We start from the raw sequence: 72,089 nt of genomic DNA on the forward strand, positions 1-72,089 counted from the left end.
CTACTGGGTATCGAGTTATCGAAATCGCAACTACATGAAATCTTGAAGGATCTTATGGCCCATGCTACAACTGTGGTTTCATTAGTTAACCAGCCTTCCCCGGATGATGTGTCTTCAACGAACTCTTGTTTGGGGTATACAAAAAATGGAAGGGATGTCAGCACCACTATATCTCGCGTGCAAAGGAGAGATGTTGTCTCTCCACGTCGTTCACCTCGGACACGCAGACCTTGGATTTTTCCATATTATGTCCAATGAAGATGGCTTGCTGAAATATTCATAGCCTAAACTGCCCAACAAAACGCTTATTCTTGTCTAATTGGATTAGATAGAAAATTTTGAATGTGATTGCTATTTGTGAAACAAAGATGCAAGAGATTTCTATTGCTTCGGTTTCAGAGTTGTAGAGTGGTGCAAGCTTCTATTTTAAAGCAATTGTTAATCATGATGGGGGTATTTTAATTTTGTGGAAGTCTTCATTGGGGGCGGCTCAAGTGGACCTCAGTTAGTTTTTTATTTCCATCGCTTTCGCTGTACAAGCTCTGAACCGTATGGTCGTGCTTACTGCAGTGTATGGCCCAAATTGCGCTTCTAAGAGATAATTGTTATGGGAGGATCTAAATCGAGTGCTCACTTTGGCTAGTGATTGCCATACTCTATTGGAAGATTTTAATTGTTTATTGTTCATTCAAGATTCAAACAATTTAGTGATGCCCAATCCGTCGATCAGAGAATTCCAAGATTTTGTTGTCGCTAATCAACTATACCCCATGCCATTGTCTGAAGAAAGGTTTACTTGGACAAACCGACGGGCATGCCCATGTTGTAGGGTGCTAGATAGAGTCTTAATTTCAACTGGATTCCTCGAAATCATCCTAGATATAAAGGGGTGGATTATTCCCCCAACCGTGTTCGACCATGGTCAGGTGATCGTGCAATGGGGAGGAGGCTTTAGATCAGTTCGTCGATTTTCTTTCAAGCAATGGTGGTTAACTGAACCAGAGTTTCATTCAGTGGTTGAGAGGTCATGGACTTCGAGGGTTCATGAAGACATGTCTGCTATCCGATACCAAAAGAAGCTTTTGCGCCTAGCTAAGGATATTAAACTTTGGTTGCAAAGGCGGTCTGTGAGTAAGTTTTATGATATGGTTGAATGGGAGGCAAAGATCTCATCAATGTTCACCCTATTATCTTTTATCGAAGGATTATCGGGCAAGCAGTTGAAGGGATTACAAAGTAGACTTGCTGATCGGACGACGTTATTGAAACATTGGAGGATAAAAGAGGAGTTGAAATGAAAGCAGTGTGCTCGGGTGAAATGGTTGGCGGCAGGGGATGAAAATATTCATTTTTTCCATTCATTTGCTTCCGATCGGTTTAGACGAAGTATCCTTCAATCGATCACAATTGACGGGGTCTTGTGGGAAGGGAAAAATCTTGTGTCGGCAATCTCTAACTATTTCGAGAAGCTTTATTCTATTCCGCCAAATACGGGAGGTAATATAGGGCATGAGTTATTTCTTTCTCTTCAACCAGATCAGGTCTTAACCTTGCAACGTAGGTTTTCAGAAGCAAAAATCATGAACGCAATTAAAGATTTGTCGGGTTGGAAGGTATCGGGAGTAGATGGTTTTCCTATAGTTTTTTTTTAAAGTTTTTTGGAGAGTAGTGAAGAGTGATTTGTGTACAGTGTTTGATGAGTTTCATCGTAACTCTAGACTGCCTAGCCAGTGTCATGTCGGTTTAATCTTCCTTATTCCAAAAGAAAGCATCACCACAAATATTATGTGCTTCCGTCCCATTTCCATAATGGGAGGCTTGTATCATATAGTCGCAAAGGTCTTAGCATCAAGACTAAAATTGGTGGCATCTAATCTATTTTCTGATTTTCAGTTTGCTTTTATTTCAAATAAGAGAGTTCAACAAGCATATATATCGGCTTTAGAGGTCATTCATTCCATGCACGCGAGTCGTACTCCTTACTTCGTGTTGAAGCTTGACTTTAATAAAGCATATGATTCTGTGTACTGGCCTTTTCTTTTGCAAGTGGTGAATCACATGGGATTCGGCAACCATTTTTTTAAATGGGTGTCAAAGCTCCTTACCAATGCATAAGCCATGGTGTCCATTAACGAGATAAAGGGTGAGCACTTTTCATTATGGTGCTGCCTATGACAGGGATGTCCGTTATCTCCGCTTTTGTTTAATACAGTGGTAGAAGGACTTGCAGGGGTTCTTAGACGCGCACATACAAAGGGCTTTGTACAATCGTTGGATATCCAAGATTTTTTTGGGCATATTATACAATATGCAGACGATATGCTAGTCTTCGGAAGGGCTTCACTGCAGCAGATGCTACGCGTAAAGCTTATTATCATGTTTTTTGCAGCTTTGTTCGGGCTGAAGCTCAATGAAAATAAGTGTTCGGTCACACTTTTGAATGGTGATCCGACCAGTCAAAATGCGACAGAAAAAAATTTCAACTGCGCTTTAGGGTCATTGCCGATTAAGTACTTGGGGCTACCCCTACAAGTCAAGCCGACCTCTAAAACATCATGGGCAACACTTGTTGACAAGGTGTGTCTTAAGCTCCAGACTTGGCGTGCTAGATATTTGTCTTTTGCAGGCAGAATTACTTTGATCAAGCATGTTTTGTCAGCAATTTCAGAATTCTTCATGTCGGTTTGTGTCGTGCCAGTCAACGTTGAGCAACAACTTAAGCGCGTTCTGTCCAGCTTTTTATGGTGTGGTGTAAATAGGCGTTATAAGAGGCACTTGGTGGGATGGGACTCCATTGTTATGCTAAGGACTATGGCTGGCTTATGAATTTTTGCTTTACGTAAAAGGAGTATGGCATTGGCTGTGAAGTAGTGTTGGTTGGCTCATACTTCACAGGATGCATGTGCAAACTTCCTCCGACTGAAATATGGTTTAATCGATTCACTTGCTATTTGTCAGGGGGCTCGTGGACCATACACATCGCATTTGAGAAAAATGTGGTTTAGGGCATTGCGTTTGTTTCTTGATAGGGATTTGGACATGGGGGTAGACAGATCTTGGCTTCAATGGGCAGTCTCAATTGCAAGAGTTTTCCAAGTCCACAAGGTCTATCGTTCTCTTTTACCTTCAGGTCCGGTCTGGATCTCCAAACATGTTTTATAGGCGAAGGGACCACCTCTGAAGACCAAGGTATTGGCTTGGTTGATTCTTCGTGATCGGATACAAACCCATGACAATACCAAGAGGATGGAGTTTCAGTTTTCCAGTTGGTGTGTGCTTTGTCGACAGGCTAAAGAAACCACACATCTTTTTTGGTCCTATGAAGTGTTTCGGAAATTGTTTTCTAAAACTTGGAGGGCTCCATCAGTTGTTATGCAGAAGGGCTGCTTTGCGTTAGATCTTATCCTCGGCCCGACTATAATTAGATGTGAAAAGAAGTGGATGACTATTTGGAGAGTTTGGTTATTTACAGTGTGGTGGTTCATATGGATGGCCAGAAATGATGCTACTTTTCGGGATGTTCCGTTCAACCTTAACTGTTTGACTCATAGGGTCTTGGTTGATGTGTATGCTATCTTACGTATATATCTCAAAGACCTGCCTCTGCCTCCAACCGATCCTCATCTAGATGTTTGTGATCCTTGATGAGTTTTTTGTTTTGTGTTTGGGTTTTTCTGTTTTTGTGTAAATGGTGTTTTCATGTTGTGTTGTTGTGTTTGTGCTTGTAGGACTCAACTTTTTGTTGAGTTTCACTTTTAAGTAATGTTGATCGCTTTTCAGCTCTCTTTCTCTCTCTGCCTGTATTCGTTTAACATTATGTCGTATGTCAGCAGGCTTGGGGAGAAGGTGCTTACACCTTTGTCTCGGGTCCGACTCCTACCAGGTGTGCGCGAGTGCCTTTAACTGGTGGTCTTATTGAGGACTTGGGTGTCTGTGACCCCACTTAAGGTTTTCCCAGCAAGGGGTTGGCCCATTAAGTAACCCAGCTTTCAGTGGGTTCCTCATCATTAAAAGATAAAAACTATGTTGAATGTTTTGAACACTAATTAGGTGATAATAACTATTTTTATAAAATGAATGTAGGCTGTTTTTTTATGACAAGGAACTCTCTCCCAGAACTGGATCACTTAATGGGCCCGCATTCCTGTAATTAGGGGTGTAAATGGGTCGGGTTTGGTATCGGTGGAACCAGACTTGGACCTGATTTTAGAGTATGGTATCGGGTTCAGACCCGGGTCTAATCAGGTCCACTATAAGAGAAATCATACCTGGACCCGATATGAACTACATGAACCAGACCCGGTAAAATAATAAAAATTTTATCATTTTTACATTGAAAAATTGTGGGTCTTAATCGGAACTCGGATCGTACCTGAGTCTGGTATAAAATATCATAAACTATACCCATATCCATGTATTAATTGGACCTTCAGGTTCGGACCCAAGTCTTAATCTGGCATTTTTATTTATCACCATACCCGGACCCTATAGGGTTTGGTCCAGGTAAACCCGACCCATTGACACCCTTACCTGTAACTTAAACCCTGTGTGAGGTCACCGACACAGCCCAAGCTCACCAGTTAAAGGCACCCGCACACTCGGTGGAAGTCAATCCTAGTGGGTACGGCCAAAGTGTTGGGGGTGGGGAGATTGCAGTAACTCTTTCCAACCGACTTCTTTGCAGCGCACTCAAAAGTTTCCTCACTCTTTATATAATATAGGTTTTCAGAGATGTCATTCCACAGAGCCCATCCTTCATCCTTGAACAGCCAACTCTAATTGTTGGAGAAGAGCAGGAGCTGGTGTCCGGCAGTTTCTAATTGGTGCAGTAAGTCATTTGACTATAGCCTGGTTTCTCCGGCAAGAGAGAGTTATAAGCTATTTGGATTGCTCCGATCAACTTGAATCGGCCAGAGTGCGTCCGAACAGCAAAAGCAATCCCAGTGCTTCCAGCCAAAGCATGAGAGAAGATTTGGACATCCAAAGTAACCGAGAGGAGAGGGGATCCACCAACCAATTTGAGATGATCTTAGTTTTCATTGCTTTATCGCAAGTTTTGCAAATCAAACACTACAAATGTGATTTTTATAGTTTATTTTCTGAAAATCGTGTCGTTGTATTAGAAAACTTTTAGTAGGACCGAGAACTTATCACCATGATTGTGGTCTGACTTACGATTAACAGCTCAGAATTTTGATAAATATTTAAGCATACAAAATCACGTTTTTTGATCCGATCAAGGATCCGATAGTTGATTCCAAGCAAATGCACCACGCCGAATGCATCTGCAGGGCAAAAAATCCTATGAAAATCTTGGTTCATACCATAGTGACAAATATCGCGAGAAATTGCCTGACAGTTTAAACGGCAATTTCTGGCGAGATTTACAAAATATCTTGAGATTTATGAAAAAACATAAATACCACGATTTAAACGTGATATTTACATTTTAAACAGCTATTTACCACGAAAAAATCGTGTATTTTTATTTTTAAATAACTTTTATTAATATTTTCTTATAATTTTTTTTTTATATTTTTTAATTGATTTTTTTATTGCCGAGATTTTGCCGAAAAAAATGCGAGATTTATGATTTTTTTTCAATTTCTCATGAGTTTTTGAAAAATGAGAAATTGCCCATAAAAACTTTTGTCACTATGGTTCATACTAGTTTACATATTTGGTTGGTTTACATATTTTAGTTTATATATATATATATATGTGGTCATGGGGATCTAACCATCAGAATAAGCTGAAACTCAAAGGCACAGGCTGTGTTGACCCAATCAGACCTCATAGATGGATTCAGCATGGTCCAAATGCTAGATATCTGTTGTTGGATCATATTTTTTTCGTAAAAAAAAAATTATAATTCTAGAAAATAGGCTGTTGATTTTTCAAGACTTACAAAATTGTACCTACAAGTTGTAATCGGACGATCTAAGATCCGATTCCCACTAACGTAAACATGTAGATCACATCTGTAAGGTTAGTTTTATGAAAAAAATCAAACAAATAAAAAATAAATAAAAAAGAAAACTCATTTGTAGCAATGGAGACATGAACAAATGTTATCCCATGGGCAGGGGTGCTTCGGACAAAACCCCTTTGCCGTGAGGGGTGTTTAACAAATGCCCCCTTAGTCCAAAAAAACGTGCCCTTCATAACATAATGGCAAGCTTCTTCAATGTTGGAAGTTGGAACTGCGCTTCTCATGTTATTTTACAAAAATATCTTTTTATTATCAAGCATATGCCTATGATGGATATTTTTGAAAAAAGACTTAGAATATGCATTTTAAGTGGAAGCACACCACCCATTTCTAACTATGGTACCTGTGAATAAAAAACTGACTTTTCTAATGAGAAACGGATCATAATAAAGACCTTTGGATCTGGTTGAGACACTATGCCACTGGACTACCCTGTTGATCACTTTTCCTGTTCTCTCTCTCTCTCTCTCTCTCTCTCTCTCTCTCTTAACAGCAAAGCTGGCAAATATATACCACAACGATATTTGAACCTTGGTCGGAATTAACAGAGGCAATTTCTTCACCCATATTTAGGGGTGGCAATTTCTGACCCGACCCGCCAACCCGCCTCTTAGGCGGGTTCGGGTTGGGCTTAAGCCAACCCGTTTAATAAACGGGTCGACCTGCGTAACCCGTTTATTAAACAGGTCGGGTTCGGGTTGGGGGTATGCCAACCCGCCAACCCAGCTGACCCGTTTAATAAACGGGTTAGGCGGGTGGGTCAACCCGCCAACCCGTCTGCCCGACCCGTCAACCCGCCAACCCGACCCGTCAACCCGCCAACCTGACCCGAGAACCTGAAAACCCGTTTACCCGACCCAACCCATTTATTAAATGGGTTGGCGGGTCGTGTCGGGTCACCCGTTTATTAAACGGGTCGGGTTCGTGTTTGCCACAGCCGACCCGTTTAATAAACGGGTCAGGTTCGGGTTGAGGTATGTTGACCCGCCAACCCGACCCGATTGCCACCCCTACCCATATTATCACCTTATCATACACAAGAGGGATCAATGCAATGGATGGCAAGAGGTTTGCCGATTAACCCCTCATCAGAGAACCAATCACTGATGGTAGGACTAATCAGGTTATTTCTTTTAGGGCTCGAGTACGCCAGTGTTAGTATTGATGGTGAGTAAATGCAACTCTCCATTCAAACAATTATTCATGTTTCCTTGAGCCACTTTTGAGGCTTGTTGGAAAACTTCTTGTTGGACTTGATGAATCGCACTTTATTGTTCAAAATGAACGATTTTGTTTTTGTAATTTCTTAATCATTCCAAATTCTGATAAGCAGCATCCATCAAATTCACCTTGTTTATGATAGAAAGTTCTCATGAACTTGCTCTGAATTAACAGAAAGGGGAGTGTCTTTGCTTTAATATCATTATCGATGTAGTTAGTGCTGTGTGCTTTAATATCATTATCGATGTGGTTGGTGCTCGGTGCGAAGGATGGAAAAAGAGTTGCCAATTAATCTATCGGTTGGACATGCAATTAAATTCAACAACACCATGAGGTAAATAAGCATGACAAGGGCAGTGTTAATAGATCATTGATGATGCAATTAAATTTAACACCACCATGAGGCAAATAAGCATGACAAGGATGTTTCCCTCCACCCCTCATGCAACATCGCTTTATCATTGATTTAATCTCAAGCTAAACACAGAAGAAAAGGATTTGATGGAGACAAAATGAATAATAAAAAAATAACTTAAAAAATATTCACAAATCGTGGAAAACTGTGTTGACCCCCCTCCTATGGACATGTTAATGAATTCCACCGACCTCCATACTAGCTTTTCATCACCACTACTAAGCCTTACTGCCAACCATCTCTTTCGTAGCTACAACCAACTTCTGAGGCTGAGAGAGAGAGAGAGAGAGAGAGAGAGAGAGAGAGAGAGAGAGAGAGAGTTTCTTGCTGGAAAAACAATTAAAAGTTTGACCTTGAGTTTTAATTTTGCAATTTCAAAAGGGAACCTTAAGGAGAATTTAACCTTTATAACGCCCTAAAAGCAAAACCAATAGTTTCACTATATACAAGATCAACATACATAAACACCTGCCTTTTTAACATTTTCAATGCAAACCTTATTTAAAAATATTTGCATAACAGTTTCACAATGAAAATGTTTAAACTAGATCAACATACTTATGGTCAAATAACTTTTTACTCAATGCCTTTTGAATTAGTTCATTCGGATGTATGGGGTCCTGCTTTTGTAGCCTCTAAAGAAGGATTCTCCTACTATATTGTGTTTATTGATAACTTCACTAGATAATGTTGAATTTACTTAAGTTTAAATCAGATGTATTTGCAACCTTCAAAACATTCCATAACATGATTAAAAATCAATTTGAAAGTAAACTCAAAATTCTCAGAACTGACTCTGGAGGAGAATACTTGTCAAATGAGTTTAAACAATTTTTAGAAAACGAAGAAATATTTAATCAAAGATCATGTCGTAGAACCCCACAACAAAACAAAATTTCAGAAAAAAAACACAAACATATTATAGAAACTACAAAGACTCTTCTTATTGCTAAAAATGTTCCAAAAAATCTTTGGGCTGAAGTTGCATTAACCTCAATATATCTTATAAATAGGATGCCTTCCAAAACTTTATCTAATGAAATTATTTTTGAAAAATTATTCAAATATCAACCTGACTATCAAAGATTGTGAATCTTTGGTTGCAAATGTTATGTTTTGAATGATAAAGGAGATAACCTATCTTCTAAAGCTATCCCCTGTGTATTCATTGGTTATTCAGAAACACAAAAATGATTTAAATATTATGATACCAAAAAATGATAAACTTCTCATTTCAAGGAATGTTAATTTTGTTGAAAATGAAAGTGGATTTTAAGAAAACATGTCGGAAGACATAAACTCTGATTATTCTTTGTTGTTCAAACTACTGTCTAATGATGAAAATATTTATGTAGAACCTCCTATTGAAAATGGAACAACAGTTAAACTAATAGTATACACTAGAAGAAATCGAAATGCATCCAATGAAGGTGTAAATCAAAGTAATCATGAAGCATCAAAAATTCCTTCAGAACAAACCACTATTCGTAGATCTGAACGAACCTCAAGAATCTCAAATAAGTTTATGACTTATGATTCATTCTCTCCTAAACATAGATCATGTCTTATAGCTATCCATTCATATTTTGAACCCTCATGTTACAATGAAGCAAAAAATTTACCTGAATGGATAAAAGTTATGCGCATAGAATTAGAAGCTCTTAAAGATGCTAATACTTCGAAAATTCTGGATTTACCCATAGGAAAAAAGATAATAGGTTGTAGATGGGTTTTTAAAGTAAAAACCAAAAGTGATGGATCCTTGAAAAGGCATAAAGTCAGGTTAGTTGCCAAAGGATATTATCAAGAATACGGAGTAGATTATGAAGAAACTTTTGCTCCTATTGCCAGGATGACAAGTGTTTGAATGCTTGTAGCTATTTCAGCTATTATAAATTGAAATATATTTCAAATGGATGTTAAAAATGCATTTTTAAATGAGAATCTCAATGAGGAAGTATATATGGATATTCCACTTGGATTAATAATTCATTCAGGTAAAGTGCTTAAATTAAAAAATGCACTGTATGGCCTCAAACAAGCACCTAAAACTTGGTTTGATACTTTTAACAATGTTATTACAAGGTATAGTTTTAAACCATGCCATACTAATATAACTTTGTTTATCAAGAACTCTTCTGCAGGTATTATAATTTTACTTTTATATGTTGATGATATGTTGATTACATGTAGTCACAAAGAGGGAATCAAGAAAGTAAAACAGTTTTTGAAAAATTCTTTTGAAATGACAAATCTTGGGTTTCTAACATACTTTCTTGGTATAGAAGTTTCATACTCTAACAGAGGATACATATTGTCACAAACAAAGTTTGCTTCAGATATTATTGATAGGTTAGGACTTTCATATGATAAAGTTGTTGATACTCCAGAGATTGTTGGAATGAAGATGCGAGCCGATGATGGAGTTCCTTTGGACAATCCAACTTCCTTCAAACAACTAGTGGGATCTCTTATGTATTTAAGTATTACAAGACCAGACATAACTCATGTTGTACATATAGCCAGTCAATTTCAACATGCTCCAACATCAACTCATATGAGTGCAGTCATGAGAATTATTAAATACATCAGAGGCACTATAAATAAGGGAGTCTTTCTATCCTCATCTTCTTCCTTAGACCTTATTGCATATTTTGATGTTGATTGGGGAGGGGATCCAAATAACAGAAACGACACCTTTTGTTGTTTCTTGCACCTCTATGAAATTAATGATTCACCTAGAAACACACAAAAACCTGAAAGTGCACTAGGATCGAGGCAACGAGCACTAGAGGGGGGTGAATAGTGCTTTTAAAAATTTCCACGAAATATTGAATGATTTTGCAAATCTCAAAGCAAACACACAAAGAACACAAGATTTTATCCTGGTTCGGTCAAACCCGACCTACATCCAGTCCCCAAGCAAAACCCGCTTGAGATCTTCCACTATCAACCTTGTAAACTACAAGATCACACAGACCATAACCGGTCCCACTTTCAGTAACAATCCTACTGAAAGCAAACAACTCCTTTACACCAAGGAGTCCTTCTTTTTACACAAAAGAAATAACAACTTACAATACAACCTATGAGCCTTCCTTTTGAATGCAAATGAGATGCAATTGCCTTTTGAGGTTGTTGAAACACTCTACTCATGAATTCACTATCTCTCAAAGTGATTTGAGTGAAAAACTGAAGTGAAAATATCACGTGAGTGAGAAAACAAATACTTGAATGAATAGGAGTGAAAAGCAAGAAGTAATTCAATATAATTCTATTGAATTTGATGTATTTGAGTGTAGAATGCACTCATATTTATAGTTAAAAGATTCCATATGTTTAGAGTATGAAAGGGTGTCAAAACTGTCCATTTTGAACGATCAAAACGTTTGAAAAATGAAAAGACACGCCTTTTTGAAGTTTCAGGAAAACGGCAAAATTAGTCGACTGAAACATCAGTTAGTCGACTAATAGTTAGTTATTAGTAGACTGACAGTTATCGTCGGTCGACTGATCTGTTAATCGAGCCGTTTGAAAATCTGAACTTTTGAAACTTAGTCGACTTGAGAAAAGTTAGTCGACTGATAATATCATCAGTAGACTGAAAAACCTTTTAGTCGACTGCTGCTAAAAGCTTCTGAAAAACAAACATTCTGTTCGGTCGACTGATAAAAAGCATTAGTCGACTGCTGCTAAATTTTCAGAAAACACATGTTCTGTTCAGTCGACTGCTGCTAATTTTTCAGAAAACAGACATTCTGTCCAGTCGACTGATAAAACCTTCGGTCGACTAATTTGACAAAAATGATTTTTTTTAGAAAATATGGCGCGAAAGGATTAGTCGACTGATAAGTCTATTGGTCGACTAATAAACATGAAAATTTAAGAAAAGAGTTTTCTAAAAAGATTTTCAAAAGAGTTTCTTTTAGAAAAGTTTTTCTAAAGACTTTTAAGGTAAAATGCAACCTAAATATGCACTCTAAGTAAGGCGCTTACAAGAATCTAAGGCTTTTAATGAATTAAACATATGCACACTAGTCTTCAAAGATTCTTCACTGAATTCTTCAATTTCTTCATAGCCTTAGCTGAAATGCAGTTGATTCCACTTGCTCATCATCAAAACCTTGTACTTGAAGTATCATGTATGGCTTCATTGTCGTAACAATCTCCCCCTTTTTTATGATGACAAGCTTAATCAAAGATGAAACTTTTTAGATGCATAGATGGAGATTTTACTCCCCCTATCAATATGCTGCAAAACATTAAAAGTTAGCACATTTAAAGCACATATATCACATATTGATTGGTTTGCATTTTCATTCATTATTTTTTTCATGCATTTAGAAATACATTCATTCAAAGCTTTCTTTTTCTCTTAATTTTGCATTTCTCATGCAAAATCTCCTGTAATGTAATTGCTATCATCTTTTTCTCAAGATCTCCCTGCAATTTCAAAGTAATGCTATCTTTATCTTTTTCTCCCCCTTTGACAGAATAAAAAAGAGTAAGGGCAAAAATAGCATAAGCAAAATAGACTTTTAACTCGTATCTCTATTTTAAAACACGGCAAGAGAGTTCCGGCGTGTTTTGAAGATGCGCCAGTCACTGCAAGAGGATTCCGGCGTTTCAAGATCACGGCCAGAAGATTCCGGCGTCTCCCTGTTATGGTAAGAAAATTCCGGCGATGATGGAGTCGAACGGTACTCCGAGGGTTTTTTTTTTTTGGAAGAGAGAGAGAGAGGCAAAAGAGAAAGAGGGGTTTTTGGTTTAAAGGGTTTCGTTTTTTTTTTAAAAACGAAAAGGTACGAAGTGAAACGATGCCTCTTTTTTAAAAAAAAAATGGGTTTTAAAACAAATCCAAGGGGTGTCGAGTCCCTTCACTTAAAAATTTTTAAAAAAATCTAGTCGACTAAAACTTTATCGGTCGACTAAAAAAGTGCGACTTATTCTAAAAATATCATCAGTCGACTAGAACTATATCGGTCGACTAATATGATGAGATACATTCCAAAATATAAAAAACACCAGTCGACTAGAATTTTATCGGTCGACTAATATAGTGCGATTTTGAGATTTTGTTCAAAAATCAGCATTTTTATAAATCCAAAAATGAGCAAATACCTACTTCTCTCCTAATTCTCATAAAATCTTCATTTTTAAGAGGTTTAGTGAAGATATCGGCATGTTGTTCTTTAGTGGAAATAAAATTTAACAAAATATCTCCTTTTAACACATGATCTCTTAAAAAATGATGTCTAACTTCAATATGCTTAGTTCTTGAGTGCTGAATAGGATTTTTCGAAAGGTTTATAGCACTAGTGTTATCAGAATAAATAGTTGTTGTGGAGTAGTTTAAACCAAAATCTTTTAAGGTCTGTTTCATCCAAAGTACTTGTGAACATGCTAAACTAGCCGCTATATATTCAGCTTCAGTTGTTGAGAGTGATACTGAATTTTGCTTTTTACTAAACCAAGAGACTAAGAAATTTCCCAAGAAATGACAAGTTCCACTAGTACTCTTGCGATCAGATTTACTTCCTGCAAAATCTGCATCACTATATGAAACTAAATCAAAGGAAGATGATTTTGGGTAAAACAAACCGAAATCTGAAGTATCTTTCAAATAACGAAGAATTTGTTTTACTGCAGTTAAATGAGATTCCTTTGGATTAGCTTGAAATCTTGCACACATACAAACACTAAACATAATATCAGGTCGACTAACAGTTAAGTATAATAGAGATCCGATCATACCTCTGTAGAGCTTAGTATCTACACTTTTACCATTTTCATCTTTATCAAGAGAAGTAGTTGTACTCATAAGATTCCTTCTTGATTTCGATGAGTCCATCCCAAATCTCTTGAGAAGTTCTTTTGTATACTTAGCCTGATTGATGAAGATTTCTTCTTCAGTTTGCTTTATTTGAAGTCCAAGGAAGTAGTTTAATTCGCCCATCAAGCTCATTTCAAACTCTTCCTGCATAGCCTTAGCAAATTCTTTACAAAGAGAATCATTAGTAGAACCAAATATTATGTCATCAACATAAATTTGCACAATAAGAATATCTGAATTAAAATGTTTAATAAATAAAGTGGAGTCTACCCGACCAATGGAAAAACCAGATTGTTCTAAAAAATTTTATAGTCTTTCATACCACACTCTTGGTGCTTGTTTGAGTCCATACAGAGCTCTTTTCAATTTGTAGACCTTTTCTGGATATTTCTCATTTTCAAAGCCTGGAGGTTGCTCTACATAAACTTCTTCATTGATGTGTCCATTTAAAAATGCACTCTTAACATCAATTTGATATAACTTGAAGTTCATGTAACTAGCAAAAGCAAGCATCATACGAATTGACTCTAATCGAGCAACTGGTGCATAGGTTTCATCAAAATTTATGCCTTCTTCTTGATTATAGCCTTGTGCCACTAGCCTTGCTTTGTTACGAATGACTTCACCATTTTCATCCAGCTTATTTCGGAAGACCCATCTTGTTCCAATTACTGGATGATCCTTTAGTCTATCAACTAGATCCCAAACATCATTCCTAGTAAATTGGTTAAGTTCTTCAGACATGGCTAAAAGCCAAAATTCATCATCACATGCCTCATTGATATTCTTTGGTTCTAATTTAGATATGAAAGCAACATTTGCAATATATTTTTCTAACTGCCTTCTAGTTTGGACACCACTCTTTATTTCACCAATAACTTGTTCATGTGAATGATTAGGAACTTCTTTCCAAACCGGTTGAAGAGGAATATTTTCTTGAGAAGTACTCTCTATCAAGGGTTCTTCTTGAAGTATTGCTTCTTCTTCTTCGCTTAGAGGAATAACCTGCTCACAATTCTCATCAAATGCAACATGTAAAGATTCTTCAATACAAGATGTTCTTTTATTGAAAATACGATATGCTTTACTTCTAGAAGAATATCCAAGAAATATTGATTCATCTGATTTTGAATCAAACTTATCAAGATTATCTTTGGTATTTAACAAGAAACATTTACTACCAAAAATTTTGAAATATGAGATCTTTGGTATACGATCATAATACAATTCAAAACATGTTTTATGTAAAATTGGTCGAATAAGAACACGATTTAAGACATAACATGCTGTATTAATTGCTTCAGCCCAAAAATATTTTGGTAAATTTTTATCTTGAAGCATGGTTCTAGCACATTCTTGCAAAGTTCTATTCTTTCTTTCAACAACTCCATTTTGTGGAGCCGCTCTAGGAAAAGCAAAGTTGTGAGATATACCATGTAAATCACAAAACTTTAGAAAAGATTCATTTTCAAATTCACCACCATGATCACTACGAATTTTAATAATAGATGTAGATTTTTCATTTGTAATTCTTCTACAAAGTTTAGAAAATTCTGAAAAAGCATCATTTTTGCTTTTTAGAAAAATCACCCATGTAAACCGAGAATAATCATCTACTATAACAAAAGCATACTTGCTACCATTCAAACTTTGAATTCTAGATGGTCCAAATAGATCTAAATGTAAAAGTTCAAGAGGACGTTTTGTTGAAACTATATCTTTTGCTTTAAAAGAACTCTTGATTTGTTTACCCCTTTGACAAGCATCACATAAGTGATCCTTTTTATATGGTATTCTAGGTAGGCCTCTTACAAGATCATTCTTGGATAATTTTGAAATAATTTTAAAATTAACATGTCCAAGTCTCTTGTGCCATAACCATTGAATTTCATTTGAAACAATAAGACATTTTTCATTAAAAGAGGGTAATTCATCTAGATATAGTTCATACACATTGTTTCTTCTTTTACCTTTAAAAATGATCTTTTTAGATTGAAAATCAGAAATTAAGTATAAATTATTTTCAAAAGAAACATGAAAACCTTTATCACATAATTGACTAATAGATATTAAATTATGCTTTAAACCATCCACTAAAAGAACATTTTCTATCAAGAGAAATTTTGGATTACCAATATTACCAATACCTATCACTTTTCCCTTGTTATTGTCACCAAAGCTGACGGTTCCTCCATCCTTATTTTGGGGGGTGGAAAATAACTCCGGCCTTCCAGTCATATGTTTGGAACAACCGCTGTCCAATATCCATTTGCTCCTTATGTTGTGTACCTACAACAAAATCAGAAAACAGAGCATTTGACCCCTTTCTATTTTTGGGTCCATGAGAGTTAGTCTTAGGAACCCATATCCATTTGGATTTTGGTTTCCTTTGATAATAAATATTCTTTCTATAAAAGGATTTAGAATAAACATTTCTAGAATAATCATTTCTAGATGCATTTCTATTAGAACTAGAAAGTTTAGTTTTATGAACAAAAGGTTGAGAATAATGTCTTTGATTTTTCACCACATAGTTTGGTCTATTTTGAGTATCAAAGAAGCTATATCCCAATCCGGTTTTATTAACCGAGCATCTTTGAGAACCAAGAAGTTTTTCTAGATTCTCTTGACCATTTGTGAATTTGGTCACTATAGAAAGAAGATCATTTGACTTTTCTTTAAGACTAGATATTTCCTTTTGTAAGAGATTGGTTCTAACTCCAATTTCTTTTATCTCAATTGCTTGGCAAGAATTTTCCTTCTTGAGATCTTCTATCTCTTGAAGTAACACTTTATTTTGAGAGTCAAGAGTTAAATTTTCAGTTTTTAACTCTTTATTTTTAGAACTAAGATTCTTAAATTTAGCATATAAATCATTAAATGCTTCAAATAACTCATCATAGTCAAATTGACTTACCGAATCTTCTTGTGCTACAAAACACATGTTGGCGACTTCTTCATTTGATTCTTCTACCTTTGACGTAACTTCATGAGTCACGAGAAGAGTATGTCAGATTTCATTTGCTGTAGAGCATTGAGAGATGCGATTGAATTCTTCCTTGTCAACGGCACAATACAGCACATTCATAGCTTTGGCATTCAGTGAAGCAGTCTTCTTTTCATCATCGGTCCATCGGCTGAAATCAGTTGATGGAGTTTGGTACTTTTCTGAAACAACTCTCCAGATATCGAAATCCATGGATTGCAGGAATATTGTCATTCTTACTTTCCAGTATCCATAGTTTGTTCCGTCGAAGAGAGGAGGACGAACAGATGAACTTCCTTCTTTGTGCTGAGATGTTGTAGTTGCCATGCTAGATGATGGTCAAATCAAAGTAATAGCAAACCTTGCTCTGATACCAAATGAAAGTGCACTAGGATCGAGGCAACGAGCACTAGAGGGGGGTGAATAGTGCTTTTAAAAATTTCCACGGAATATTGAATGATTTTGCAAATCTCAAAGCAAACACACAAAGAACACAAGATTTTATCCTGGTTCGGTCAAACCCGACCTACATCCAGTCCCCAAGCAAAACTCGCTTGAGATCTTCCACTATCAACCTTGTAAACTACAAGATCACACAGACCATAACCGGTCCCACTTTCAGTAACAATCCTACTGAAAGCAAACAACTCCTTTACACCAAGGAGTCCTTCTTTTTACACAAAAGAAATAACAACTTACAATACAACCTATGAGCCTTCCTTTTGAATGCAAATGAGATGCAATTGGATTTTGAGGTTGTTGAAACACTCTACTCACGAATTCACTATCTCTCAAAGTGATTTGAGTGAAAAACTGAAGTGAAAATATCACGTGAGTGAGAAAACAAATACTTGAATGAATAGGAGTGAAAAGCAAGAAGTAATTCAATATAATTCTATTGAATTTGATGTATTTGAGTGTAGAATGCACTCATATTTATAGTTAAAAGATTCCATATGTTTAGAGTATGAAAGGGTGTCAAAACTGTCCATTTTAAACGATCAAAACGTTTGAAAAATGAAAAGACACGCCTTTTTGAAGTTTCAGGAAAACGGCAAAATTAGTCGACTGAAACATCAGTTAGTCGACTAATAGTTAGTTATTAGTAGACTGACAGTTATCGTCGGTCGACTGATCTGTTAATCGAGCCGTTTGAAAATCTGAACTTTTGAAACTTAGTCGACTTGAGAAAAGTTAGTCGACTGATAATATCATCAGTAGACTGAAAAACCTTTTAGTCGACTGCTGCTAAAAACTTCTGAAAAACAAACATTCTGTTCGGTCGACTGATAAAAAGCATTAGTCGACTGCTGCTAAATTTTCAGAAAACACATGTTCTGTTCAATCGACTGAAAAACCATTAGTCGACTGCTGCTAATTTTTCAGAAAACAGACATTCTGTCCAGTCGACTGATAAAACCTTCGGTCGACTAATTTGACAAAAATGATTTTTTTTAGAAAATATGGCGCGAAAGGATTAGTCGACTGATAAGTCTATTGGTCGACTAATAAACATGAAAATTTAAGAAAAGAGTTTTCTAAAAAGATTTTCAAAAGAGTTTCTTTTAGAAAAGTTTTTCTAAAGACTTTTAAGGTAAAATGCAACCTAAATATGCACTCTAAGTAAGGCGCTTACAAGAATCTAAGACTTTTAATGAATTAAACATATGCACACTAGTCTTCAAAGATTCTTCACTGAATTCTTCAATTTCTTCATAGCCTTAGCTGAAATGCAGTTGATTCCACTTGCTCATCATCAAAACCTTGTACTTGAAGTATCATGTATGGCTTCATTGTCGTAACAAAACCAATTTTGTTATTAATTTTACATTAAAAAAATGTGGGTCTTAATAAAAACTCGGGTTTTAATGCAATGTTGTCTTGGAGGAAAAACTTAAATATAACATGATAAACTAATTAAATTAGATCATACTTTTGCTTTTTTTTATAGGAAAGAGAGAAATGCTACTACACAATTTCTTAATATTAACTTTTTTTTTCCTTTCATCATGAAGAAACCACTGTAGTGGTTTGGACATCTCAATTATAGATTGAGAAGTGGTTATTACGTTGACCATGAACTTGAGTTGGTATTCCTGGTGTAAAGCTCCACCAATACTCCCTCTATGTCCATCAAGAATAATTCTTCATCTAGCTTAGGCCTTGCTGGAATGAATACACATCTTGATCTCTTTCAACTTGGAAGCCTTGGGTCGGTCCACCTAGCTAGTTGTGCATAGCTCTTGTGGGCCTATTCAATATATTTTTTGCAAATATTTGCCCACAAGGGCTCAGCTCGTCTGGTAGGGGCGACTTGTCAATGTCACCAAGTTGTGAAGCTGGTTATATGTCCCCCCCCCCCCCCTCGAACAGGGCAGGTAGCTATATCTCATGTTCGGGGCTCCCAAAGAGCACCACATATGTAAGCATGTACGACTCGTATCCCCATGTTTGTCAGCATCACTTAGCATTGGAGTTTGATGCGATTGCAAAGACTTAAGTACCCTTTCTTCTATTGGTGCCAAAAAAATGACGATTTTAGAAAAGGAGTGGTTGTAAAGACTTAAGTACCCCGAAGATGGTTATTTAAGACCCAGTCCCTGCACTACAGGATTATCCCCTCTGGAGAAGGCCATGAACATCAACCCCCTCACTCTCTCTCACTTCTCTTTCTGCTTTTGTGTACATCCAGCAGCCGATCCTACATTGCTCCATCAAGCACCGACTGACCTGCACATTGACTCTAGCATCGTTCAACTTGATGAGTTGTGGAGCTTGATTCAGGGTTTTTGCCCTTACAGGAGGGGGTCTGGGGGCTCCCCCCGGCGTGGGTAGCATCATTCAACTTGATGAGTTGTGGAGCCTGATTCAGAGTTTCTACCCTTACAGGAGGGGGTCCGAGGGCTCCCCCCGACACGGATTCTGCTGCACGGTCAGCAGGCGGGAGGTCGCGCCCCCCCGAACCAAAATTTTTTGGGACCTTTTATACATTTTTTTTCTCTCTTGTAACTATAAAAAAAGAGCAATAAAGTGTTTTGTTTAATCGTGGTGCTCACGTTTCCTTCGGTTGTTTCTTGCTCGAGGTTTTTGTAACACCTTTTCCTATGATTTTTCTGTTTTTTTTTCACTTTGTGATTTTCGTAAATCGCTACTCGATTTGTCATTTTTTTCGCTGCGCAATTTTCATAAATCGCTACTCAATTTAGCGATTTTCCATTTTTTTTGCTACGTGATTTTCGTAAATCGCTACTCGATATAGCAATTTACAAAAATCACATAGTGATTTGCCATTTATTTATTTTTTTTGCTACGTGATTTTCGTAAATCGCTACTTGATATAGCGATTTACGAAAATCACAGTGATTTGCCATTTATTTATTTTTTTGCTACGTGATTTTCATAAATCGCTACTCAATTTTGCGATTTGCCATTTTTTTCGCTACGTGATTTTCATAAATGGCTACTCGATATAGCGATTTACGAAAATCACATAGCAATTTGCCATTTATTTATTTTTTTGCTACATGATTTTCATAAATTGCTACTGGATTTTGCGATTTGCCATTTTTTTTGCGCGACGCGATTTTCATAAATTGCGATGTCGAACACCGCCCCCTTAAGCACGATCTTCGTCGTGATCAGGCTGTAGTCGCCAGCCATCCCGATGACAGTCTTGAGGTTCATGATGGGGAAGCCGAAGGCTGTACTCTATTGTAGGTGTACTGGAGGAAGATTCTGTTGTAGGTGTCCCTTGAAGGCGGAGGAGGAGCCGCCACAGTCCGTTGCCCACTGGACGAGAGCAGCATTCCGACCACTGCTAGTAGAAAAAGGATGACGATCACCAGCAGATTGCCGGCTCTTTGCCTCCCTTGATTTCTTCTCTAGAGAGAGAGAGTTTTACAGTGTTTTACGGAGAAGGAAGAAGAAGAAGATGACGACGAAAAGTTCAAACAGACATTTTTTATGACTCAGGTTCGTTTCGTCGGATCACTATCGGATCGCTGGTTCACCATCGTTTCGCTGGATCACTATCGGATCGCCGGCTAAGGTTCTTTTCGCTGTGTAGAATTTGAAGAGTCAACATCATCCTCAACTTTCTAGATGGAGAACATGTTTATCCTTTTTTTGAACCGTTTGTTTTCTTTTTTTTGAATGAAGAACATTTTTGTTATTTTCTCAAATCATCATTTTATGGCAAGAATAGCAAGAATAACAAGAAAAGGTACTTAAGTCTTTGTAACCGTACCAGACTCCGATGCTAAGTGATGTCAACATACACGGGAATACGAGCCTCATGTGCTTACATATGTGGCGTTCATTCGGACACCGAACACAGACGTGGGATTCAGTGAATCATAGGGGAGAACATACACCACCCACTCGCCAAGTTGACTGGACGGTTCATATTGTACTAGGAAGAACAAGACCATGATCCCTTCGCTGAAGGTTCATTCTGGTTTCCTTGTAAGACCACAGTCTTCCCATTTCCTAGCCTGTTATCTAGCTTCTTCAGCTCTTGCGACTGGAAAACTTTCCTGTTCAATGTACTATAGATCTCTTTGACGACAGTCCGAAATGCAGCATCTACATTGGATGAATCAAGAAACGATGTTTTCGTAAATAACAGACCTTGAGCCTCCCTACAGCCCTACCTTCCTCTGTACTTACCTCTCTCATATCCTTGAGATTAGACTTGTTCCCAACAAGTATGGTATTTCAAATTATAAAAGAAATAGTGGGTGCATTTCTTGTAATCAAATGCAACACAACAGAAGAGAGAGAGAGAGAGAGAGAGAGAGAGAGAGAGAGAGAGAGAGAGAGAGACTCACTTTGAAGTTAGTTGCGCCATCTACCAATGCTGTCCAAAAGTCTGCCGTCTACTAATGTCATATACAACTAAAGCACCAACAGCGCCATCTACCAATTTTTTCGTTTCCTAGTCGTTTTTCTCTCTCTTTTCTGTGTTTGCATATGATCCACTTGGGAATTAAGTTAATTCCCAACCAATTTGAATTCCAGAACTTGGACGTTCGAGTGCCTATTGATTTGTCTTGGAAATCAAGTCCAGGAGCCGGAACGCTTGGAAAATGGGGAAAGTATTGGATTTTCCCATTTCTTCCAACCACTTGTGTGTGACTTTGCATGGGAATCGTAATTCACAGGAAAGAGGAGAGGTCTTCTTCTTCTACAGGCCCAAGGTTGAAGGAGAAGAGGCGCACAGCATCGACGACGTGCAGCGGTTATACGTCGTGCTGCGTCCAGAGTCCGGTGAGCGTGCCGTCGAGAAGAAGCAGGCGTCGGACTCCGGAAAAGAAGGAAGCAAAAGCCAGGATGAGCAGGGTGGTGAAGCTGGCAAGGGGACAGAGGGTGGTCATGGTGAAGAGGTAAAGTTTTCTCAGATTCATTTCTCTTACAATAAAACTTGCAATGAAAAACTGATATCTTGACCCCAGTTGTTACTTTGAAGGTCAAGCCCTGGCAGTTGTCTGTTGCCACCTATACATTTCTCAAAACTCCAATATCTCGCTGAACTATATATGTATGAATTTGAATGAGGTGAATATTGAACAACCTCTCTTGAGGTTCATGGTGATTGGTAAGAAAAGCCTTCCTGATCCAAGCGAGAAAAGGAGGCCCAATTGGGGCTTTGTGAAGTTGGTGACAACCAAAATTGAAGATGTAAAGGAGGTAACACTATCGCCCTTCTCATTTTTATATTTACGTAGAGAAACCGCCCCCAAGATCAGAGACCTAACCGTGCCTACTGTACTGGCTGCATAAAACTTAATGGGCGTAAGTAACCCTTGCCCCAAGGGAGTCGCCATGCTTAGGCTTGCACAGGGGGTGACGCTCATGGGATTTGAATGTAGATAGACCGCCTGCCTAGCGACCTAGGCCCCATCCCACTAGGGTTTTAGGTTAAAAACATGATTTTGTGGAATCAAAGCTTACACAATCGAGTGATATTCTAAGCTAACATTCTGTGAATCACAGAGGAATATGATACCGCCACGAGGGGTCGCCGAACCAAGCCTCTGGTTAGAGCTCTAGCCGAAGGCGTATACCACATTCTGAAACATGTCTCCGACCGGAGAACTCACACTCACTTGGTCTACAAGGTCGAGTGCCAGACAGCAGACAAAGAAAACGAGTCGCAAGAGTCTTTCAATATTGGGAGACAAGCCTCATTTATCATACAGATAAAGAACCCCACCCAGCCTTCTCCAGCAAAGACCGGGATCCAGAACAAGAGAAAGGCCACTTTCCCAGCTCACCTGCAAGCTCAGCTCGGCTCCGGTGTTTCTGCCTGGCAGACCCGCCGGACTTCTTGAACTACGAGGGATGCGAATTCATACTGATCGCCGCTTAGGACGACATCGAGGAAGAGCTAGGACTGGAGTTCAAAGGTGAGAAGTGCGAGCCGTCCTCTCTGGACTTCATCAACATGTTTGGAGAAACTGCATCCCCTAAGCCCCTCATAGAAGGAACATGGGCCTAATGGCTGCTGTTATGGCTGTACTTTTTTTGTGCGTTGTGTATGTAGGTGCGGCATGGTTTGTGACTTCTGCTTTAGCCTGGAGGACGCACTAGCGCCCCTGCTTTGGAGGGAATTTTGTTTGTAGATAGTCTCCAAAAGTTTGAAAGGCACTTGGAAAGTTGTAGGTTGATGCCCCTTTTTGTATCATGGATTTCCATCAGACTTCCATGTAATGCCTAGTTTTCTCTTTGCTTTGCTTTGCTTGTTTTCTATTTTGCCTATTTCTCAACAATGAGAAGTGCGAGAAGAAGAACTAAAGATTAAGTGAAACTGGTATGAAATAAACTATGTTAATCAACTACAAAAAAAATGGGTTCGATTGCATCGTTTTGGTAGTCCATTGTCTTAATAGAGAAAGAAGAAAAACACCGATTCTAAAATAGAGTCCCATGAGTAGTATAGTTTGGAAACTCTGTCGGAAAGTCTGGCATCATCACTGCTGGGCTCTCCCCAAGTCCCTGGGGACAAAGTAAAATTTACCAATGACATGGAGAACAGCTACGAATGCTATAAACCCAATGCTCATGATGAGGACAACGTTGGGTGATATCTTGAGCCCAGGCGCATCATCTGTGTAAAACTGCAGCATGGTGTTGCCAGCAGTTCCTGCACTACCACTGCCTCCAGCTGGCCGCCTCCGACGCAAGCTTGCGGCTGCTGCTGCACTGCCCCTAGGGGGTGCCCCACCATTGGGAACCACCATTGTCCTCTGAAACACAATAAGGAGACGAAGACATACATGAAGACTTTCACAAAATAGATCAGCTTTCAAATTATAAAGCATGTAAATTGTAAAGGAATATGGAATACCGTTACAGTTGAATACAAGGATGATTTGGACCACTGTAGCAAATGATTCCTTCAACCTGGAGATGGTTTACATGATTCAAAAATCAAAATGTCCTTTTCTATTTGGCTTTACCCTAATTCAGAAATTGATGTAATCTTAAAGGTGCCTCGAGGATTACAATATTTATCTGGGATTCCAAGAGATAGGCGCTAGCTTGGTGGTTAATCAAAACTTGCTTAAAAGCTATTACATTCTTAATGTGAATTCTCAAACTCTTATTGAAATATGACAGCTGACACCTCAGAGGAAGAGCCTAGTGTGAAAAGAAGTAGTTTACGAATCTGGATTCAATCCAGACCCGTATCCATATAGTCATGTTATGTTGTAATTTTAACCTCTCATTAAAGGGTATTTTTGTACCCTAATTATTTTGTAATCACTTAATATATGTATTACTGAATAGATCAATCAAGATAACCATTTCAGCCATGACCTTCTTCAGCCCCTTTTTCTCTATCACTTGTTTTCTTTCTTGCGCAGGTAAATCTGGAGCTCGTCTTCTAACATGGTATCAGAGCAGTGTTGAAGCTAGGCCTGGGATTGCTTCTCCAAAAGAAGTGTCCAAAGAGATGGTCTTGAGTTCCAAGGCGAGAAATCTGTGAGTTCCAATCTACGTTCTTCCTTCCTTTAAATTTGGGTTCTTCCAATCTGCGTTTTCTCAGAATCCAAAACCCATCCTATTTCAATCTGTGTTCTCCTTTCTAAACCCAATCTGTGCTCGTTCTTCTTCCCTTTAAATACGTTATTCCTTCCTTTTTAAATCTGGGTTTTTCAAATCTGCGTCTTCTCAGAATCCAAACCCAGATCTTCTTCCAATCAGTGTTTTTCTTCTTTCTTTAAATCTGCATTTTTTTCTTCCTTCTCAGAATCCAAAACCCAGATCTTCTTCCAATCTGTGTTTTTCTTCTTTTTTTAAATCTGCATTTTTTTCTTCCTCCTATTGCTGTGTTTTTTAAACAGCGTTTTCTGTGCTTCAAGCGTCCACTTCTGAAACTTTCTTCTTCAAGAATCGGTAACGTGTCTCCACGTCGAAAAATCGATTCTAATTTTCTTCTTCCGTTGCCAACAATCCTTGCTTATTTTATGAAGGGATCATCGACAGGATCCTCTACTGCTAATCTGGTTTCATTTGAAATATTTTTGTTTCATATTTATCATTCTTATTATTACAGAAATTTTTGAAAACTAGATATACTCGTTCAACAAGGAACTGATTCAGTGTTGACATAATCAGACCTGTCATGTTCGCTGGCCACGACAGGATATAATTTTCCTGGTTTATTAACTTCTGCAAAAAAAAAAAGGCAGAATATTAAAAGTGGCTGATTCTTTCAATCGACTGAATCTGGTCCAGAGATTCTCTCTTTCCTTTTAACACCAGCTTCCTGTGTTTTTCTTCAATGGACTCTTCGCAACCACAAACAACTCTTTCTTCTAATTTTCTTAGTCAACTCGTCTATGAGAAGTTAAACAATACCAATTTCTTGACTTGAAAAAGACAGATTGTTCCATTCATAAGGAGCCAAGATCTCTCTGGACATTTGGATGGGTCAATTCCAACCCCTCCAGAGTTTATCTCGCAGGAAAAGGAAGATGGTAAAGGGGTATCTTCTAGTGCCTTTCTCAGAAATCCGGATTACATCGCTTGGATGAAGAGAGACCAAGCATTGGTGGCATACATCACTTCTACATTGTCGCAAGAGGTTCTTGTACTCATTCCTGATGATTGTTCAGCCAAAGAATTGTGGGACAAGTTACTTCAGACATATACGCAAATATCTGAGGCCAGAGTTGTGTTTCTTAAGCGAGAATTTCAGATGTTGAGAAAAGATTCCATGTTTATCATGGAATACTTAAATAAAATGAAGACCATCACAGATCAACTGGCTATTGTGGGATGTATAGTTAATGATAAAAATAAAGTACAACAAATTCTAAGTGGGCTGGGGCCAGACTATCATGTTCTTACAACGTCTTTGTTGTGTCTCCCAGAGCTCCCTAAGTTTGAAGATCTACGTGCAAAATTGTTGCAATATGAGATGAGTCTGAAGGGCTTCTCTGAATAAAATTGTGTGCAATCTAGGAATCAAGAAGTTCTTGCCACAGGGTTGATTTATGGCAGAGGAAGAGGAGGTGGTGCCCTTCGAGGCAAGAGTGGACAAGGAAGACTTGGTTTTGGGGGTCGTGGGCTACTTTCAAGTTTCAATGCCCAATGTTTCTTCCAATTAGCAAGGTCAAAGGCCCATTCCTACCTATTTTTTATGTAACAAAAGGGGACATATTAAAGCAAATTGTTGGTTCAATCCACAAAATAAAGGGAAATCTTCACACAAAGAGGCTAAGAAAGACATCGAAAACTCAAAAGCCGGGGGAGAAGTAAATGAGTTACTATTGGCAGCACTGGCGGGACTAAATATGAAGCAGAATGATAAAAGCACTTGGTATGTTGATTCAGGTGCAGCAACCCACGTTTCAAGTGATGCGGGTAAACTCCTAAACCCTATTTCTTATGTTGGTAGAAATAGTATAGTCACAGGAGATGAAACTCACCACTCCATCTCACACATTGAAAATGTTGTTATACCCATGTCTAAGTCTTTCCTCAAACTTTCAAATGGTTTTCATGCTTCAAATATTCAGAAAAATATTATTTTCGTCTCAAAACTTGTTGATGATATTAATGCCTCAGTTGAATTTACTCTCTCTTCTGTTTATGTCAAGGATCTTCGCACGGGAGAGACATTCGTTGAGGAAAAAAGACGAGGCAATATGTACATTTTTCAAGAAGATCCCTCCTCCATAGTTCATCCTTGAAGCTCTATCAGCATCCATCATTGGTTTCTTCTGAGTGTGTGTTTGCTATTTCTGAATGTAATAAGCCAATTCTTTGGCACGGTCGATTGGGTCACTATGGTAGTTATTTTATTGAAAAACTTGTCTCAAATAATTTGATTCCTAAGTCTAGTTTGGGTTCAGAAGCAAATGAAATAAAATGTTCGAGTTGTCATTTATGTAAGAGTCATGTTTTACCCTTCAATTCAATCAATAAAAGAGCTTCAAGGTCTTTTGAAATCATATGTTCTGATGTCTGGGGTCCTGCGCCAATTGCTTCTGGTTTGGAAAGTAGATATTACCTTATCTTTGTTGACAACTATTCACGTTATACTTGGATATTCTTCATGAAAAATAAATCAGAAGTCTTTGGATTATTTCAAAAGTTTTATTCCTTTGTCAAAAATCATTTCTCTGAAAACATTCTAATTTTTCAATGTAACAGAGGGGGAGAGTTCTCCTCTAGTGATTTTATTGAATTTCTCCAGCATAATGGAATAAGGAGAAGAGTGTCTTGCTCCCACACACCTCAACAAAATGAGATTGTTGAAAGGAAGCATCGATATATTATTAAGAGTGCAATGAACATGATGCACGATAGTAATCTCCCTATTACTTTATGGACAGAGGCATTTCACTCTACAGTGTATGTGATAAACCGCCTGCCTATGGCACTGTTGGAAAACAGATCGCCATACTTTACACTTTTTGGCATTCATCCTGATTACCATGAATTACGTGTTTTTGGGTCTGTTTGTTATGTGCACGTTGACAGCTCATTGAGGTATAAGTTTCAAGACAAAGCCTTGAAGTGTAGATTTGTGGGGTATGCGGATCACTATAAGGGGTATAGGTACTACGATCCTTCGAGCAAACGCATAAAAGTGTCGAGAAATGTTATTTTTTATTAGATGAACTTTGATAATCAACCAACTAACCCCTCTAGCTCATGGTCCAATGTTGAGGTATATCATCCATGGCTAAGCTCCAAGCTCTTTTCCAACATTAATAATGAATGCCTTCTGGACTGTAGTCAGAAGGAAACATGCGAGGAGTCAGAAGATGCATCACAATCAGAAGAGATTGTTGCACAACCCTCACAAACAAGAAGGTATAAGGGCATCGTCTACACCCGACGTGAAAAGGAACTTCCAGCCATCTCTACTTCCTGTCCAGACCTTAATGTACCTCCTACTTCCTCACAGACGTTGGTTGTCAGGAGGTCTACTCGGACTCGACACCCACTTGACAAATGGGTCAGCTACAAAAATTTCTCACTGGATTTTCAATTGTTTTTAACAGCCATAAACAAAGAAGATGAGCCTCTCACATTTTATCACGCTGTCAACTCAAAGAAGTGGATTAAAGCGAACAATGAAGAAATGGAAGCCTTACATGAATGTGGCACTTGGAAGGTTGTTCCCAGACCACCAAATAGGAATGTAGTTGGATCAAAATGGGTGTACAAGATCAAATATAAACCTGATGGGAGTATTGAAAGGTACAAAGTCAGACTTGTTGCCAAATGATTCACACAAGAGAAAGGGCAGGATTTTGATGAAACCTTTATTCCTGTTGTGAAAATGGAGACCATTCGAATTGTGTTGGGTCTAGTTGTTGAACATGGATGGACATTAAGTCAGCTAGATGTTAAAAATGCCTTCCTGCATGGAGATCTAAAGGATGAAGTTTATATGGAACAACCAGCAGGCTATACGGAACAAGATGCTAATTAATATATGTGTAGATTAAAAAGAGTGATATATGGCTTGAAATAGGCATCTCGTTCTTGGTTCGAGAGTTTTTCGCTTGAAATACAAAGACATGGCTTCTCTAGATCTCTTCTTGATCATTCATTATTTATCTACAAGAAGCAGAGTGTGACCACACTCCTATTGATATATGTAGATGACATCATCATTACAGGAAACTGCGAAACTCATATTGAGGAAGTAAAGAAATGGTTGAATCACAGATTTAAAATGAAGGATCTGGGAGATCTACGATATTTTCTTGGGGTGGAAGTCGACAAGACATGCGATATTCTTACTTTCACTCAACACAAGTACAAAGTGGATATTCTCAGTAGAGCAGGTATGATGAATTGCAAACCCTCGGCAACCCCAAGTGTCATACATCAGAAAGTGAGCTCTAAAGAGGGAGATTTATATGAAGATCCTACTAGATACCGCAATATAGTAGGTATGTTACAATACCTAACATTCACTCGACCTGACATAGTATATTCAGTCAATCAAGTATCTCAATTTATGCATGAGACTCGTACAACAAATATGGAAGCGGTTAAGAGAATACTAAGATATCTGAAAGGCACTGTCGGCGATGGACTTGTATACAAAAAAGGTGGGCTGAATCAAGGAGCACATGAGGTCATTGTTTATGTTGACGTTGATTAGGTAGGGGATCTAGATGAACGTCGATCAGTATCTGGTTATTGCAGTTTTCTTGGGTCAAACCTAGTTTCTTTGAGCAGTAGAAAGCAAAAGCCATAGCTAGATCGAGCACAGAGGCCGAATACAGATCGATGGCTGCCGCGACTGCAGAGGCTACATGGATAAGACACCTCCTCACAGAGATAGGAGAATCGATTGCTCGATCACTCTTACTATGTGACAACCAAAGTGCTATCAATATGTCCTTCAATCCTATTTATCATAGTCGGGCAAAACACATTGAGATAGACCAACATTTTGTAAGGCAAAAGGTTAAAGAAAAAGAAATTGAGCCCAATTTTGTCCGAACAGAAGAGCAAGTTGCAGACATATTCACAAAAGGATTAACAAAGGACAGATTTTGGATGTTAAAAGGCAAGTTGTTCATGATCCAAGATCATGTACAACTTGAGGAAGGGTGAAAAGAAGTCGTTTACGAATTTGGTTTACGGATCTGGATTCAATCCAGACCCGTATCCATATAGCCGTGTTATGTTGTAATTTTAACCTCTCATTAATGGGTATTTTTGTACCCTAATTATTTTGTAATCACATAATATATTATTACTGAATAGATCAATCAAGATGAACGATTTCAGCCGTGACCTTCTTTAGCCCCTTTTCTCTATCACTTGTTTTCTTTCTTGCGCAGGTAAATCTGGAGCTCGTCTTCTAACATAGTGCTCTGCACAACCCAAATTTTTAGTGGATATGGACTTAATGCAATTCTTTATTTTCTTTAAGTCATATGCTGGCCTACAGAAGTTGATAAAAGGATTGCTAATATGAAGAAATCCTTTGATAAGGAGCTCCTGCATCAGAATAGACCAATAAAATTGTGATGGAGCTATCTTATCAAGTGGATCATGATACTGCGGGTAACATGAGTGTTGAGATAACTGGAATTATTCTTCTCTTTCTTAAAGAAGGTAACTCAAGATTGTTCAGTTATTGAATTTTCCTCTTTGGCAACAACTTATTCTAACCTGGAAGCAGAATGTCATGGTTGTAACGTAGTCTAATCATAACAATTTAGTTTATAACCTGAAAGCTATGGGTTGAACTAACTATTTACTGAAGAAGAAAGCGATGACGGATTAGCCAATCTTGGAGGAAGGAGTGCTGTAGCAAAAGTTGCCAGAATAGGAATCATAGGCTAAAACTTTAAGGCTTTTGATATCCATAGAGAAGGAAGCACAAGGCTTTAGCTAAGAGTGTTCATCAATGGTGAGAAACATAGAATTACATAGGACACGAGGCAAAAATCAAGGTTCAATTTTGCCTGTTGAAAACCGTATATACACAAGACAATGAATTTTATCAATTAGAATAATCAACAGACATGGTGCAAACTACATTTGAGTTGGGAATCACTAAACAGTTACGGCCAAGCTAGGATTTATTATAGGCTTAAGGTTCTAAACCTGGGCATAACTTCATAAACCAAGGATGTCAACTATGTCATGCATTCATGATCTTTTATTTTGTTCTATCGGTTTCCTTCAAATATATCAGTTCAATCAGCTTACTTCTATAATTGAAACGGTCAGTTGTTTAAAATTTTAGATTCAAAGGGATGAAGCAGGCCATAGCCTTTTTCTTTTGATGAATGAAGTTGTTTCAACATGGATAACAATGTCTAAAGACTCTAAACTTATGGTATGCCTCCTACATGGACATAAAATGGACACCTACCAGTCAAAAGACGATAAAATAAGAACGTAAAAACGCCATAAAAAAACAAAGAATATATCAAAAAGTTTGAGGCTAAAGTACGAGGAGGTAAAGTAAACTTCCATGTAAAATAAATTACAGAAATCTGGTTTCCACAGGCATCAAGAAAATGCTGAATTCCAGTGTGTTCATCAAGAATTATATGCGAAAAGAAAATAAGAAACACAATAAAACGGATAGGATGGACTACAATCAGAAAAACAGAAGAATATATGTGAGTGTGCGCATATGAGAGAGAGAAACGCAATAAATGGTGATGGCAGTGAGAGACATTTTGCTATATGAATCAGAGAAATTTTATTCATGAAAGATGGATCGTCAAGGTGAGGATCAATTGTGTTCCGTAGTAACTTCCCATCCGGCCAGTAGAACATCCATCATCAAATGAAAGTCTAGACTTTGAACTCTGAACTTTACAAAGTTATGCCTATGAGTCTATGACAAATGTGGGAAGAAATAAAAGAAGGAAAAACTATAGTGGCTGTAATCAGGCATAAAAGATATATAGCATGGGATGTTTTAATGTGGAAATAAATAACAGGCAGAGGTTAGTAATAGCCGCTTAACTGCTTCTTTCTATTATCTCTGTCAGATATGGCAATTTTACTCCTTGGGCGCTTCAATAAACTGCAGTTTTTAGTTCTAGAGCGTCTGATACTTTTGGAGTTTTGACACTCCACAAGACGCTTTTGGAGTTTCAACACCCCACAACCAGCAGATACCCAGGAGTTAGCCTTAGAGCATCTTTTTGGACTTTTTATGGTTGAAACATACATTTTGCAGATAATTTTCCACTTCTATCTAAAACTAAAAGAGTACCTGTGATATGGTTTTGAAAGCATATATTCATGATTTGATCTGACCATCGATTGAAAACGCCCTTTTCAGAACATACAGGCGGGTCAACGAATTGTCTTCCAAACAGCTAAAACCCTATAAACATATCTTTCAGCTTTCCTCGATAGATGTCGTGCTACAAGCTCTAGTACCTCTTTTTCCTCTCCCTCCACTATATAAATCCACAGATTTCAAAGGTATTACTCCCTATTTTTTTTTGTTCTTTCTCCTATTTTCTTATCAAAGAAATACGGAATTTCCTTGTTCCTTTTACCCCAGAACTTTATGGTAGGATATGGATTCCACTTTGAAATTCCAAGTGTGTATAGACACGAAACTTCACCAACTTTCAGCAGGAAATCCAATCCATTCACAATTAATGAACCAGTGCTCCCTATTAAAACAACAATAAAACACCAAAGGGCAAAATTTAATTTGCTCTTGATCAAAATCCAAGACCCAAGCACATTCCTGTATGCTCTTTAATCGATTCAACAAAAAATTCTATCAAGAAACCCCTAAAAAACACACAATTTTTTTTGCAGCGTCCTTTAGTCACTGCCCAATCCCATCGTCTTCCTCTAATCACCGACCATCGATCTTCTGTAATGCACAAATCTAGCTCCCCGTGATTTCCAACTCCAAAACAAAAGGATCACTTCATATGGATCGATTAACAAACCGATACAAGAAATAAAGAGACTCACACCAAAACATAAAGAAAAACAGAGCGATGGAGGTGAGACAAGAAATAAACAAGCAAAAGTCGACCCAAATCCTCCCTTTTTCTCTTCCTACTTCATAAATTCAACGTCGTTTCCACCATCGAACTTCCATAAACTAAATTTTCTCACAAATTCATCCGCCGATTCCGCTTGGTCCAACTAAAACCCGTACAAAATTTTGCATATTTTACCAATAAAAAAAGAACAGAAAAAGACAGAAAACGAGATCAAAGAAAAAAAAAGGGAATTCAATTTAGAGTGTGTTTTGAGACAATCGATCCCATGAAAACGATGGAAGGAATCGAGATCGAACGGACTCACCGTGTGAATCAGACGCCGGAAACCACGCGAATTCCACCGGAAGATCTTTCGACCGCAACGAGAAAACCTAGGACGGGAGAAGAGAGACTTGCTGTTATATGGTAAATCGGGTTTCGGTATGGATCCCACCCGTACCAAACCCTCTACAGTTCACCGTTTGGTGAGAAGGTCAATTAAAACCTGACTCAGATCCAAAAGGTCCAGTTACTATATGGATCCAGGTATGAAATGTGAAATTTCACACCAAACTCAGATTCGACGAGAGTTTCGATTAAGATCCGTTCGGGTCTCTCTCTCTCTCTCTTTATATATATATATATATATATATATATATATATATATATATATATATATATATATATATATATATATATATATATATCCAGCGTAAATCAGGTCTAGTTCATGTTCATGTAATCCTTTGTAGGACTCGGGTATGATCTTTTTATTTTTAATGCCAGATTTGAGTATGAACTCGGTACCTGCACTTCAAAGTCAGATTTAAGTTTGGATTCACTCGAGTTCAAACTAGATCGGACCCGTGGATACCTTTAATTGGCAGATCAAAGGACCGATTAAGTGCCATTAGGGATGGCATAGGATCGGGGAAGAAGTGGGGATCCGTCCGAACTTGCCCCGTTTGGAGTGGGGATGAAGGACACAAAACGAAAAATAGATTGGGGATAGAGGTGAAAATAAAAACCCATGCGGGAATAGAAGCAGGAATGGACTTACACTTTTTTCTTGCTCTGCCCCACCCCTGTTAATGAAAGGACTAAAATACGTATAGTTGTTTAATAAAATTATATATAACTCCTATATATATATTTCTAATACTAAGTTTTTAACCCTAAAACCTAAAATGACCCTTTCAGTTTCTGCAGCTCTTCTTCATCTCATTCTTCATCGTCGTGGTCAACCTTTTCAGATTTCTCTCAATGCTTCTTGTGCTGTTATGTGTGACAACTTGACCCTCTTGACAACTCGGTCTATCCTTCTTCTTTTAACGAACGCGGTGGTAGAAGACATGAACGGTAAATTTAGTGAGACGAGGGAATGCAAATGAAAATGAGACCAGAGCAAGTTACTATTTTGAGACAGGGCAGGGGCAGGGATCTAAACCTTGTCCCCTGCACCCACCCCAGTTCACTGCCATCCATAAGTGCCATGCATTTGCAATTTTTCACCCCCGTTGAACCAGATGAACAAATGACTTGTTGTTGTACCATATTTGGGCTTATTGAGGTTGAAAATTTGTGTCATCACTTGTGAAGAATTTTTTAATGTCATATTGTAATTCTTTGTCATAAGGTTACAATGGGTTACATGATATGTGAATATGCAACATGATGTTATGATGGCATGCATGAATATGTGGATGTTCATGAATGAGCTTGTGATTTAGAAAAATCAATGTGGTATCATAAGTGCACGAATATGTATGGCATGTGATAATATTGTGTTGTAAGACATGAAAAATATGCATGCATACGAGATCGCTCGTGAACGAACAAGGGATTGAAAAAGAACTCATGATGGTTAAAAGTGTACAAAGTTATGAAAAATACATGTACACATAATAATCTAGTTATCACCTTCATAGGCAAGATGCTCGATTGGTTTAAAGGTATTGAAGCATATTGAATGAGTTATACCCTAGAGGGGTACTTGAGTCATTTGACCATGAAATGCTCTATAGGCATATGTGATAAAAATGCATTGAACTCTTGTTTTAATAAAAATACCCTATAACTCAATTAGACTCGGGCTTACCTTAGATAAAGTATGTACTACAAAACAAGAGTTGGAAGCCTTGACTGAACAACAAATACTTCAAATAAAATAATTATCCCCTTGCGAAGTAGCTTAGTCATCGATGTTGCTATCTTAGAGAAGTCCTGAATAATTCTTTGATAATATCCGGTAAGACTAAGAAAGTTGCGGATATTCGATACGCTCTTAGGTTGTTTCCAGTCTGAGACTAATTCCACCTAATACAGTTCAAAAAATACAAGATTTAAATAAGTTAGGCTACAAATCCTAAGGAGAATTTTCCTCAAAACATATTCATCAAGGTGAATTTAACTTAGCAGGGTCCATTGACACCCTGTCTTTTGTGATCACATGTCTCAAAAACATCACAATAGTTTTTTTATACTAAATCCTCATAATTATCTCTACGTATTCATGTTTAGCTTATGCTTTCTTTATAATTGATTCTTCCTCTCTGACCATTTCCTCCTTTTTTTATCATTTTATGTGATTTTTTTTTTTGATGTATGTTTTGGTGGAAGCCTTCTGGGGTTAACAAACGGTGATGACTAATTAGTTGTGTTAAGAGACAAGAAATTTATGACATGTATGTTGATTATGCCTTATTTTTGTACTTTTTTTGTGCTTCTTGATGTGTTTTGGGGTCGTGTTTAGTGTTTTGTGGTTCATGTTTGTTAGAGATGCCTAATGCTTACTAGGAGGGGACTCATAAAGCTGACCTCATGTAGTTGGGATAAGGCTCGATAACGATGATGATGGTGAGTTACTGGAGATGATCATGCAGTATTTCTATTCAAATGATCAAGTCTCTAGTATTTTTTGTGTTTGGTGTCACCAAGGGTATGTCTTTAGGATATGAGTAAAGCCAATTGTTTAATTCCTTCTAAAGAATTCGGGGGCGAGACAAGTTATAAAACCAAAAAAAGATCAGGGAAAGACGATTCCTTAAATTGCAAAACTGTCTTCCCTCATTCTCGTCGCAGGGGGGTTGAGAATAAACCTCGCCCTCCACGATCGCCAGGTGGGGTGAGGTTTATCCTCACCCACCGTTAGGACTCTATAAAGGGCCCTCACGGTGAGCCTCTCTGCCCACTTGACACAGAAAGAGAGAGAGAGAGGAAGAGTTGCAGAGAGCGAGAGAGAGAGAGTAAAAAAAAAAGGGAGAGAGAGAGAGAGCGTACCTTGAGAGCGGTAGGAAGGAGGAAGGTAGTTGTCGGTGACCACCGCAGGTATGCCTTTTATTTTCTTATTCATCCTCCCTATTTCGTTCGTTTAGAGACTGACAACCATAGTTGCCGACAGGTTGCAGAAAAAAAAACACAGACAACAAAATCGGCAGCCATGGTTTCCGACCTTGTTGCCGACAAAGAGTGTAACGCCCCAAGATATTAGAACCTTTAAAAATGTGTAAAAATTAAAAAAATTCTTTTTCCTTTAAAATAAATAGTGAAAATAATTTTTAGCCTTCGGTTTAAAACCTCAGACGGAATACACTTCACAAATCACAATAAGGAAAGACATAATTAAATTTAAACCTGCATAATTTACACAGTCATTTATATAATGTCCAGACAATTAAAATATTTAGGATTAAAATTTTAAAATAAATTCTAATGTAATCTCAGGATCTTGAAAATCTTGATTCTTTGATACCGCTCATATCCAGTATCTATTGTAATATAAGGTGCTCCATACCTGAACCTGTATTCTCCATAAAACAGGGTCAGGCTTATAACAACCTGATAAGTAAATACCAATTACAGGTAACTTTAAAATATCAAATCATATTCAAGAATCATGATTTAACTCTACTTATGCAATTCAAATTTTGATCATGAAAACTAAGCACAAATATATTCAGTATCAAGCAAGTAATGACTCATATATTTAAAACAAATAATAATTCACGTATTTAAAGCAAATAATGACATTGCCCACTATTTTACAAGTAGTTATTCGTTATTAGAGATTTTGTTTCAATATTTATTAATCTTGTAGGTATGCACTGACCACTAATCATTATACAACCAAGACCATCTAGGGGATTATTATGCCAATTTGTATTTTCATTACCCCATATGACTAGTGCACGGATCCTCAAGAGAACGGCTTGCAACCGAGAGAATTTTTCTCAAGGGTTACTCAACACTTTGCTTAGGGATGGCAGTGGACCGGGGTGGGGTGGGGGACAAGGTCTCCACCCCCGCCCCATCTCAAAATATGAATCCCCATCTCCGTCCTTACCCCTGCCTCGTCCCCGCCCCATCCCTCTTCTCCCATCTTCAGTCTGCTCCCCCTTCACCAATATGAATGTCTTCTATTGACAGCCCTGATCTTGTCTCTGCTGAATTCATTGAACATCTAAAGGACTCACCATACGCTAAAACATCTAAAGGACTTATGATACACTAATAAATCAAAATCTACACCTCAGGAAGACCACTGTTAGTACCAGACGATACCAACCCAGGTTGTCTGCCTGAGTATCAGATCATTTCCTTTATGAAGTATATGTGCAGTAACACCACCATCTTGTAACTTACTTAATAAAATCAACAAATGAAGCCAACCTTCACAGAACAACAACAAGAGAAGAGACAACCCTCTTTATGGCCATGGGAATCTCCGACAACACCAACAGAGCCACGATGCAAAAGACCAAAAAAATAAAAAAACAAAGATATTTTATTAAGAAAATTTATTTACATATCACACAATGGAATATAAGGCAAACTTGCAAACAATAGGTTATAAAAATATAACATTTAGATCACATAAAAATTAGGCATTTTCACATCTATAGAAACAAGTTCAGAAACATACCAGATCTCGACAAGGTGCAAGAGCATAGAAAAACTCCGCCATAAGATCCATTGAACTGATTGAATACAATGTATTTTCATTCCACAGGCAGAAAGTAAGTCCTCTGATTTCTTTTGTAGTGAATAACCCTTATAAACATTGCAAGCTGGATCACTGACATGAATAAACTTATGATCTGTTTTCCTCATTCAAATAGAGCAAAAAAATCCATTTACCTTCTCTTCCTCTCCTCTGGACGACGACGACTTCGACGGATAAAACATAGGGTTAGTAAGAGAAGAGTATTTATGAAGGTGGGTATTTTGTAATTTTATTTTTTGATTTCGGGTATTTTAGTAATATCATTAACGGGCGGGGCGGGGCGGGGATGGGGCGGGACGGGGGAAAGTGTCGGTCCATCTCCGCCTCCATCCCTGAATGAGGATGGATTTTAACCTCCGTCCCCGCCTCCATCCCCGTTTTATACCCTTCATCCCCGGTCCAAACGGGGTGAGGTGGGGCGGGGCTCCGCTTTCTCCTGGTTCACTGCCATCCCTAACTTTGCTATAGATGCATCCTGAAACTTTTGCAGAACTTGGAGCAGTTACTTACCTCAAACTCCCAAAAACCTTGAGTGGTGGAAGACCCATGGGAATCTATAGCTCCCAAAAATAATATAACAATATCACTCCTGGCTGTACCACTACCCCTTCCAAGGTAGGTTAATCCTGAATGGGCCTGAAAGGTTCTTTTATAGGACTTAGTATTTTCAAAACTAGGCTCAATAGCTAAAAAACACATTTAAAATAAACACTACGGTCATATGTACCCAACTCATCCAATGTTGCTATGTAAAAATACACATTTAAGTTTGTGTGCAGACATGACTTATACAGCAAATGGGCGCCTTATTGTACATTTTAGGTTTAGAAAACTTGCACAATAAAAACTTTTAAAAATCAACATGCTACACCACAATCACTCTTTTTATTAAAATTCAAAAATTGTTTAAGCCTTGACTATTGCTTGGCCATGACACTTTATAAAAGTTTGGACGATTTTAGTTCAAACTCATAAAATTTGAAATCTTGCCATTCAAAGTTGGTATTTATTTATGCATATGCTAAAATATGCATATGATCATAAATAGAATTTTAAATAATCATGCATGCATCAAAAACATGTCTAATATAAAAATTATAAGATTTTGATAGAATAACTTACTTTACTTTAGAAAGAATTGAGATGAAATAAATCATTGGCGCTTCCAATTTATTCTGGCAAGAATTATATTATATTACATTATATATTCTTTTGCTGGATTTTGAGTGGTGTCTGTTCTACAAGATTAAAGAATACCTATTTTAAAAAATTGTTAAAAATTAAAAGCTATTTAAAAATAATCTTAAAAATATTACAAGAATTTTCATAGAGTTTCCTTTGTGATAACTTGAATATTTGAAAAAGGGTTTGGACTTGAATTCGAGTTATAAAAATTTGAACATGACTTTGCGTCACAAATATTTTTATAAAAGTTTTTCAAAAAAATTGACTCGAATATCTAAAAAGGATTTTGAAATTATTTTAAAGAGTCTCCTTTATAAAATTCATTTTTTTTCAGGAATATCTAGAAAATTTTTGCCATAATTTCTACTAAATTAATTCAAAATTTCTAAATTATCAGAAAAGTTTTTGCAAGAATTCTGATTAGAATAATTCAAAATTTCTAAAAAAATTTGATTTTTTTTATCAAAATTACTACTATACTAATGTTATTTTTCAAAAATCTTTTAAAAAGATTTTGCCAGAACTTTTGTTATCATAGTTTTACTTTTCAAAAATCTTTTAAAATTTTTTTGCCAGAACTATTATTATAGTAGTTCTGAGTACTTAAAAATATTTAGAGAAATTTTAACAGAACCTCCCCTGTGTAGAGGCATGGTTGGATCAAATTTTGGCAAAATTACCAAAATTTAAATCTAGAGAGGAGTCCTAGGGTTTTAGGGGGAGAATAGAAGGTCATAAAATTATAAATTTGAATCTAAAAGAAGGATTTGGGTACTAATCTGATTTAGAAAATTTGGGCAGCGCTTTCGTGATCCAAATTTGATTTTTCTATTAAATTTAGCAGAACTCATGCAGACAACACTTCTGAAGTCAATTCTAACCCGTCAGAACTCCTATGAAGGAACAACTCTCATCTGCAGAGAGAGGGAAGAGACTAGAAGGGGTTTGTCAGAAAAAAAATAGTTTCAACGAAGGTTCGGGTTTGAATTCTAGAGAGAGAGCTCTCGTTCAAAACATGGGAGAGAGAGAGGGGGGTGAAAGGGTATTTATAGGGGAGAGATGAGGTGCCTCCCTGTGGGCCCCACTTCAGGTGACACATTACTTTTTAAATAAAAAATTATTTTCTTATGACATTTGTCAGAAAAGAAAAGTGGTTGCGTGTCACCTCCTCACTGTAAAGTGACACATGTCTCTCATGGTTTTGGAAAACCATGGCTGCCCATGGTTTTGGGATTGTGGTTTTTCCAAAATCATGGTCTCTCAATAAAATAATATAAAATATTAATTTTATATTATATTATATTTTCTATTTTTTTATAGCTAGTCTAACCGTGATCAAATCCCATCTTTCAAAAATACCATATGGAAATTTGAAAGTTACTCTTTTATTATTTGGTAGTTCAAAATTTTACTAGACCTACCATTAGGGGTGGCAAATTACTGTTTTGCCCCTAGAAAATTCATTAATTTCTTGAAAATGTCTCCAAAATTTTTACCTTTTTACCCCTATATAGTTGGGGATTTTACCAAATGATGCCACTGGATTGGAAAATTATCATTCTGCCCTTAACAATTTAATTAATTATAAAAATATCCCTGAATTCCAGATTTTGAGTAATTCTCTTTTTGAATTTGCCAAAATTTCAAATATAGGTTCGAATCTTTGTTTAGATCCAATAGTTATTCAAAAATCAAGGTTTTTAGACCTTAACTCATATCCAAACTGGTTAAAAATTCATCAAGACTTGATTTTTCAAAATTTATTAAACATTGACACCTTTCGCCTTATACCTAACTGCAGAACCCTAGGTCGGCCGTTGTGCAACCCAGGCCGAACCAAGCAATCTAGGTGTGACCCCGACCGAACCAAGTTAAAAAAAATGGTCAGCCGAATTGGTCTGATTTGGTTATACCGAATCAAACTGACTCAATTGGATCAAACTGGTCTAGGTGTGAACCTAAACCAGGTCAGGTCTGACCAAGACCGACTCGGTGTGGTTCAGTCCAGATAGAGTCTGTCAATGGTTTTGTACTAAACTCGGTTGACCGAACTGGTTTTGATCGAGTCAAGTCTGATAGGGTTTCAGTTCCTTATTTGGATCTGGTTTGATCTGGACCAGACTAGATCTTGGTCCAATTCAATCCAATAAGTCTGGATAGATCCAAGTTGAACCGGATCTAGAGAAAAAATTGGTCTGGATATGGTATAGAGTAGATTGAACAATACTAGATCCAATTCAAAATTGGATTTGAATCCAGGTCAGAACTAGATTGGAATCTAGTTCAAGACTCTTCGGATCAATTCTAGATCCATATCATAATTGGGTCTGGATCCAGTCTGATAGTTCTAGACCCAGATAAGAGCTAGATCTTGATCCAATTCATAGCTAGATGGATCAGATCTAGATCAAAATTGGGTCTGAATCTAGTTTGACAGTTCTGCACCCAGATCAAAGCTAGATCTGGATCCAACTCATAGCTGGATGGATCAATTCTAGTTCTAGTCTGACAGTTCTTTACCCAGATCAGAGTTGGATCTGGATCCAACTCATAGTTGAATGGATTAGTTCGGATCCAGATCAAAATTGTGTATGGATCTAGTCTGACAGTTCTTGATCCATATTAAAACTGGGTCTGGATCCAATCTGACAGTAACAGATTCAGATCAAAACTGGATCTGGATCTAGTTTGTGATTTATTATAAATTTTAAGAATCCTATTGAGTTTTTAAACCAAACCCAGATGAGTCAGGTCAAATCATAAACCTAGTATTCTAAACTTAAATTAAACATGTTTTGACCTACGATGAGTCAGGTCAAATCATAAGAGTTGAAATAATCAAATTACTCATTGGGTGTACCAATATCTGATTAAGTAAAATGGGCATAACTTTGCACTCTGAATTCAAAATTGAGTGAGGTTTGGTACGTTAGACTCATATCATAGAGGAGAATCTTCTTCTCTTATGATTCTGGTCAAATTAGAGGCCAAAAATTTAAGGTTTGACGAGTAGACTCAAGAGGGGTATTTTAGTAATTTTAAAAAATATAAAAAAACATGTGTATTAATATGAACATGCTTATGTGATGATCAAATTTTATTATTAGAGTCACTTAAGACTCAATTGCGACCAAAGTGCAACATTCGTATTCGAGGTAAGAGATATTATAAGTAATCTTAGTTGTGAACAAATTATATTACGTTGTATATTATTATTGTAGTTGTATATTAGCATATTTAGAAATATAGCTCTTGAGTGTGAGCATGATGTATATAAAATGACTATGCATGAGATTATTGCAATGGAATGTTTATATGCACACATTAATCATAATATGTCATGCATATTAGAAAGAGATTATTTTATGATAACATCTCTACGTTATAATCTTTAAATAACATCCATAATAATGAGATTGTGATTAGCCTTGAGTTTCTTGAATCACTCTTTGTTTGTTCATAAAGGTAAAGGCTATATGATTGTTCATGTTATTTATCTTAATGATATAATTGTTATAGAAAGTTCAAACAGTCGCATCAAGAAAATAAAAAGAATGTTGAACAAATGCTTCAAAATAAAGGATTTAGGTCAGTTAAAGTATTTTTTGGGTGTTGAAGTTGATAGAAAGAAAGATGGATTAATTATGATTCAATACAAAAATACAACTAACATGTATGAATGATTGCAAACCACAACTTACTCCTGCACTAATACACCAACGGCTCAATGTTGATGATGGAGATATATATGAGGTTCCAACTAGATGAGAATACTTCAGTACCTCACCTTTACAAAACTCCTTGAGGCAGCCACATATTGCAGAACATGAGATGGGCCATTGTTGTGTCAGATAAACGTCTGTTTGCAGACTTAGTGTGTGTGTGTGTGTGTGTGTAGACGCACACACGCATTAGGATCTCTATGCTTCATTCTAAGTGTAATTTTTCTGTAACTTTCTTCAAATGCTTATCAGCTTAATATCATCTACATTTGCAAATTATCTACTGTGCCTTGTAGCCAACATTTATCTTGATTGTACATTTAAAGCTGTTCAACAACTTTATTTCTTGCAAGTTTTTTTCTTTTCTTTTGAACGACTTTATCCAGTCAGAAAACTACAATGAATTAAGATAGCCAGTCGCTGACAGCTATGTGTGGTCATTGGGCAGTCTCAGGCCACTCCCGTTAGAGCCCAGCGTCCTGACCCAACTTTTGCCTGGCCTGGCTAGGCCCAGGTCTAATCGATCTCAGGCTCAACACCCAAGCCCATGTATGTGGATGACCTAGCTGAAGTCTGGCAGGTGAGACCTTGTCATCCTAACTTAAGCGTGGCTTTGTCTACTGTTTGGACCAGAATAGGTCTGAGTAACATCTGGTTTCGAGCAACACAGGCAGTTTAAGCCCAAGCCATTTCCATTATTTGCTTATGTATACAAAAATAAAAATAACACGATCATAATCTTGAGCAGTATTCACTTAATCTGGTTAGCTTTAGGCACTGTTCCAAGCGTTCAAGGCTTTTTATTTATGAGAGCATGTGTATATGATACTTGAGCTTCTGACAAAGATGTAAAAAGAATTAACAACCAAAGTATTATGATCGATTGAAGTTGGAGTTCGATTTGTACGCAGCTCTCTGGGTGTCAACGGGTCTGGTTTATCCGGACCCGACCCTGACTGAACCCTATAGGGTCTGGGTATGGTGACAAATAAGAAGACCCGATTAAGACCCGGGTCCAGAACTGAAGGTCTGATTAATACATGGACACAGGTAAAGTTTGTGAAATTTTATACCAGACCTGGACCCAACCCGAATTCCGATTAAGACCCACACATTTTCAATGTAAAAATGATAAAAAATATTATTTTACTGGGTATGGTCCATGTCTGGTTCATGTAGTTCCTATCAGATCCGGGTATGGTTTCTCTTATAGTAGACCCGATTAGAGCCAGGTTCGGACATGATACCATACCTGAAAACCTGGTGCAAGTCTGGTTAAACCTGGGTCCGAACCAAACCTGACCCATTGACACCCTTACTCTAGATGCACTTGGGTTTCCAGTGGTAATAGGGTCATAAATAGGGTGTCAACGAGTCAGGTTTGGTTTGGACCTAGTGGAACCAGACTTGGACCCGAGTATACTATCAGATCCAGACCCAGGTCTAATCGGGTCCACCATAAGAAAAGCATACCCGACCTGATAAGAACTACATGAACCAGACCCGACCATGCCCAGTAAAACCATACTTTTTTATTATTTTTACATTAAAAAATTACAGGTCTTAATCGGAACTCAGGTTGGGTCTGATAAAATTTCACAAACTATACTCGGGTCTATGTATTAATCAGACCTTCAGGTCCGGACATGAGAGAGAATATAAACCTGATTCCCGTGGATACAGAGGCAGTCGTAGAACACTTATCACAAGCATACAACACAAGATACCTTGGAGACTCTTGCTATAAAATTTGTGATGGATGTAATACACCAAAGTATTAGAGGTATGCCACACTTTGCGTCTCAGAGCTGGTAAACGAGCTGGAGCCAAGCTTGGCTCATTCTTGTGGCGAGCCAAAATGAGTTCGAGCTCATAATGAGCCTGAGTTAAATGAGCCGAGTTTGTGCTGGCTTGTTTACATAGAAAATATATTGTTTTAGAGCTGGGAGAAATAGGATTACAAAAATGTGCATGTAAAAAATGTATAGAATATATTGAAATATATTTCTTTCTACCTAACGAGCTTTTATTTTGAGTCGAGCTGAGCCAAGCACCTATTGTTTGTATTCACCTTGCCAAGCCTATCTCACAAAGCTCTTTACAAGCAGATGAGCTTGTTTCCCAACCCTAATTGCACGGAAGAAGGGCATGATTTCATTCACAAAGAGAGTACAGTGAGACCTTTCTCAGCCATATATCCATTAACACTATGCCCATTCATGGTTCCACAACATGACCATTGAATGACACTGTTGGTTCCACACTCCTGATCGCTACTTAAAAGTACTGAAGATCTCCCCCCACCCCCCCATACACACACACACACATAATCCATATCTGATCTGAATTGAGGGCTTGCCCATGTATGCAATCAGGTTGTGGGATTTATCACCAGTCAACAAAACCTAAAATATGCACCAGAGGCGCAATCACATTGCACATTTTTGATGAACTGTGCGATGTGATGGAACCTGATCCAGCCTCAGAGAATCATGATTTTTCGCATTGTGCAATTGTAGCCTGAACTACCTAAACCCAAGGCAGCAGCCCAGCACCGGGTCTTCTGAAGTTGTTCAGACCTCATGAAAAGCCAGATTGAGCTACATATCAGCAATGGCTGACTAGAAAAGCTTCCATGTCTTGGATAGGGACAATTCAGTAAAGCCAAGGGGGAGGAGGGATCCAAGAGAGCGTTTGTTTGTTAGTTTGTGTGTGTGTGTGTGTGTGTGTGTGAGAGAGAGAGAGAGAGAGAGATGTTTTAGTAATGCTAACTAAACTGCTCAGAAGAAGAAACTGACTGTTCAATTGTGTTTTTTTCTTTGCTGTTGGGCACAATGACAGCCGGCTAGACAGACTAGGCAACATTGAGTTTCATAACAGTACAAACTTGTGGTCAAATACAGCAGATCTGAATCAAACTACCATTTTTCTCACGGGGTTTTGGGAAAAAGTAGCTTAGAACGATTCAACAAACGCTATATCCGCCAGCATACACTATACATAACTGTGCCAATAGAATCATCAACCCCACCTTCTATGTTTAGTCAACAACATAAGTATTTGAAGTAAACACCGCAACAAAGAGACCAGGGAAGTCATACCAGTGGGCTGAAATCAACAAGGAAATAGGACCGGAGACGCATCTCTCTGCAACTTGCCTCCACGGAAATCCAGCTTGCTGATCTTCTCTGCACACCACTGCAACTGTTCTTCACTAATCCTTCCCATTCTCAGCACCCTAGACACCACCCTGATGTCAATGAGACAAAGTAAAAGCTCTGTTTCGTCCGGTGACTCGGGCCAGGATTTCTTTTTCCACCCTTTCTTTTTGAAGAGCTCCTTCAATTTCATCTTTTTCTGGATTTTATAAAGGCAATTTTACTTTGTTATTATGAAAAAATTCATGGTCACATACAATTGAAGGACGTGTAAAACGATCAACATGCGTGGTAGGAGCTGATTCTATTGATACTAGTACAAGAAAAGTGCAATTCTTGCAAGTCTTACATCAAAAGACTTGATGCAGATCCAGTTACTGATTGGTTCACAGAATTCAAACACTAGAACAACAGACATGTCAATGAAACATAATACAGAATTTAACACCACCTTGTCAAGATCAGTTTTGATTTGATGCAGTGGACCAGAAACTTGATTATGGCCTCCAAAAATGTTTAGAAGCCCAACAGCTTTCTTCTTGTCTATCTTGAGAAATTGGCAAAATATCAGGATAGAATCTTGAATTAACTGGAGGAGGTCAGAGACCGTGGTGGATGAGCCTGCCCCAGACTGTTCACTGGTTTCCTTCTGGTGCGCACCTTGATACATACAAGAAGCAACACATTTACCATGAAAACAGAAAGTGAAATATTGACACAACGTGCAACAAAAAAAAAAACTTCCATCCCTGTGAAGAAATACCAAATCTCAATCATGGTTCTAAATCAAGTATATATATATATATATAAGAAATCTCAAGTAATGACCAGAATATGGCCCTAGAAAAAAAAATAATCCGAAAACCTTTCATAATTCAAACTTTTAAATCAATTTACTCAGGTTGTAAATATTTGAAAAGGAGTAGGAGATCCATTACAAAAATCTACTTCAGCACACAATTTTTGCCATGGATATGGACAAACTTTTAAATAAGGAACAAAAACACACATCTGGCTAAAAGGAACTAAACATTGTATCATACTCAGATTGCAGTTTTTTCATATACAAGAATCATATGTAAGCTCTTAGCATTCCATAAAACACAAAAATAGATAGAACGATGTACCAAACAGCAGCAATTACCTTGAAAGCTTGGGACATGAAGCAACTTTGGCATAGAAACTCTAGCCCGGGCATAAATCTCCGGTCTGTGACCCAGTTCAAAAGGCTCATTCTCGATAAATCTCTGTAACAGAACTTGAAATTGCTGAAACTGCTCTGCAACACGGCTATAACATGGAAGTGTTTGGAATTCTGTTGATACAATCTTCTCTCTGAACTGTTTGTATTGGCAATGAAGAGCTTCCCAAGTCAAGCACACTTGAGCAACATATGCAGTTTCAAGTTCTTGATATGGATCATGGTGTTGCTCTTGCAGATGCTCGGCTTCATCCTGAAATTCCTGCTTCTTCAGGGACAAACGGCGAAGAGTTGATGCCAGATTATTAGATGTAGATCTTGGAGTTTTTTTCAAAGAAATTGGTGAACCTAAAGCAAGAAAAGAAAAGGGTTGCAAATATTAGAGAGATTGAAATGGTAAATATAAGCAAGAGGCATTCCGAAAAGAAAAACAAAAAAAGATTGAGGGTGCACTTGAATAACCCAGTTCTCAGAACCGGGCATTTAAAGAGAAGCAAATAGTGAATCTCTGGCTTCCCACTAGAATTCATGTTTCCTGGGATCCCACATTTGCTGGAGTGTTGGATCCCGCAGGGGCCCCATGCCAGATCCAATCTCGAGTTTGTGGGAAAAAAAATTCTACTTCACTTTAATTTGCAGATTACAATTTCCAAACCAATTAGTTTTTCAGGTTTCCTCTTTTATTATCATATCACAGTCTGCTTTTTGATCCCCTCATTCCTTTTCTGCTTATGTAAACTCAACCTCATAAGTATCAGAGAAATATTCATTTAATGCTTTACAGCTCTGGTCAAATGCTGTCAATCCGTTTATGATTGATATTTGATACGGCCATCAAGGGTGTATTTGGATTTACACTTGAATAGGGAAATGTGAATTTATAATGATGTGATATGTGAATTCATGTGCCCCAACGGAAAAGTAAAAACTGGGGGGGGTCTCACTTGTTTCAAGAATTCAAAGTACCATCTTCATGGATGGTAATTTGAATTACAACTGCAGGTGGCAATTTTGTCTTTTTGGGGGCAAGTCGAGAAAATGGTAGAACTCAAATTCTCGAGAAACAAACTCCAAAAAAAATAAAGGCGAGGGCCGGCCGGTAAGAACTCTCAATCCCCAAGAACCTTCCAGCTGTATTTAGGTGAACCCTGAATTATGTTTTTATTTCATTTAGTAAAAAATTATCTAAAATAATAACAATTACAAGAGAATGACAGCAAAGCAACCTTAGGAGGATAACCCAACTACAATCCAATTGCAGATAAATAGAGGAAATACACGAGCATGAATTTCTCTCATACTGCAATTCAACTTCATAAAGTTACAAATTTCTACAAGAAAAAATGGGGAAGCAACTTGCTGTAACTCAACTTCATAACATTACAAATTTGTACAAGGTAAAACGGCGAACAAATTACTCGGGAGAAAAGAGCACAGATAACGAATTGTAAGGGAACAAATTTTCATGTGTTACAATGGTGTAAATATGATGATCCATTCAAGAGACGCTATATGAAAAAGCAGCAGAAAATTATTTACAATGCACAGAAAAAAGGTGAGTCCCAAAGATCAACAGAAAATATAAAACTCCTATCAGCTATCCGAGGAAAAACTCTGCTACAAAATTTCATAGAAACACCAACTTCAATGATGTAATATAGGTGGTGCACTGAAATTTAAACAAAATAAGTGATAATTTGCTCTTCATCCAAATCCAGTATCATTATGTTAACATGCACCGGCATAGCAAGTAACAATGCAATCAAAGGATAATGGGCAACAGTACCTGCTTCAGGCATCTGTTCAGCAGTCATTTTATCGAAGAACAACATCTTCTCACTGTATTTACCATACACATTCTCAAACGAAGAACACAAACTACTATCCTCGGCCTCAGAGCCTCTCCATTCGCTAGAGCTCGTCTCCTCCATATAGGCATCCTCCTCGGGTATCTCTACCATGAAACTGTTCTTCCTCAATTCTTTTAAATGCCTCTTCACTTCGCCAGTTATGAAATCATCGTCATCGTCCTCAATGTCCCCTGAATTATCATTGGCACTAGTAACTGGTGCTGGCTGCAATTCTTCCTTCCCATTAGCAGCTTCGCAGGGTATCTGATTCACTTCTAGCTCTTTCTCCTCAATTCTCTTATGCGTCTTCCGAAAGATCTTCCCGTTAAAGAAATTCATTTTTACAACTCAGTGATCCCACTCTCTTCACCAACCTTTCAACGACACCAAATAGGATAACCTAGAAATTCAGAGCGACAGAGTTCCAGTAATCCGGAAAAATAGACAAACTAAAGTAAGGAATCAAACTACTGAAAATGTTTTGCGAGGTTTTTTTTCTCTAATATAGGCTCTAGTATCCTACTGGCGCCATGAATTCTAGCATTCAACAATTAAACTAAGGATCTGATTAGTTCAAGTCAGTGTGTGATATTCAGAGCAAAATCATCAAATGTTTCAATTTCCTCAACAGTACCCTGGATACAAACTTGCATTGCAAGATAAACTCTCGCAAAACACTACACTGAACAGATTGGTCAATTTAAAAGCATAAAAAAGACTCCCTTCAGAAGCCTCAGAGATATTCAACAGTACCAATCTTCTGCTATTCTCTACTCCCCTTCATCTAAAACTCTAGCAATTCTCTCCTATGGAACAGATCATTAACACCAATTTCCAGTATCCACAGTGGAAAAAAAAACACAGAACCTTCCCACTCCTAAACGAGATGCAGCTCAGCCTGAAACTAAAAGCCTAGCAACCCTGCTCTGCGACAGATCTACACCCAGTAACGGAGTCCTCAAAAGCTTCAAAATCTCACTCATTAATTAATACCCCACAAGAAAAAAACCCTCAAAAAGATACTGAACCCACACCAAACCACCTTTTTGGAAACCAAACCCCTTCATTTCCCCAACCATTGCTTCCACAAACTAAAACCCCAGAAAGATCACCCTAAGTAACAAAGGAAAAAAAAAACCAAGAAAGAGAATCTCCCAAAAGCATAGAAAATGAAAACCCAAGCAATCACATCAGCTGCAGAACCCCCACATTCTTCACAGAACCACCAAAAAACCCATAAAACAAAACAACAAAACCCACTCTCAAATCCAGATAAAAAAAGGATCAAACTAACAGAGGAAAGAAAACCCAAAAAATTAAGAGAGAGAGAGAGAGAGAGAGAGAGAGAGAGAGAGAACCCCCCCAAAAAGCCCACCAAACACCCTAGCAAAAAAAAAAAGGCAACCACTTTCAAAACCTTCAGCCTCTTCCTCCTCACATCAAAACCCGGAAACCCCAAATCCCCTGAGACCAGAGGGGGATTCCAGAAGCTTCTAGAAGAAGTAAGAGGCCCAACATGCAACAAGCGTGAAGCACTTAGGGCTATGCATGACCAGCCAAAAGCCCAACAAGAATGGGAGGAGGACGAGTGGAGCAGTGAAGAAAACTGACGACTCTGCCCCACACTTCCATTTCTGGGGAGGGGGGGATTGATGCGAGGAGAGACAGGGGCATAATGGGAATTAAAAAAACTGTGGCCTGCACGGAGCCCAAGAGAACCGGGAAGGACACAGGGAATATTGTCAGGATGAGAAAGTGAGTGAAAAAAAAAACATTTTTCGGAAAACTGAATACATTTCTCCCCACCCCTCTCTCTTTTTGGATTTTGAAACCCAGCACCAAATTTTTAGAAATATGCCGAACACCCCCTCTACCATATGCTTAACTGGGCACTCTAAGCATGCAAATCGGGTCGTAGATCCGACCCTGTTTACTATTGGCTCAGAACCATATTGCTGTATCCTGATAAAGTATATCTTAATCTGGGTCAGGTTTAGTTAGGGCTGGGAAACAGGCCGAGCCGCTCGTGGCATCTCTTGTTAAGCTCGTTAGGTGGTAAGAAATATGTTTTGGTTATCCTATTTCTTTCAGCTCTAAAACAATGTATTTTTTATATAAACAAATCAGCTCGAATTCGGCTTGTCTAACTAAGGCTCGAACTCAGCTTGGCTCACTACAAGAAATGATGAGCTCGTCTTGCTCAGCGTGTTTGCCAGCCATAGGTTAATTCACGATCCTGGTAAGAATCAGGCACATAAATATGTTTGGAGTTTGGTTAGAACCAGGTCTAACCGGACCCGTTTCAGTTAATGGACATGAATGATACAATTGATCTTTTATCAGTGGATCGTGTACCAAAGAGTGTCTTATTCTGATCCAAAACTATACTATGAAATCTTGAGTTGAGTCTGGATACACTATACAGAGCTGGACTTGCTTTTCTAAATATGGATCTAGTATTGGGTCCATCTTGACACGACATGTGTCTGAAAGCTTAGAAAACATGTAGATTTGGATATGGGTAGGTTTAGGGTGCATTCATACCGCATTCACAAAGGTACATGTGTTGGTTACAGGTAGGGATGAAAAATGGCTCGAATATGAATACTCATTTGAGCTGATATTGTGCCTAAACCTTTGAAGAGTGGGTTCGGTTTTCATTTGAGTTCAAGTACGATTTTGAGATGGGTCCCAGATTCAATTTTGATATAATCCTGACCATATACATTTATTGGAAATCAACATGGATTTGAGATTTTGTTTCAAATCCAACTAGTGTTGGGATATATATATCCAACGATGTAACTCGGATTCGGTTTCAATTCTGACCGATTTGCACCATTAGTTGTTGTAGGTGGCATATATCTACATCATAATTCATGTAGGCCTACCCATGCCCATAAGGAGGTAAACGGTTCAGATTCGGATAGGATGTGGCTAATACCATATTCTACTAACTGGATTTTGGCTAAAACAGATTCGAATTCATTCAGATGGTGAAAAGCTCATACCAGATCCTTTAAAGGAACGGATTCAGATATCTGTCAAATTCGGATATTTTTCAGATTCAGTAGCAAAACATCGAAACATATCTGCATCCGATTATAAATCGGATATGGTTTTAGCTTAAACCGAACTCTGTAGAATATCGGACAAAATTCAATTCATTGACAACCACATACCACGTCATCAACATCTTGCCGTCTAAAATTTTATACGTCTTATTACTTCTCAGGAACCATATGTGCATGAAAGATAAACAAAGGTGACAATTATTTTATCATGATATTTTTAACTGTGTTACTTTCAAAATAAGGAAAATGGCTGTACTGTGAGACAGATTTGATGCGTTTTTTCAAATGCTTCACAAATTAAGAAATGCGTCCCAATTCCCATGTTCAATTTTGGAGGTTACTGACTTTTTAAAGGACATTTTTACCCTTATCACATGCTAATATCTCTCCATTTTTGTGTGTTGTCGCAACACTGTCGTCTCTCTAAATCTCAATAAAAATAAAAATGTTCATTATATTTTGCAGAAATCATGAATTTGTTATAAATGGTACTAATGGCGTGGCGCTGCTTGCAAAAGTTTGTTACTTCTGAAATTCATCAAGAGTTTGGCGTTGGTAATTGCAAAAGTCTGTCTTTAGATGTGGAATTCATAAAAAAATTATGAAATTCATAAACTTTTGCATGTTGGCGACTTATAACAATGCAAAATTATATTTTAGCGTGTTAATTTAAGTATATATACATATAAGCTATTAGATTATGAATTTCGTTAAGAGTTTTACGTTAGTGGTTACAAAAGTCTACTTTCAATGCAGAATTAATGAAAAGTTTACAAAATTTACGAAATTTCGCATTATGTGAACTTTAAGCAATGTGAGAATCTGTTTTAACATGTAAATTTACTTGTATATATAGGCGATTAAAATGTGAATTTTGTCAAGAGTTTCGTGTTGGTGGTTGTGAAATTCTTGAAATGTTTGCGAATTTTTAAAAAAAAAAATTAGTGTGAGAATTTTGCAAGCATTAAAATCAATGTTTCTGTACTAGCATAATATAAAAGCAAAGTTATGATTTCACATAAACTAAGGTTTTTATGATATCAAATCTATAGAAAATTATTGACATTTTCTCCGGGCCAAGCATCGGTGGTGAGAAGATCGATGACACTTTATTGATGAAAAATCATAGACAATGAGTTTTACCTGTAAAAGCATCTTATGGTATGGGTAAAATAGAAAACAAAAAGTTTGCAAGTTATTTGTAAGTGTTGTAATTGATCATTTGAAAATTCATTTTCATCATAAAGAACATAAACGATGATGATGTAGAATCGATGGAGGGTTTGTAGTTTTAATGAACAATGATAGTTAGATAAATATGTTGGATGATGATGACGTAAAATTGATGATATATTGTATTTTCTATCCATCATCACAGAGTTGGTGTATCTCACAATTAGCATTCAATCACATGATATAGGTAGTATAAAAAAAATAGAAGAACAACATAGAGTGTATAATAAATGATGATATACTGTGTTTTTTCTTCGTCAAAGATACATTGATGTGTAGTATTTTTGAGGCCTAAGAGATGAAGGTATCTTTGCATATACTTTATTTTTTTTCATTAAAGTGACAATGAGAAGCAACATTCTTGTGAAATAGAATGAATATAATGTATAAGTGACTTCATTTTGTGAAAGAACAAAATGAATGCAATATATTACTATTCATTCATTTTGTTAAATAATGTCATGAATGCAATGTATGAGCAACTTTATTTTATGAAAGAATAATATGAAAGCAATATATGAGCAACTTTATTTTATGAATGCATAACAAGAATGCAATGTATGAGAGACTTCATTTCATGAAAGATTGAAATGAATGCAATGCATAAGCAACTTCATTTTGTGAAAGAATAAAATGAATGCAACATATGAACAACTTCATATTCGAAAAAAGATGAGAAATGTGCACATATACATATGAGTTTTTTTCAAAATAAGTAAATTTTCTCCTTGTGTTCAAAATGATGGAAAATTTGCACGTATACAAAACATGTGAATTTTCTCCCAAATATGTGAATTTTTAACTAAATATGTAATTTTTCAATACAAATTCATACATAAGCGAATTTCTTCCTTATGTGCAAAATTTTTATGCAAATTTGCATGTATATATGCAATTTTTCTTCAAAATATATAATTTTTTTAATTTATGTATGAAATTTTATCAAATATGTGATATTTTTGCTTTACAGTTTACTATTACAAAATAAATCTGTCTGTTTAACAATTTAACAATACATATAAACAAAACTTTTAAAATTTACAATTAAAATTTATCAACAAACATGACAGAACAACTATAAATTTTGCCAACATAACATGCAAAATTACAACAAAGTTTTTAAATATAACCATGAATGAACTTTGTATCCAAATGACATCAAAGTTTTTGTTAATTATATCAAAATTATATCTATATTTTTATTGCAAAAATAAATATATTACCATCAATGTATACTCTTCAGGATTGTCTAGAGCTTAGCTAACTTCTCATCGCCATCTGGCACCTCATCGTTCGATATCTTCTCTTCCTACGCCTCAACCCTCTCTTCCTCCTCAACTATATATTTGGCCTATTGCAAATAGATATTCTTTCTCTCATGTTTATACAATTTTATCATGCGGTTTTTGTACATAGATATATCATTTTGAAAAAGGTTATTAGTAAATAACTAACGATAGCTTACATAAAAAAAATATGACATACAACCATTGGGACCAAACCCACTTGGAAAACAAGTTCTCATTAAAAATCCAATTTATATTTTTTTTAAACTTTGAAATGTGTTTATAACTTATCAAATTTCTGTTAAATATGTATTTTGGCAATATTTTATTAAGTATTATATTAAAATAAAATAGCCGTTTAATTAATATATGACCGAAATGCCCCTATGATTATAAGCAAAGATATAACATCTAAATACATCTAGTTAGCTTCAAAACTCTCTGAAATCACTCAAATAGTTCATAAACACCATAATATATATATATATATATATATATGATTATAAATAAAATAAAACAAATAGTTAAATGCCAAAAATAATTTTATAAATGTTAATTCTACCCTTATTGGCTAGAAATGAGCAAATGAACATGCAATACACCAAAAGAATGAAATTTAAAAGCCATAACAAATTTCTAACTCAAACATAAAGATATTTACTTTATTTATTCATTACTCTCAAAACTTACAGGTTTTACATTAGATGTATCTGTTTCAACATGAATCCACTCTTGGCGCATCAAGCAAAAAGATACATAGAAGCATACCTGAAGATGTCGTGGCGTGCGAGTGCGGGTGTTCGACGTTCTCCTCAATCGATCGATGCCCACGATGAGCCCAAGCCTAAGGTCGACGGTGAGCAAGACCTTGTACCACATAAACCTTATGTAGTATATGGGGTAGGCTAATAGCTATGAATCTCTCATCATTTTCATGACAGTCTACCCCCTTATATAATGGGAGAAAGAAGCAGTTACGTGAATATGGTCTCTCCACATTCACGTAACTCTCACCCACTAACACCCCATTATGTGGCCCACTAATGGTGTCAAAATGGGCCACCCAATGGGTTGGACCCAAATCTGTTATGTCCAACATTCTTTCACTTGACCATTGACACTAAAAGTACACTAAATTGAGGTTTATACTGTTATCTCGATTTAATTCTTTATGTAGGTTCACATGTTACCCTTTATTACAAGAATGAATCATATAAGTCATGGAGATGAATACTCCTTTATGAAATGCCATATTTTCATGTACTATACTATAATTCACCTTCAGTGTTTTAGCATGTTAAAATTACTTTTATGAATAAGTTGGTCTCTTACCTATTCTATTGGTGCTTTAATATTGTTATTTTGTTATTCACTCTAACCCATATAAGAGATCATTTATGCAAAATTAACAATATACAAAGCCATAGAGAATCAAATTCATATACACAAATGTGATCACATAATGTATTGTCATACATCAGAAAGAATAAAAAAGACACATCTCCTTTACATGTTGGGAATACAATCTCAGTGCTAGCCCTTTAGTAAGGGGATCCACAGTCATTTTCTTCATCCCAATTGTATCAATACATACCAGATGATTCTCAGTTCTTTCTTTAACAACAAAGTATTTTAACTCCATGTGTCGACACGAGGTTGAGTTCTTGTTATTATTTGAAAAGGATACAACTGCTTCATTATCACAAAAGATCTTTAGTGGTCTCTCAATAGATTCCACAATACCAAGACCTATAATGAAGTTTCTTATCCAAATGGCTTGTGACAAAGTCTCGTATAGAGCAACAAATTCTGCCTCCATGATATGAACAACAGTGGTAGATTGTTTTCCACTTCTCCATGAGATAGCACCACCCGCTAATAAGAAAATGAATCCAGTAGTAAATTTTCTACTATCAATACACCCTCTTAAGTCTGCATCGGAGTATCCAACAACCTCTAGGTGGTCAGCTTTCGTGTAAATCAACATATTGTCTTTCGTTTCTTATAAATAACGCATGACCTTCTTCGCTGCCTTTCAGTGCATAATGTCTGGATTTAACTGATAACTACCAAGCGTTCTCACAACAAATGTTATATCAGGTTGAGTGTAGGTCTACGCATATTATAAACTCCTAACTGCCGAAGCATATGGGACACCTGTCATCTGAACTTTTGTAATATCATCTTGAGGACAATCCTTTAAGCTTAATTTATCCCCTTTCATTATTGGTGCCGAACTAGGAGAACAATTATTCATCCCATATCTTTTTAATAAACTTAAAGATATAGGATTTCTGAAAGATGCCAAGGACACCCTTAGTTTTGTCACGATGGATCTCAGTTTCAAGGACATAAGTGGCATCACCCATGTCCTTCATATCGAAATGAGAGGAAAGAAAATCTTTTGTCTTATGTAGTAAACTCAAATCATTAGTCATAAGAAGAATATCGTCAACATATAAAACCAAAATTGTGAACTTACTCCCACTAGTCTTTATATAATGCACTGATCAACAATGTTTTCACTGAATCCAAAGTTCATAATTACCTGATTGAACTATTTATACCACTAGCGGGAGGCCTGTTTAAGTCCATAAATTGACTTCTTCAATTTACAAACTAAATTATTCGAGTCATCTATACTGAAACCAGGAGGTTGTTGCATGTATACCTCCTCGCCCAGATTCTCATTCAAGAAGGCAGTTTTGACATTCATCTGATGTAGCTTTAAATCAAAATAAGCTATGAGAGCCATGATTATCCTCAATGATTCCTTAGTTGAGACATGAGAAAAAGTCTCATTATAATCAATGCCTTCTATCTGTGTGAAACCTTTTGCAACAAGCGTAACCTTGTACCTCTCCACATGACCTTTAAAATGTATTTTTGTCTTATAGACCCATTTACAACCAACAGCTCTAACTCTATCAGGTCGAGGTACAATATCCCACACTTGGTTCTTTGCCATAAAGTCAAACTCTTCTTTCATGACATTAATCAAATGTATTGATCTTTCACTTTCAATGGCTTCTGCGAATGTAAAAGAATTTTCATCAATGCCTATGAAATCATTAGACTCTTGCAAATATACTACATAGTCTGGATAGATAGCAGATTTTCTGATTCTTGTAGATCTCCATACAGGTACTATAGGTGGTTCAAAATGAGCCTTTGTATCTTGTTGTTGTTGTATATTCTCATTAATAACTGACTCTAATTGGGATTGATGTTCATTGATTAGATTTTCTCTTACATTATCTAAAGGAATAATGATAGGAAAAATCAGGTATTTATCATTAGTAGGTGTAGAACCTCATTTCTGCGATTCCTCAAAATCAATATTTTGAGATGCATCTATCACAATAGAACCATTTTCAAGAAATCTTGCTTTATTTGTTTTCACTATCTTTGGTATATGAGATGGACAATAAAACCTAATGCCCTTTGACCTTTCTGGATAACAAATAAAAAATCCACTAGTTGTCCTATGTTCTAAGACTTTTATATGTGAGTTATACAACTTAGCTTTAGTTGAACATCTCCATATGCACATATATGATAAAAAAAGATTTTTTACCTATCCATAACTCGTAAAGAGTCTTTTAAACAATCTTTGTAGGAACCTTATTCAAAATATGCATTGTTGTCCTAAGAGCATCACCCTATAAGGTCAAAAGAAGGTCTGAGTGATTCAACATCACTTGAACTATTTTCTTAAGCGTAAGGTTTCTTCTTTCAGCTACACCATTCTGGTAAGCAATATCAGGCATGATATACTGAGGTACAATGCCTTCCTCTTTAAGAAACTGCACTAATGGCCCTTCTTTTTATTCAATCTTAGTGAAATGACCATAATATTGGTCACCTTTATTAGACTCGACAACCTTGATAACTTTATCAGTTTGTTTCTCTACTTCTTTCTTGAAGTTTTTAAAAACTTAAAAAACTTTTGATTTTTTAAATAATAAGTAGAGATACATATACCATGAGTAATCATCTATAAAGGTGATAAAATACTTTTCACCCGTATAACACAATGAAAAGGGTCACAAACATCCTTATGCACTATCTCCAACTTTCTATTACTACGTTTGACATCTTTTTTATACGTGTTAGATTGCTTAGCCTTTATGCAATCAACACATGACTCTATATTCATGAAATCAAGGGATCCAAGGATTCTCTCTTTCACGAGTCTTTAGACTCTCTCTTTCAAGATATGTCCTAACCTTCGATGCCAAAGCAGATAGGATTGATCATCCTTTAGGTCACGTTTATTGTCAATCATTGTATTCTCAATGGTGTGAGATTTCCGAATTTGAAATTTGGTTCTTAATCGATATAAACCATCACACATATATATAGAACCTATATTCATTGAATTTTTCATAATAATAAGATTAAAATTTTCAAATTTAAATATAAAGCCAAACTTATCAAGTTTTGAAATTGAAATCGGGTTTCGACTATAAGATGAAACATAGAATATATCGACCAAATCCAATATGAATCCCGACTCCAACACAATTCTACAGGTACCAACGTTCTTCACATGCGAACACATCTTATTTCTTGAGAAGATGCTTCTTTCATGCTCTGTTGGTTCTCTCTTGTTCAGAAATGCCTGCAAAGAGTTGGTAATGTGTACCGTGACACCAAAATCAATCTACCAAGTTTTGAAATTGAAACATAGAATGTATCGACTATAAGATGAAAATAGAATGTATCGACCAAATCCAATATGAATCCCGACTCCAACACAATTCTACAGGTACCAACGTTCTTCACATGCGAACACATCCTATTTCTTGAGAAGATGCTTCTTTTATGCTCTGTTGGTTCTCTCTTGTTCAGAAATGCCTGCAAAGAGTTGGTAATGTGTACCGTGACAACAAAACCAATCTACCAACTATGCAATAGAACATTAATTAAATTGCACTAATGAAAAACAAATGACTCATTACCTTTATTTTTGAGTCACTTCTTATACTTCAAACAGTCCACCTTCTTATACCCCTTCTTCTTGCAAAAGAAACACTTTATAGAATAGCCTCCTGACTGAGATTTAGCTTTCGCCTGAAAGTTTGAGCTCTCCCCAACGACTTTATTCTGATTCTTCTTCTTAAAGGAGTTTTTTTTTAGCCTCAACCTCTGTTTATTCTTATGAAAGGCTATATGTACACTTGGCACCCACCCATCCTTCAATCTCTCATCTTCTTCAACACACTTAGCCAAGAGGTCATTAAAAGACCACTCATCATTATGTATGTTGTAAGAGATTTTGAATGGTCCATACTCAGTAGGTAACAAGGTTAAGATCAGATGGACCAAAAGGAGTCAGAGATGGTGAACTTCATATCATTTAGTTGAGTAACAATATTTCTCATTTTTAAAATATATTGTCGAATGTGATTGTCGTCAAAATATTTCATAGACATTAATTTGGACATGAGTGCACTGGCACTTGCCTTATTAGAAGTGACGAATTGAGCATCAATAGCTCTCAAAAATTCTTTCACTGTTCTGCAGTGAGCAATGACGCCTCAAATATTCTTAGCCACTCGAGATTGCAAAAGTAACAGGCTAAGTCTATTCGAGCACTCTCACTTCTCAAAGGCAACCTTTTAATCGGTTGTACTCTGCTCTGTAAGAGTGGGAGGTTCGTCAATTCTAAGGGTCAGATATAGATTCATATGGCTCAAAGTGAATAACACAATTTCTTTTTAATCAGAAAATTTAATCCGTCCAAAAGAGAGATATTACTAGAACCATCGATAAGAAAGGAACCTGATACAATAAGACATTACTATTATTGCTCAAACGAGACTCGTGTTGAAAAGGTAAAATTGAGACCCTTTATTTTTATATTTTCTGAGACAAGCATAGTTTAGACATTATCGTTCCACTTTGGTGGAAACGACAATACTCATAGTTGCTCAGTCTCTTCAATTCATAAGAAAATGACTTTAGTTGGGGAAACTAGCAGATCATATAACCAGAGGCAATTCAACATTGTACCTTTGGGTACGAACATGCTTCATGAGTTGGAATACACATCTACTATAACACCCTAGGTGAATTTGGAACACAACAACCTACATTTGGGTAGAATCGATGTTTCATAATATCACACACAATTATAATAACAAATCTTAATACGATCTAAAGAATCTTTAATCAACACAACTCAGATCACTTTGGTGATTACATGAATCGGTTAATCAAGATCTTTTACTAAAAATATATTCGTATTATAGAGCACGCCCATGCACACATTTTAATGCATGTGTATTCATGACAAAATACAAATCCATGCTTCAACTAATATGCATAAACTAATTGTCATGAATTTAGTCATATTTCATGCATAACTTAACCATCGTATAACACATAAATTAATATGCATAAGTCATGCTTTCTATACAATAAATACTTTATAAAGCATGAAAAATAACAAAAGCAAACTTATTTGGATAAAACCCAGGGTCCACAAGTTGAAACCTTTCTTAAAATGCCCTGAACCGGCCTGAAACGACCCTAAATCGGTCATCAAAGGTTCTGAACCAGTACCAATTATGAACAAAAAGTTCATAAAACCCTATAACCATATATCAAAATCTTTGTATCTTCATATATTTATGAAAACATGATCTTAGCATATCGAAACCGGTGAAAAAATGGAAAGAACCGGTCAAAAAAGGCTCTGAATCGGTCTAAAAAAGGGTCGTATTGGTCCATGACCTGGTTCAGGTGTAAACAATATCTAGACCCTGTTATGGATACAAATAGGATCCGGGTCTGATCAGATCCAAAGAGGATTCGGGTTTGACCCGATCCAAAATTGGATCTGAGTCTTACAGATTAGATTCAGACCCGAATATATGATGGGTTTGGATCATAATCTGATCTAAATAGTTCTGAATCTTAACCCAATTCAACCGGATCAGACCAAACCTAGAACCAAATGAGTCCAATTCTGATCCGACCGGGTCAGATCTGATCACTGACCCAAACCCTAAATGGATCCAGATCTAAACAAGATCAGAACTCTGCTGAAGCCTTGGTCCAACCGGGTTCAGACAGGGTTTGGGTCAGATCTGATCCAAACTAGACTCGGGTCAGATCCGATCCAAACATAATTCAGGCTTTCCAGATCAGACCCAGACCCAAAACCATTATAGGTTCGGGTATGATCCAATAGAAACGGCAGACCTGATCCACCCAAAATGGGTTGAATTGGGCCTGTCACTAGGTCAGAATGCTCTGTCCAACCCGGGTTACCCAGAATCGAAAAGTCCTAAATAAAAGGGTGCATATTTGGTTTCTCAGAATCTGAATGACCACTACTCACGTTGCCAAAACAACGACCGTCCAAAAATGACGACGACGACGGTGACCAACAATCTCCAATGATGCATTCTGACGAGAACTCGATGGCCATCATCCCTCTTTCCTAACCTCGTCGGTGAAAGGTAAAGAGTTCTAGAATCCCTGATTGGCGCATCTAGTGACAGGGGACATCGTCGGTCGGTGAGGCGGCGACCCCTGGTAGATCAAGCGATTCCGGCAAGGACGACAGCTAGCAGCTGCCTACACCCCTCTTTCCGGCGAAACCCCTTGCAGCCCGATGGTCACAAGTACAAAGAAAATGAAGATTTCAGATGTCGCATGTCGCCGGATGACAAAAGCCCCCCCCCCCCACTCAACGACATCCCGCGGCAAGCTCGGCACCGACAGACCATCCTACAACCCGACGGTGCAAGTAAAATGCAATCCATTGTTTTTTTTTTAATCTTCTGTTGATGTCGGCGATGGTCGACCATTAACCTACGAGCCACGTCGCCTCACAGTGATGAGTTGTCAAAAAGAAAAATATTTTTGCCCCACGACGACAGTTACCAGCAACCGGCGACCTTCATCCAGTGCTACAGGTGAAATCGCCGACGACCACTGGTTTCTCAGAAAACCATTTCAACGACAAACAAAAGACAAAAATTGGATCGGGTCTGCCGGGAAACTCTGTCACCCCATGGCAACAATCACCAGAGTTTAGGCGACCATTTTCTAAATACAGGTGAGCCATGTCGCCCCACAACGACAGGCTCAATCTGTTACAGTCGCTCCACAACAACAAACATTGTCAACCAGCAACTTACCTCACCCCACGATGGCAGTCACAACAAACGCCAGAAAGCCCTACACGCACCCATGCGCAGCAAAATGCGTGGGCCATGAGCCCATAACTCAATGTTGGCGTATCAAGCAAAAAGATACACAGAAACGTACCTGAAGATGCCATGACGTGCGAGTGCAGGTGTTCAGCGTTCTCCTCAGTCGATCGATGCCCACAATGAGCCCAGGCCTAAGGTCAACGGTGAGCAGGACCCTAAACCACATAAACCTTATGTAGTATATGGGGTAGGCTAATAGCTATGAATCTCTCATCATTTTCATGGCAGCCTACCCCCCTTTATAATGGGGGGAAGATGCAGTTACGTGAATGTGGTCTCTCCACATTCACTTAACTCCCACCCCATTATGTGGCCCCATTAATGGTGTCAAACCGGGTCACCCAATCCGTTATGTCCAACATCCACCCCTTAGAGAGTTCAAATATCCACATTTTGGATCTAAAGTTGACTAAAATCAGTCATGTTACATTCACATCGTCCTCAGATGCGAGCTTGAAGAACTATTAATAGATCCAAATTTGTTATCGAACCCAGTCTAGTAAACACCTACCAAAACTAACTAACTGACTTGGGCCTGATTGATATGCAATCCAAACTTGCATTGCATACCAGACTACATAAAGTATATAACACCATGTCTTTGGTCACCCAATAAATTGCACACATGTATCTCGAGATTGTACCCAGGATTACTTTCAATTATAAAGCTTAGCATTAAAAAGAAGAAGAAAAGAAAATTCATAAAATCCATCCAAAAGGATTTCGAAATTCCTCAAACTGTATAAACAAAGGATCGGGCTACCACACAACTGTTTTTTGAATTTGCCACTTTTTTTGGAGAATGAATTTGCCACTCTTGGTAATGTCAAGCAACTCCTTTTCCAATCATGTTTTGATGAGGGGCTGTGAATTCTTCCCCCAGTCTTCCTGTGGGCTCTTCACCTCCATTAACAAGGCCACCACCTCTTTCATGGTTGGTCTCTCTGACGGTGAAGTGTTTACACACAACATTGCAATGCCCAGTGTCTGAAGCATCTCCTGCACCATCTGGTCTGGCAAGCCTCTGAGCTTCGGATCCAATATGTTTGTCGTGGGTTCGAAGCTTCCCATCTTCTTCTTCACCCACTCCACTATGTGCAGACCATCACCCACCCATGGCTCCACGGCACTTCGGCCACTCAATATCTCCAGCAGTACTATGCCATAGCTGTACACATCACTCTTCTCTGTAATGTTCATGGTATAACCATACTCTGCAGGAGAGATAACCACAGTTGGATGTAAAAATGTTAAAAGGCAAAATGACCAATCAATTCAATGCTGCACAATTACCACTAGACATAGTTATGTACAATGAAATCTCCAGTGTATGATTATTGGAATCAGCTAATGGAAACATAAAAAACCCAAATATCTGAAGGCTCACTACTGTACAGTGTTGCCAAGCATCAAAATTTGTGTCAATGTTATGAATATAACTGACTAAATAGAAAATTAGATACAGCTAGTTGCAAAATTATCCAAATACAACATCAGAATTATTACCATGATAGCTGCTATTATAATACTATAACAACAACGAAATGAGAGATTCTGTCAACATTCTACAGAGAAGCATCAGAAGATTCTGAACAAATAGGTGATAGATGTGTAATGAAATAAATGTAAGCCATTGCTTAACAGGTCTAGAAGATGTCCAAACACTTCACAAATTTATTATTCCTGATTATCAGAAAACTTCCAAGTATTGTCAAAACAATGTTTATCATCTGAGACAATGCCGTCAATGTAATCTCTATGATCCCCATTTCAAGAAATGTACTGAAACTTTTCTCACAGAACAAATAACTAAACAAAAACAAAAAAACATGGAAAATTCATGAAAACTAATCAATTTGGAGACAGAAGGGAACCAAAGAACAGAGGGAGCTCTACCTGGAGCTATGTAGCCATAAGAGCCAGCAACTCTGGACATAGCATGGTGGAAATTCGGGGAGTTCATGAGCTTTGCGAGACCAAAATCTGCTAAATACGCCTCATATTTTGAATCTAGCAGTATGTTGTTGCACTTCACATCTCTGTGAAGTATTGCAGGTACACAATCATGGTGAAGGTAAGACAGTCCCTGTGCCGATCCTACGGCAATCTTGTAGCGCGTCTCCCAGTCCAAGTTCCTGTTCTCTTGCAGCAATTGCTGCAAATTGCCATTAGATATGTAGTTGTAGAGCAGAAGCTTCACACATTTATTTGAGCAGTAGCCCAAGAGCTTCACTATGTTCCGATGCCGAATGTGTCCCAGGATCTCGATCTCCGAAGCAAATGCATCAAAGGCTTCTTCTTCTTCCTTCTTCGATTTCCATAGCTTCTTCACGGCGATCACTTCTCCATTGGGCATCTCTGCTTTGTAAACGATCCCCGAGCACCCTTTCCCAATCACATTTTCATCAACTAGACATTCTAAGATGTTGTCAATGGTGAAATTTGGCTTCTGGAATGGGATGAACGTCCAAGGAAACGAGAAATCCTCGATACTCGAAGATGACGAACACAACGCGGATCTCTTATCTGCCATTGTTTTCCTGTACTTGGATATCAGAATCCAAGTAGAAAAAGCTATTAGAGTGAAGGACCCCAGCAGTACGCACACCAGAGCGACCGTTTTCGCTGATTTAAGGCCAGCTGTGCGAATTTGAGCTGAAGAACACGACTCACCATCAAATGACATACATAGTCCACGGTTGCTGAGGAACGAATTTGCTGAAAGCGTCCGGAAAAACGGTGTCACTGGAATGGGGCCAGAGAGATTGTTGAATGAAATATTCAATGAAGTTAGGCTGGTTAGTCTCCCCAACACTTTGATACTACCGGAAAGTGAATTATGTGACAGGTCCAATGACTGCAACTGAGTCAATCCAGCAATCTCCATTGGGATTTCGCCGCTGAAATTGTTCCAACTAAGGTCCAAACTAATTGTCAAGCTGGTGATCGCGCCAATTTCCGGTGGGATCAAGCCTGAGAACCCATTGAAGCTCAAGTCCAACAGAGTCAACTTCTGCAAGTACTTCACCACCTTCGGCAACGAGCCAGACATCAAATTATTGTTCAGATTGAGCTTGTTCAGGTAGCTCAGGTTCCCGAAACTTGCCGGTATCTCCCCACTAAACCTATTGTGACTAAGGTCAAGCTGCTCCAGATTGAACAATCGGCCGAGCTCGCTCGGCACCTCTCCTGTCAAGAGATTATCCGATGCATCTAGCAATTGGAGCACTGAAATATTGAAGATCTCGCCGGGCAAACTGCTCGAAAACTTGTTCGAGTAGAGATCGAGGAAGACCAGGTTCTCAAGCTCTCCGATCTCAGGCGGGATCTCACCGGAGAGTTGGTTCTCTCCGAGCCTGAGCCGGACCAGCGTCTTGCAGTCCGCGACTCTACTCGGCAACCTGCCGGAGAGCAAATTTCCGAGCAGGAGAAGTTTGCTAAGCTTCTTGAGTCCAAATATCTCCTCAGGAACTGAACCAGTGAGCCTGTTCCTAGAGAGGTCCAGCGCATACAATTCACTGCAATTTCCTATACTGGGAGGTATACTACCATGAATGAGATTGCCCCACAAGAAGAAGCTCTGCAGAAATTTGAGATTGCCAATCTGCCATGGAATCACACCGCTGAGCATGTTCTTATCCAACTGCAATGCAGTCAAGCTGGTGCAGTTGCTGAGCTGCCACGGAACAGAGTCATTGAAGGAATTCTCAGACAGGTGCAGCTGCTCCAGCGCCGCGAGCCCACCCAGCTCCTGCGGAATAGCGCCGGAGAGCTTATTTGTCGAGACGTCGAGCACCACTAACGACGAGCAGTTCGACAGTTCCGCCGGCAGCGGCCCCTCGAGCGAATTCCCCCACAGCAACAGGCTGGTCAGCTGCTTCAACCGGCCGAGCTCCGGTGGGATAGGGCCCGAGAGCTGGTTCATGTGGAGGTACAGGTTCCGGAGGGAGACGCAGCTGCTGAGCTCGCCGGGTATCCAGCCGGAGACGCCAGTGGCGTACAAAGCGAGCGTCTCCATGTTGGCTAGGCGGCCGAAGGTGGCGGGGATGGGGCCGGAGAGGCCGGTAGCGGCGGCGCCGAAGGTGGTGAGATTACCCCAGTTCCCAAGCTCCGGCGGGATGGAGCCGGAGAGCTGGGGATTGCCGCCGATGCGGAACTGCTCCATGGAGGGTATCCGGCCGAGCTCCGCGGGGACGGTGCCGTTGAGGTCGTTGTCCTGGAGGCAGAGGATGCGGAGGTGGGAGAGATCGCCTAACTGGGAGGGAATGGGACCGGAGAGGCGGTTGGAGTTGAGGAGGAGGATCTGGAGGGAGGCCAAGCGGCCGAGTTGCGAGGGGATGGAGCCGAGGAGGGCGTTGGAGCTGAGGTCGAGGAGGCGGAGGGAGGGGAGGTCGCCGAGTTCGGGGGGGATGGTGCCGGAGAGGTTGGTGGCGGAGAGGTTGAGGAGCTGGAGGGAGGTGAGGGAGGAGAGCAGTGGGGGGAGGGTGGAGTTGAGGAAGGTGGAGGGGATGCTGAGGGAGGTGACGCGGCCGTCGGGGGAGCAGGTGACGCCCTGCCAGGAGCAAGGGGTTGGCTGGGAAGGGTTCCAGGAGGTGAGGATGGGGTCGGAGAGCTGGGCGGTTGGGAGGAGGGAGAGGAGGGCGCGGCCGTCAGAGGAGAGGGAGGTGGTGGGGAAGAGGAGGAGGAAGGTGGTGGTGAGGAAGATGAGGAGGGGGAAAAAGAGGGGGTGGTGGGGCTTCATGTGTATTGCCTGTATGGGTGTTTGTTTGTGTGTGTGCTTACCGTTTAGCACTTTAGCTTCAGCTTGTGGGCTTTGTGGAATGCAATGAGAGGCTTCTTACTGGCTTGTTTCCTTCTATAACAGTTGTTGATTCTTTCTGCTCTCCTTCTTCTTCACTGACCTAAGATATTTGAACTCGCACTTCCATTCAGAGAGAGAGAAAAAGGTTTCACTTCTTCGGAGAGAGAGTCTCTTCTCTCTTCTAACTCAACTTAGCAAACACCATTCGAGATCGAGAGAGAGAGAGAGAGCTTTGAAGCAGTCGAAAATGAAGTACCATGATCATACAGAGACAGAACTGAAGAAGACAGAGACAAACGAATTCTTTCACAATGAATCGGCGATTTAATCAGTCAGATTTAGTTCAGCTTAGATTTGGATTCCGACTTGATGCCTAAAATTCAGTTTTGGATTCGGATCAGGCCTGAATGTAATCCATTTGAATCCATGCTTGACCAGCCAAAGCGTCATAGGAAGTTCAATTGAACCGACCAAGTTGCATCAAGAACTATCCTAAGAACCAACTCCAAACTATAACATATCGTAATTGCATCAAAGGTCGACTCCGATCCATTTAACACCTACAATACCAATAAATCGGCGATTAAATGAAGTTGGATCGGGTGTCAAGGGCAGGGTGTGTGCGTGGGAAATTGAATTTGCCTGGAACAGTGTGAAAAGTGACAGATTTCGTTCTAATTACCAGAAAGCCCTTTCATTTTCAGTCAAGGACAAACAATGCCACACCAACGTCACCGTTTCGACTCGGTTCAGCAAACCGCTTCATACGGCTGCGTATCAACCAAGTCATTTAGGAGTTTGGTCATGACTCTCATGAGTTTCGTGATCACTGGAGCTGTAAAGGATTGGGTATCCGATCTATCAAAGTACAACACCCGAACCTACCCAAATAACAAATAGTCCTATTTGGGTTTGGGTAAGAGTTATGTCTGCTCGATAAAATAAAACTTCAAACCCTAATCAGGTAATTTATAGGGTATTTAAAAATATAATACTTTTACTTAAAATGCATACAAAATACTCAGCCCAATCCCGGTTGAGTTGGATGCCTGCAAGGATGTAAACGGGTTAGACTAAGATCGGATCTCAGTATTACTAAATTCAATCTGATTGGATCTAGCCTGATCAGATTCAGACTTGGAGTCTGATGAGAAGGCAATGTGGAATCCAGATATGATTAGCTAATCAGAAATATTTTATATGTAATTGGGTCAGATTATCTGTTGGATACAGATTATGTAAATGTACATAGTACACATACTGAATCCTATTATTAATTGGATTCCATCTGATTATAGTTTCCGACTAATCCGATTCAAATTTGGTTTGGTACCTGATCCATTGACATCCTTAGATCAAACTGGATCCACATATTATTTGGGTCAAATTCAATATGACATTATTAACATTAAAGTTGACATTTTTATGCTCATACTCGGATATATATTTGGTTTTCCTAACACTAATCTGACACATTGCCCTCATCAACCGAGTCAGTCAGTCCATAGCCCCATGTCATGAGCAAAGTTTCTATCCAACTCGGTTTTAAACCCGAGTCGTCAGAAAACAATTTACTACTAACTTTTTATGCGGCAAAAATGCTCTTTGGTTCATTCCCTTGACGAGGAACATTTTGTTTTCTTTTTCCAGTTCTGAACTTGGTCTTGACGAGGAATCATGAATCATGATGCATCATTGGGATGAAAAACGGGTCGGATATGGTCAGGTCATGCTTAGTCCGTATCAGTTCTCATAGTGAAGCTATATATGGTCCAATTAGGATCTTCCCCTCTATGGCATTGGATCTGCTGAAAACAGTTTAAACATATTGATCTTTATGTTAGAAAGGTAAAATGAAACTGGTTAGGCTCGCTTTTGATCCTGATCCGATTATATTTGCTTACTCAATTCTAGAGACCTGACTATATTTGTGCTGGATCCAACTCAAACTCAAACGCACCGCCCTTAATATCTTTGAACGGACAATATGGATCATATCCAAGTTGGACCTGTCTAAGGGCTCCAAATATTTTGTACCTCTAGAGCTTATAGATCATTTTTCTTATTTTTGATAAGAAGTAGAGCTTACAAATAAAAAGTTAAAACAACAATTACTCGATTGTTGGGTTTTTATAAGATTATAAATTTTTATTTCCGAGCTTTTGTTAAAAATCTTGACAAAATAAACAAATAATAAAATTAAAAAAAAAATAACTTATGGAAATACATATTAAAAACAATACATTTTATATACATGATAAAAATAGAATTGCAACATATATATCGAGAGATTTAAAAAAAAATCAGTTTTTATTATTTTTGCCCAAAAACAATAATATGACAACGTATTACCTTAAAAAAAATATGACAACGTATTCAACATGCCAGAACATATTAAATGTTTAAATAGATTGCTAAGTATTTTTTCTTGCACTTTTTGGGAAAGCTGTAATATTTGCCACTATGGTTATGAGTTGAGTCAAAATCTAAGCCACCCAACGAGGCAATGATGGGCTTTGAACGATCATCTCTCTCTCTCTCTCTCTCTCTCTCTCTCTCTATATATATATATATATATATATATATATATATATATATATATATATATACCCAAGTGCGTATGAAAATATTTTCTACTAATGAAGCTAACGAACTAATGAGCTAGAGAATCCTACAGGATGACTGATGAGACCACCATTAACGACTCCTCTAATGTAGCTAAATGTAACAACCATCTCTTACATTGAAGGCTGACTAATCTAGTCGAGCTGATATTCCTCTAATGTAGCTGGTGGTTCCTTAAATATAGTAACCGACTCCTCCAATCAATGATTGACTCACACTCACATGAAACATGCGAGTCAAAGATAATGCAACTGTTCATCTAATATCGACAACTGATATAGTGTAAAGTGACAGTGTTATCTTTGATGTGTAATCCCTGCATAACAGAATATCTTTGATATTGTAATCTCTTATCATCCGTGTGTAATCTCTATACAAACAAATACATAATAAAGTCACGCACTCATGTAAAACGTGAGAGTGAAAAAATAGGTTTCTCTACTATCGTTATTGAGTAGGTCTTCTCCATTATCGTCATTATTGTTATCTTTTCATGGTATTAAAGCCTGAAGCTCATTCTAGTGCTTCAATGGCTTCCAGCATTGCCGCAATCCAGTGGAATGCCGTAGTAAGTCTCGTATCAATCAAGTTGAACAGAGAAAACTATCTTCCCTAGAGATCTCAACTTGAGTCAATAATGATGAGTCAAGATCTTCTCAAATTTATAGATGGCTCTTCTTCTTAACCCCCCGAGTTTATCCTCTCAGAAGACGGTAAACATGAGGCAAACCCCGAGTTCCATGTTTGGCACAAGTCTGATCAATTTGCCTTAAGTTGGATCAAAGCTATAGTTTTTGAGTTTGTACTTAGTCAAATCATGAGAACCAAGACTGCACGAGAAGCCTAGGTCGTGCTAGAGAAGTCTCATGGCTCTCAATCGCCGCTGAGAGTTATGCTCCTAAAGAAAGATCTTACCTTCATTAAGAAAGAAAGCATGGACATGAAAACATATCTAAACAAAATCAAAATTTTGGATGATTCTCTTACTGCTGCAAATAGTCTTGTTGATGACACTGATCTAGTGCAAATCACTTTCAATGGGCTCCCCCATCGAGTATGAGAGCTTTGTCGCTTCCGTCATCATTGTAGCCACCTGTCACTCGTTTGCTGACTTGTATGATATTCTAATTAATCAAGAAAGAAGAGTTATTATGCTTCATCCTAAGTAAGCATATAATCAAGAATCTTCCCAAACCACTTTTACGGTTTCTTGGGGAAGAGGTCGTTGTCGTGGCCCCTATAGGGGTCGTTGAAATCAAAGTTGTGGTCAGAGCAGAGGTCTCTCAGGAAATTTTAGTCAACCATTCAATAACTCTCACAATCAATGGGGCCCTGTCATCTGTCAGTATTGTGGTAAGCGTGGTCATGTTGCAAAAAACTGTTGGGATATTTTCAAAGTTCTTTTCGCCATGTCATTACACCAATCAACGGATGACCATTGGTATCCTAACATTGGTGCCACCAATCATCTAACTATAGATGACCAACAGCTTGCAAACAAATCTTCCTATCAGGGCAACGATTCTATTATGATCTGGAATGGTAAGACGTTATATATATCTCACATTGGTGATTTGGTTTTATCATCTCAAGACTCTAAGTTTGATTTAAAGAATGCTTTTCATGTGCCTGACATTGCAAAAAATTTATTGTCTATGAAAAAAATCACAAAAGATAATGATTGTGTTTTTGAATTCACTCTCTTTGAATTTTTTGTTAAGGATCAATAGATAGGCATGATTCTTCTCGGGGATAGAAAACCAACACGGGACTCTACCCAATTAAGGCGAGTGAAACCTCGATGATGACAGCCTATACAGGATCTTTAACTACGTTTGATCTGTGACACTAGCACCTCGGGCACGCAAATAAGAAGATTATATCTTTTCTTAAATCTAATAATGCTATTTCTTTTAATAATAAAAGTAATTCAGTTTGTGAACACTGTCTTGTTGGAAAAGCTAGAAAACTTTCATTTGGCTATTTTCTGCCAAAGAGCTCACAACCGCTTGAACTTTTACATGTCGATGTCTGGGGCCCTGCTCCGGTTAGCTCATGTGAAGGGTTTTGTTTTTACCTGTTAATTGTGGATGATTTTAGTTTGTTTTCATGGCTCTTTCCACTAATAACCAGATCTCAAGTATTTGACTATTTCAAAGGCTTCAAATCTATTGTTGAAAGTCAAGTTAGGTTTCTCATCAAATCCTTTCAATCTAACAATAGTGGCGAGTTCACAAATAGGGAATTTGAGACCTATCTACAAAGTAGTGGTATTTTTCATCACTTTTTTTGTCCTCACATGCCTGAAC

General features: G+C 37.9%; 4 protein-coding genes across 5 annotated transcripts; 1 reads left to right on the top strand and 3 right to left on the bottom strand.

Moving 5' to 3' along the window:
- Window positions 1-21,521: 21,521 nt before the first annotated feature.
- Window positions 21,522-23,179, top strand: LOC149833775 (uncharacterized). Its single transcript, XM_090009214.1, is given in 4 exon segments — window positions 21,522-21,831; window positions 22,004-22,135; window positions 22,435-22,744; window positions 22,747-23,179. Coding segments are annotated over 4 exon segments (939 nt in total). The 5' UTR covers window positions 21,522-21,534; the 3' UTR covers window positions 22,947-23,179.
- A 100-nt stretch (window positions 23,180-23,279) lies between these two features.
- On the bottom strand, window positions 23,280-32,837 carry LOC149833776 (protein transport protein Sec61 subunit beta-like). Of its 2 annotated transcripts, XM_090009851.1 has the most exons (3): window positions 32,738-32,797; window positions 23,796-23,851; window positions 23,280-23,694 (listed from the first exon to the last, which is right to left on the bottom strand). In XM_090009851.1, the coding sequence occupies exon 3, from the start codon at window positions 23,686-23,688 to the stop codon at window positions 23,419-23,421; it is 270 nt and encodes an 89-aa protein (XP_089865977.1). In that variant the 5' UTR covers window positions 23,689-23,694; window positions 23,796-23,851; window positions 32,738-32,797; the 3' UTR covers window positions 23,280-23,418. The 2 variants fall into 2 exon arrangements, with proteins under 2 accessions (XP_089865977.1, XP_089865976.1); XM_090009850.1 differs by lacking the exon at window positions 23,796-23,851 and having other exon boundaries at window positions 32,738-32,837.
- A 12,278-nt stretch (window positions 32,838-45,115) lies between these two features.
- Window positions 45,116-50,262, bottom strand: LOC149833777 (uncharacterized). Its single transcript, XM_090009852.1, has 4 exons — window positions 48,467-50,262; window positions 46,624-47,028; window positions 45,931-46,139; window positions 45,116-45,678 (listed from the first exon to the last, which is right to left on the bottom strand). The coding sequence occupies exons 1-4, from the start codon at window positions 48,867-48,869 to the stop codon at window positions 45,436-45,438; spliced, it is 1,260 nt and encodes a 419-aa protein (XP_089865978.1). The 5' UTR covers window positions 48,870-50,262; the 3' UTR covers window positions 45,116-45,435.
- A 12,938-nt stretch (window positions 50,263-63,200) lies between these two features.
- On the bottom strand, window positions 63,201-67,095 carry LOC149833778 (uncharacterized). The gene is made up of 2 exons (XM_090009215.1): window positions 64,251-67,095; window positions 63,201-63,568 (listed from the first exon to the last, which is right to left on the bottom strand). The coding sequence occupies exons 1-2, from the start codon at window positions 67,093-67,095 to the stop codon at window positions 63,201-63,203; spliced, it is 3,213 nt and encodes a 1,070-aa protein (XP_089865341.1).
- Window positions 67,096-72,089: the final 4,994 nt, after the last annotated feature.

The sequence above is a fragment of the Nuphar pumila genome, chromosome 6 (genome assembly GCF_984573655.1).
Source record: "Nuphar pumila chromosome 6, dmNupPumi1.hap1.1, whole genome shotgun sequence".
Taxonomy (NCBI): Eukaryota; Viridiplantae; Streptophyta; class Magnoliopsida; order Nymphaeales; family Nymphaeaceae; genus Nuphar; species Nuphar pumila.

Excerpts from the sequence above, each read along its gene's own strand:
- LOC149833778 (XM_090009215.1), bottom strand. The coding sequence starts at position 67,095 with ATGAAGCCCCACCACCCCCTCTTTTTCCCCCTCCTCATCTTCCTCACC. Across the intron at positions 63,569-64,250 it reads TTATGGCTACATAGCTCCAG|AGTATGGTTATACCATGAAC; the intron begins GTAGAGCTCCCT and ends TCTCTCCTGCAG.
- LOC149833777 (XM_090009852.1), bottom strand. The coding sequence starts at position 48,869 with ATGAATTTCTTTAACGGGAAGATCTTTCGGAAGACGCATAAGAGAATT. Across the intron at positions 47,029-48,466 it reads TGAACAGATGCCTGAAGCAG|GTTCACCAATTTCTTTGAAA; the intron begins GTACTGTTGCCC and ends TTCTTGCTTTAG. Across the intron at positions 45,679-45,930 it reads TCAAAACTGATCTTGACAAG|AAAAAGATGAAATTGAAGGA; the intron begins GTGGTGTTAAAT and ends TATAAAATCCAG.
- LOC149833776 (XM_090009850.1), bottom strand. The coding sequence starts at position 23,688 with ATGGTGGTTCCCAATGGTGGGGCACCCCCTAGGGGCAGTGCAGCAGCA.